This window comes from Lepus europaeus, chromosome 8 (assembly GCF_033115175.1).
Source record: "Lepus europaeus isolate LE1 chromosome 8, mLepTim1.pri, whole genome shotgun sequence".
NCBI lineage: Eukaryota > Metazoa > Chordata > Mammalia > Lagomorpha > Leporidae > Lepus > Lepus europaeus.
Window position 1 is genome coordinate 20,710,132 of NC_084834.1, and position 72,089 is coordinate 20,782,220.

Below are 72,089 nucleotides of genomic sequence, written 5' to 3' on the forward strand. Positions count from 1 at the left end.
AGAAAATAGACATGCTTACGACATAGAAGTTATTTGTTATCTGGGCCCTTCCACTTAGATGATATGTGACTTCACACAGGTTGCTAATCACTGCATTCTCATTAACAGCAAAATCAAGTACTTAAGATTGTCAAGAGGAATCAAAAACCATTACATGTGGAAAGTGTGTAGTTCAACGCTTGATTCCTAGTGAGCCCTCACTACTGCTGGTGACTACTCTTACTACTATTATTTTTAATATTTATTTATTTGAAAGGCAGAGCGACTGAGAGGCAGAGGTAGAGAGAGAGGTCTTCCAACTGCTGGTTCACTCCACAGATGGCTGCAACAGCTGGAACTGTGCCAATCTGAATCCAGGAGCCAGGAGCTTCTTCCAGGTCTCTCACCAGGGTGCAGGGGCCCAAGCCCTTGGGCCATCTTCCACTGCTTTCCCAGGCCACAACAAAGAACTGGATTTGAAGTAGAGCAGTGGGACTCAAACCGGTGTGATATGGGATGCCAACATTGCTGGTGGCAACTTTACCCACTAGGCCACAGCGCTAGCCCTTACTCTTACTACTCTTATTATCATCATTATTATCCCAGGCAGTTTAGGGGGAACTGAATTTTCAACGACATGCTTTTGGATGGCATGAGAACCACAAAGGGAGAGGTGTAAGAAGCATTTGAGGAAGCAGAATATAATTCAATTAGGTTGATGAATAAAAATATCCAAAGCAGAATAACAAAAGATGGAGAAGTTGGCTAAGTACTTTGCAAATGAAGGTAGGTCAACAGAAATTAATTTTATAGGTGTAGGTAATTGAGAGACCGTTAAAGGCTCTGATATAATTTTGGCCTGCATTATCAGACTAACCTGGTAGAAAAATGCATGTTGAATTTTAAAGAGGTAACTGGAGATAGATATTGTACCTAAATCCTTGGAATGGGTTTTGCTATTTTGCCATAAGTGTCTATCAGATTTCAATTTAAAAAAAAATATATATGTGATATGACATTCTTAACTATTGGTCTGACAAGGGCATAAAACAAAGTTGTACAAAGCCATATTTGCACCAACACTGATACACAGACATTTCTTTCAAGAATGTTATACTTCTATAGTTTTAATGATGGGTGGCTACTTTAGAATTTACTGTATATGGGTGAAATGGTCATTTTCCATTCAATTATTTTTCATGGACATTGTCTACATTCCCACTAGAGTCTTTTTGCTTTTTACTTGTTAAACTTTTTAAAACTTTTATTTAATAAATATAAATTTCCAAAGTACAACTTTTGGATTATAATGGCTTCCCCCCCCCATAACCTCCCTTCCACCAACAACCATCCCATCTCCCACCCCCTCTCCTATCCCATTCACATCAAGATTCATTTTCAATTATCTTTATATACAGAAGATCAATTTAGTATATACTAAGCAAAGATTTCAACAGTACGCACCCACATAGAAACACAAAGTATAAAGTACTGTTTGAGTTAATTCACATAGTACAACACATAGTACATAATTCACATAGTACAACACATTAAGGATAGAGACCCTACATGGGGAGTAAGTGCACAGTGACTCCTGTTGTTGATTTGATGAAACATTAAGCCTTTTTATTGTAATGTAATTTTAAAATTTGTTATCTCAAAAAAACAGAAAGGGAGAAGGACAAGTAGGTGGAGGAGAAGGAGAGGGAGGGAGGGAGAGAGGGAGGGATTATCATTATATCCTTAGAATTGTATCTACAAAGCACATCGAGTCTGTTAAAAAGTATCTAAAAAGTAAAATTAAATAAGTAAAAAAAGAAATTACAGTAACAGTGTGAGTTGAAGTTTTGAAAGAGTAAGCTTCAAATTAAGAATGTTGACACTGAAGTAAAGGATAATGTGTTTGGGACTTCTTTGGGTCAGAGTTAGTTTTGAGCTAAAGGCAAATGAAGGCAAATGTCAACTGTTTGTTACATTGGATGTCTATACAGGCTAGCCTGAGTTTATTTTATTACACAGGATGATGTATATTATTTAATCACAAAAGTATTTTTATGTTTGACAGATATATGAGTTGAGAAGAAATTCCTTTTCTGTCATGATATCCATATAATCTCCTGGTCTCTAAATCAAAGGGTTGTACTATGAAAGAATAGGATGATAAATTTACTTTTCTCTTCCTCCATTAATTATAAGAATTTAGTTACTAGTTCCTAATAAGTTCTTACTATTTCCTAATAGAGAAATCCCTAGTCATTTAGTGAAGAGGTACTGAAATCATGATGTAAAAATAACCATGTGGTCTTAGTCACTCTCACTGGGTGAGAAAAGAAAGCCAAACCCAAATAATCCCCAAACTAGTTTAATTCCCTCTGGTTATCCTCCCAAGCCTCCTTTCTGGATAATGTCTCTCTGTCAGGAACGGTAGCACAATGATCAATTGGCACGTTCATTATTTTCTAGCCACAGGAGAATATTTGCCATTCTCCAACTTTAGTGTTTAAATTAAATGTGTGTTCATCACGTTCAGCTGAAAACACTGTCGTTTTCCAGTTCAGATGCTGCTAATGTGATTAGAGTAGCCGTGGAGTAGAAACAGAATCCTAAACGTGACTGAGTCATTAAGTTTGGTTTTCTGGTGAGGAACAAGGGGGCTCCATGTGCTGGCACCACCCAGCTGTTTGAAGAATTTGCTTGATGAAAGCCAAAACCCAGGGAGAACAAGGGAAAACAGGTGGTATGTCGACAGCAGTGTGTCATTATGACATGTGCAGGTTGCTCTGTGGATCCAGGATCAGCCTCTTCAGAAGAGCCCCCGGTAGGATGCCAACTCTGCCGAAGCTCTAAGAGAGCTAAAAGAGAAAAAAGAACTCTAGAAAGGGAAAAGTGGAAGAGAAGGCAGATCAAAGTCTTCAAAAACTCCAGGAAGCATTTGAGTCTGTTTAAATATATGTATTTGACATATAGTAATACATAACATTTAATGCTCTGTGTTTCATTATGTTCATAATAGAAAAAAAGCAACAAACAAAAAACCCAAACCAACAAAACTCCTAAGAGAACTTTGAGATCTTCCATTGTCCTTTATTGCCATCCCATAGGAAACCAGTAGAGTGTGCTCCTAACTCAACATTCTGCTTCTGATGGCCCCCAACCAGTGGTGTGCTTATTAAAGGTAAACAGCAATAGCATACATATTCAGGGACAAAATGCCGGTTCTTCATGGCTCATTAAAATGCTATGTTAAGATGTACTTCACTTGCTTTGGTTTCTCTGTTGCAATGTGGATCAATCTCCTCAATTCATTTCTTTACCTCGCCAGGTGAGTAATCCCTCAGTCTGAGTTCTAATTACCCAAGCTCTCTATCTTGTCTCTTGTGTCTCTCTTTTGGACAGCACACATTCTTCAGTACTGGATGCAGGATGTAGGCATCTTTCTGTCTAACTTACACAGAATGAGGAGAAGCTAAACCCTGCTGCTCAATCATGTGTACAGTTGCATCCTTATGTACCCAAAGGAACAATTTAGAACTCATCCAGTAATCTATTTCACTCTTGAGAAGTAGAACTCACTTCTCTCTCTGTAGAGTAAAGCATGTTCACACACACAGTTTGACAAAATGGATTCAGGCTAGAACTAAGAGACACAAATTAAGTATAAATACCAAGAGTCTTCTCAAACTAAAAACAGACAGCGGAACACTGCATTGGCTTTTCCCTTTTGACTTTCTTTATAATATGTCAAAGCAGAGCATAGTCAGTGCCCTTCAATGGCTGTACACACAAGAAGTTGGCCAAAGGATGCTGACAGATGGATTGTAGGAGCTCATCTGCCTTAAAACAAACAAACAAACAAACAAACAAAAAAAACAAAACTGTTTGGTTAATGACTGTGTAGACTACTATTGTCTAATTGTACTTAACATGGCTAAAAATAAGTATTTCAAGGCATATCCAAATTTGGATTGATCAGTATTCTTTGAGGTGCTCCAAAAAAGTTTGTGGGAAATGGAATTAAAAGATGACTATATTTTGTTGAAAAATTTTTGAAATATATGCATAATTTATCCTTAATATGCATATCATGAATATTTTAAAGAACCCTTACATACATGGATTCAATTTTTTTGCACAAAAATAAATTTATCAATTGATTTTATTTTCCACAAACTTTATGAGGAATCTACTTATTTACCCATATTGCTATGTAAGATCAAATTAATTCTACATTTCAGATGGAATATGCCCAATTATCCTAAGGCATGATAATTGCTCTTCTATGTGAGGTATCATGTAGGGTATCGATTTGCTTTTTTAACAAAGTAAATCCAAAAGCACACAACATGGAGGTTATATCATGTATCAGATGCTATAATCCTAAGACCTTTATTTTAAAAATAATTTACTATAGAATGGAAAATGCAGTAGGGATATTATATGTTTATTCTTCCTTTTACCACCCATGGGCTGGGAGCAAGTGAGTGGTTCTAGCTAAGGGACTGTCTACAGAAATGACGTGTCAGTTCTGGGATGGGGCAGAACCCAGTGTGCCTCGGCTACATGTACCAGACTTTACTGAGTGAGAAATAGATCTTGTGTGTACTAAGTTTGAGATGTTGAATTTGGTGTGTAGCAATCATCAAGAATCCTGGCTACAATATGAAGCTACTTGTGTTTTTATAAATGAACAATATTTATTCTATTTTACATATTTATTTATGAATATATAATGCAGTTATAGAGTTCATTACTTACAAGCACAAGTGGATACAGGTGAAAAGTCTCTTCCATTACTAAACCCTGCCCACTCAATTCCCTTCGTTGGAGATAGCCAGTGTTAATAATTTTTCATAAACAAGACAACTTCAAAAAATTTATGAAAAAAGTAGAATTAAAAGATAAATTTATTTGGTGTGAAAAATTTGAAATTCACACAGTTTTTCATACTATGCATTTCCATAAACTTTTTCGAGATCCCCTTCATATATCCTGTTTACCTGCGGACATATCCATATGTTAGTTTTTGTGCAAAAGGAAGCATACTAGGCATTACTATTCATGTTATTTTTGATTTCTAGGATTTCTTCATGTATCAGGGGAATTTATCTATGATTTGTACTGCAAATGATTTTTCTCACTTTGTCCCTTATCTTTGAAAAATGCTTTTCTGATAAAAATACTCTTTAGTTTACCTGAATTTATGCATTGAACTTGGAAGGTCTTTTGGAGGTGATATTTTATCATATGATAATTCTGTGTTATAATCAACCTTCTAAAATCTCAGAAACTTAATGTAACAATTGATATACCTCCCTGGTCTGTGGTCATTTATCCAGTCTAGCTTCGGTGGGGTATTTCCTTTGATTTGAGTGAGCTCTTGTATAGGTCTACTGTAGACTAGCCGCCAACTAGGACAACAATGACATGTGCACAACTATCTCTCGTTGTTCAGCAGGCTCCCTGGGACATACACTGTGGTCATTGTCGGGAGCAAGAATGAGCACAAATCCAGCTGGACAAATGCTTTCTCAAGCCTCTGCTTGTGTCCCATGTTCCAAGGTTCCAGTGCTATCGCAAGCCACTGGCTGAGCCTAGGTTAACGCAGGCAGATGTAACGTTTCATGGTAAAGAGCACAGATATGGAAAGAGGTGAAGAACAGGGTTAGTTAATGAGGTCAATTAATTTCAAAGAGGAATAACAATGTTTTGCAGGGAGAGTTGCTAATTAATAGTTAATTAAGTTCAAGATGGACTAGGAGAGGGAATGGTGAGGAAAGAGAGACTCATGCACTTGGAGTAGAAGAAGTTTCCTTTTTTTTTCCTCTTTTGGGTGGGGAGGGAGCCTAGATGAGAAACAAACCTGGGAGTAAAGGGGAATGGAAACAATGAGCACTTTAATGGGGGCTTCTAAGGACTTTCTATTTGCAGTCACTATAATGTCATCCAAGAGGTCATAGAATGAAATTCCTCTTTAATCACTTTTGGCTCTTGAGCTTTGATTTGTTCGTGTCACAACCCCATGACTAAACCACATTGATCTCCTCTTGCTGAGTGCCTACTACAGATACTCAAGCATGCACGCCTGAGACACGGCCCCCGTTTGCTTTCTTAGCAGAGACCTCTGAGAAGTAGAATGCCTCCCTAAGTGTACTGCTCATTATGTTTTGTCTTCAAACACCAAACCCATCCCTGTACGATTTACTTTGGGATACTGGGGCTGGGATTCTGCAAGACCCAGTTTTTCTTGCCAGCAGACTCCCTGTTAGGTTCTACTGAAAGGGGGCGCTACGTGGAGATGGAGGAAGAAGAGACATAGTTCTTCCTGATGGCTGTTGTCATCAATGGGTCTGAATCTCAGCATTTGGCCTGAGGAATGGTGCCAGTTTGTAGTGTTGTCTATACTGGAAGATGACTGAAGTTATTCCTGCAGAGCTCTGGGTCCCAGCTCTCAAGAGTCTTGTTCCTTTGAGCTCCTAAGGTACTTGCACCAGCAGTAATCTTCTGTTTTAGGCTGGAATCAATATGTGACATGAAGCAATTTAATTAACCTCAAGGGGCTTCAATAAAAGAGGCTCTAAGATTGCTATCACTCCTAGACTTATTCCAATATTGTTTTTATTTTCTATAGAATGCATCACCCTTCACATACACAGCTTACTGAAAAGGGAAAGAATCTGAAATTCAATTTAATTTTTGTGGCATTTCTTCGGGTGTATATTCTTCTAGACAATTGATCTAATGAACTTCTTAGATTTATTAAACTATTAGGTTACTACTAAGAGGAGTTAGTTAATAGAAGGTTTACATAAAAGTAAGATGACTGATCAAAGTGAAACTGAAGCATTTGTTTGGAGTAAATAGAGCATACCTATGTTAAAGCATATTGAGAAATGGAAGGAAACACTTGTCAATAGAAGCACCAAACAATTCCTTAAAGCTGAAAACACCTACTTCCAAAAGTTCATGGAAAATGCAATTCAAAGATAAGAATATCTTGGTGCAAAAAATTCTTGAAATCTGTGCGCATGTTCTTCATAATGGACATTTTCCATGAACTTGTTGAAAACTCTTTGTAAGAGTTTTCTTTTTCTGATTCAAGAAGTTCCCAAGAGTTTAACTTTGTAAACTACTAGATTTAAATTTAACTAGTTAACTGTAATTTTTTCTATTAAATTGTCTTACTATTGTATAACTCCCTGAGAAAATGTACTTACAATTGTGGATATTTTCAGTATTGTAACTTGGTGGTATATGATTTTGATTACAGTGGCTGCTGCTGAATTTCTTATTTATGCTAAACCATGAATTGTTTCCCAGTGCTTCTTGGTAGTTCCTTTCCCTAGCAATTAACATAATTTCTGGTGAACAAAAGAACTTATGGAAATTGAATAAAAATGCACATGTGCTAGTTTTTCTAGAATGACATGAGGATGTGGAGGAAAAGGAATGTAACTTTGCCTGTCCGTGAACTTATTAATGATTCTGTGCATTTACGAGCCTGCAGACTTTAATAGCAGTCACATTTTATAAGCAGAATAGCATACTTTATATTGGCCATGCTATCATGCACCTCATGGCCTCCCCGATGAATTTTCATGAGATAGTTGCTATAGAGACTTCATTTAAATATCATGGACAGCAGTTTGCAAACCCTGGAAAATATTAGAAAAATATTAGTCATAACAATGGAATCATAATCTAAGGACAGTTTTAGGACTCGAACAACCCAGCTTATTATTAGCAGATTATTTTCTCCTTTGTATCATGAAATTAATATCTGAAAATATTGATATGCAAGAAAAGTTACGACTCTGGAATATTCTCTGGCTTAATAAGTATAGCAAGATCTGTGAAATGTATATGAAATGTCCCAAATGGAAATAATGGAGTCAAGTAGTTAAGAATTCGTGGCTGGTGCTGGCGAGGTGGTGCACTTGGTTAATCCTCCACCTGTGGTGCCAGCATCCCATATGGGTGCTGCGTTCTAGTCCCTGTTGCTCCTCTTCCAGTCCAGCTCTCTGCTGTGGCCCAGGAGTGCAGTGGAGGATGGCCCAAGTGCTTGGGCCCTGCACCCACATGGGAGACCAGGAGGAAGCACCTGGCTTCTGGCTTTGGATCGACACAGCGCACCGGCCATAGTGGCCATTTGGGGGGTGAACCAGCGGAAGGAAGCCATTTCTCTCTGTCTCTATCTCTTTCACTGTCTAACTCTGCCTGTCAAAATAAAAAAAAAAATAAAAAAAAAATAAAACAATTCGTGGCTGGTATTGTGATGTAGCAGGCTAAGTTGCCACCTGCAATGCCAGCATCTCATATGAGCACTGGTTTGAGTTCCAACCGCTCCACTTCCAATCCACTTCCCTGCTAAGGCACCCTGGGGAAAGCAGTGGAAGATAGCCCCTGCCACTGACTTGGGAGACTGAAATGCAGTTCTGGACTCCTGGATTTAGCCTAGCTCAGCTCTGGCTGTTGTGGACATTTGGGGAGTGAACCAGCAGTTGGAAGATCTCTCCCTCTTAATCTCTCTCTGTCTGTCTCTCTCTCCCTCTCTGTAATTCTAGTTTTCAAATAAATAAATAAATAAGTAAATAAATCTATCTTAAAAAATCTTAAAAAAACATTTTTGTCTTCTCTCTTTTTAATAATAAAGAAAAGATAAAAAAATTAAAAAAGAATCCTGTATGGTTTATACTCATTAACCTTAGGAATTAGAATAAAGAGGTCACAAAGCACTTACATTCAACAATCACAAAGTACCCTAAAACACTAATGAGTACATTGCAAACACTTTGTTTCCTTTTTTCCCAGGAAATCTACTGCTACTCCACACTTCCCCACCAGTTACCTAGTTTCCTTGCCTCAGTCTTGGGGTCACCTTTATTTCTGATTTTGCTACACCCATTACAGTTTGTTTTTTTTATAAACTAAACATATTTGATTATTTTTCTCCATCTTCCCATCTGTTAGCCCATATATAACTTCAGATTTATCTGATGCTTCCTTATAAGGAAATTCAATTATACATTTTAGGTAGGAATATCATAGATGAGATTCTGTGTTCATGCAACCATACTAGGTGATAGATGACTTGCTTGTCTTACTTGGCTAGTTACTGAAGATCTTAACTTTGATTGTTTGATTAAACTGATTTCTTCTAGGTTTCTCCTCTGTTTATTCTCAATCATAGTACATACCCCTATGAAAAGTCTTCAAAAGTTGATGGGAAAAGGGTACTATGAATAAACTGTGCATGCATTTTAAAATTTCAAGCATCAAAATAAACTTGGGTTTTAGTTTCATTTTTCGAGGGATGGGTGTTGTGGCAGAGTGGGTTAAACCACTGCTTGGGATGCACACATCCCAGATTGGAGTGTTTGTTTGAGTCCTGGCTACTCTATTCTTCCTATGCATCTTTCTGCGAGTGCACCTGGGAAGCAGAGGATTACGGCTCAAGTGCTTGGGACCCTGTCACCCATATGGGAGACCCGGCTTGAGTTCCTGGCTCCTAGCTTTAGCCTGATCTAGTCCTAGCTATTGCGAGGATTTTGGAAGTGTATCAGTGATGGAAAATCTCCCTGTCTTTCGTTCTCTGCTACTATGCCTTTCAAGTGAATAAGTATATACATCTTTTTAAAAAGTCAACTTTCCATGAACCTTTTGAAGACGCTTCAAATGTTGTGAGGAGATGTCTTGGGACTAAATATTCAGTTCCTTATTAAATTTCAACTTTTTAAAATCAACTATCAATGTTTATTGGCTAACTGAAGTATTACTATGATTATTGCTAACCCATGACTATCTAGGTTAATTTTTTCTATGTTTATTAGTTGTCATTCTACTATGAAAGATAGCTTTGCTGTCTCACCCACTTAAAGTGATTATTTAATTGATTGACCACTAAACTCTAGTCATAGGAATTCCTATTATTCAGTGTATTGCATTCTGTACTATCATTTATGTTGATATTGAAATGATATAAGTGGGGCTGGCACAGTGGTGTAGTGGGTAAGGCCGCCACCTACAGTGCTGACATTCCACATAGGAGCTGGTTCAAGTCCTGGCTGCTCCATTTCTGATCCAGCTCTCAGCAATGGCCTGGGAAAGCAGTAGAAGATGGCCCAAGTCCTTGGGTCCCTGCATCCACATGGAAGTCCTGGAAGAAGCTCCAGGCTCCTGGCTTCAGATTGGTGCAGCTTTGGCCATTGTGGCCATCTGGGGAGTGAACCAGTGAATGGCAGACCTCTCTCTCTCTCTCTGCCTCTGCCTCTGTGTAACTCTGCCTTTAAGATAAATAAATAAATCTTAAAAAAAAAAAAGAAATAACATGAGTATGTGGAAGAAAAAACAGACATTGTTTTTCTTTTGACAAATTGATAATATGAGTTGTGTATGCACTTGGAAATTTTGGACACATTTATTTTTTTCAATATTAATTAATTCAGTTTTGTTTGAAAGGTTGAGAGGCAGAGAAAGGGAGACAGACAGATAGAGAGACCTTTCATCAACTGATTCACTATCTAAAGGCTTGCAATAGCCAGAGCAGCACCAGGCTGAAATCAGAAACTAGTAATCCATCCTGATGTGGGTATCAGAAAACCAAGTACTTGAGGCATTATCTGCTGCTTTCAGTGTGTGCATTCGTAGGAAAGTAATATGGAAGTGGATCTGGGACCAGACCCCCAGGATTCAGATATGAGATGTCAGCAACCCAAGTGGCATCTTAATCATTGAGCCAAACTTCTGTCCCAATAGTAGACATATGTATAAACTAGATGATTGATACATTTATAAAAGTAGTTGGAAGATAAAGATTTTCACAAGGTGTTTAAAATGCATAAGGTTTTAATAGAAATTCTGGAACAGAAAATTCAAGTAACTGATGATAAGATTTCAAGGGAGGGAAAACTAATGAGCTGGAAGACATCTCAAAAGAAAATGCATAGACCAAAGGTCAAATAGACAGAAGGCCTATCCAGAAAATGGAAGAGAAATATTGCATATGGTGAAAAGGTTATGATGAGGGTATTTCAAAAAATTCACAGAAAAAAAATGGAATTGAAAGATAAGATTATTTTGTGTGAAAAATATTGAATTATGTGCATAGTTTTCTCACAATAAACATTTTCTGTGAACTTTTTGAAGACCTTTCATACATCTATTGGTTATAGCTGTAGCTCTATATGTAACTGGAATATGAGAAAGAAGAGAAAGAGATAAGAAATAGAAGTATCATTGAAAGAAAAACTGGCCAAGGAATTTTCAACTTTGAGAAGACATCAATTTAAAAGCACAGGACCCACTGCAAATCCTAAATAGACCAAGTACAAAATTGGGCCTAAGCCAATCAAATATGAGAAAATTAAAAGCAAATAGAACATTTTAAAAACACGCAGAGAACAAAAATACATCTTAACAGAGCAATAGTAACATTGGCATCTTACTTTTTTTTAAATCAAAATGATGAAGTCTAAAGGACACTCATATTTTGCTCATCTCTGCACTTTTTTACATGTCACTGTATTAGTCTTTTGGGAAAATTATAAAATCACTAGTCATTAAATTCTATGTGCAAAATTGGATTATGTCAGTAAATAATTAAAAACAAAGCTTAGTTTTAGTATTTAAGCCATCTAAATTCACTAGCTAACTTCAAGAAATGGGAAAAATCAGAGTTTATGAGGAGTCTGAGCAGAGTGTTGATATTCGATACTTAGTGTCGTAGGATGCTGTGAGTTGGAAAACATAAGCAGCTCCAATTAATGGATCCTGCACTGTGGAAATCGAATTATATTGGGCTTTTGGACAACTTCATCTGTGAATGTGAGAAGATACTCACAAGAAACATTATGGTTTTAGCCCATATAATTTCATGAGAATTTTTCTATGGGCTAGGGATTTGTGACAGAAATGCACAGTTGGCTCATTATTTGTGGAATTCTCTAATAAAATTCCCTGAGGAACATTCTTTAGGGGAATAGCTTGGGTTTGTTCCAGCTGATTTTGAAGGATGAGTAACAGCCTGTCTGTTTTCATGAGGCAAGGGAACAGAATACGTTCTTTCACTCCTGTTGCCTCTATCTGAATGATTTCAATCTCCGTACAATTAGGCACTTACCCATTCATGCATATCAATTTAACATTGACTGCTCTATGTGACCAGTTGCCTTTTGATAAAATTTCCAGCCACCCACCTGACTTTCCTAACAACCTCTAGTCTTTGAGAAGACCCATTCATAATGGCAGACTATAGAATACTTCTGCAGTGTGCATTTTCAGAAGGAAAAAGAATCTACCCATAAGCTCCAGAGTCACCATTTAACCATTGTTCTCTTTAGAGATTTGTGGAATTTGGATTAGGAAAACTTTTTTTCTGGAAACTTATTCTGATATATCTGACTTTATTCTCTATATGGAATGTTAGGGGAGCACGATTTGTAAATTGGTATTTGTAGGTCTCCAGAGAATTAGAGCAAATTCCAGAAGGATTGCACAGGCCAAGGCTAGCGACGCTTTTAAGAACTGTGTGATGGGAATCGCCTACCATAACATTTGCTGTTTGTTTCTCTGATTTACATGCGTACAACTATTTTTACTAGTAACTTTGGGGCTATGCAAAGGGAAAAAAATCCCTCTAATTAGTATTTCTGGATCAAAAACCACATTCAGAGGAAAGTATTTCTTATGGAAAATTCAGGGTGTGTTGGGATAGCCACATGTTTTTGTTCATTTTTGTGTAGGTCAGTAGGAAATAATGTCTATTTAAGTTGCAAATATAAAACAAATTATGAATCAGATATTGAAAAGAAAAACAAACAAAACATGAAGTAATTGCTACAGGTTGAATTTAAGGATATGCTTTCAAAACATTTGCTTAGATAAGAGAAGCTATGTTTTCCCAGCAGAAAGTTGTTCAAATTTTGTTCTCCAGAACCACCAGGGCTTTCTGAAGCAGGCATGAAGGGGGTAAGAGATGAAACAAAACGAGAAGAGAAATAAATTCAACTTTTTTATTATAATAAAAATAACTATGCAGTTTCTCAGGATTCCTTTAAGCACAGTTGAAATAGATAGCCATTTTCAAAGGAATATTCTTTTAGACCGTATTGTTGGATTCAAAAGCCAAAGGAGTAACTTGTATTACCTAAGGCATCCTATTTCCCTTAAAAATTGCTTCAAAAACTGTCTATAAGTGTTTGTCAAGTTTGTTATTTATTCTAGAACAAGGCTGTGAGCCAAGCAAAAGCTTTAGGAACTACTGAATCTGCAATATGCGAAATACTTCAGACGGAACCTGCCAAAAGTAATGTATAAAAGGTGAAGGAATTGAGAAAACATTCTATATACTACTGCATGGTTTTCATTGGTTTAGGATACAGATTTCCATAGACTTTTTGAAACACAGAATTTATATATATATATATATATATATATAAATATATTATATATATATATATATAAATTCATATATATAAATTTGAAATTTGAAAACAGGAGGGCTTGGTTTGCCAGGTGTGTAATTCTGGGTTCTCACTTATCTGACAGAAAACAGCTTTAGGTGTGGCTATGAACAGTAAGCATGAAAAAATGATGATGAAATCAAAGAGAGGCTTCCTGTGTCAGCGTTGATTTACTCATAATGTTAGCAGTGATTATACAATCTGTTGAAAACTATTGATTCTGCAATTGTGAACTCAGCAGATTTTAAGGGGGAGGGATAATTACATGTGGTGAGACTTATCATTTTTTAAAATGTTAATTAACGCTGTTTTAAAGCAAGTAATAACAGAGTTTTAACACTTAACTGTGGATTTCAACACACCAAATCTCAGGCTCACTCTAATACTCAACTTACAACTACAGCCAATCACACCATGACTTGCAAGCATTCTTACGTTGCACTAGTATTCTCTATTTCTGAGTGCTGTTCATCTTCAGATCTCTCCAAAGTATAGCTAATTGGTTTCATTCCTTGTTTGTAGTTTTCCCCGACTAGAAAACACAAGGGTGTTTGCTGTGTTCACTGAGATATCTCTTACTTGCAATGTTGTCCCCCATGCAGATGGTGCTCAGTATGAGAATGTTTCAAAAGGTAATTAGAAGATGCATTTGTTTTAATGCAAGACATTGGGGAATGCATACATACATGGGGCCTGAATAAGTTCATGGAAAAGGCATACCATGATTAAACCCTACATAGACTTCAGGGATCTTTTTTGCATCAAAATAAATTTATCTTTTAATTCCATGTTTCTTTGAATTTTTGAAGTATCTCCATATGTACTGAAATTAAAGCAATTTTCATATTTGTGTTGGGAGAGATAAAAATGATAACATTTATTGGGCTACTCTTATCAGCCAGGTGCCACGTACTTTAAGCATGCATATGTTAATTCCTCCCCTCAGTTTTGTTTCCTCATTTCACTGTCACAATGAGTGATGTATAACATTGACTTAGAGATGATGAGACTGAGGATCAGAGAGGTCAAATCAAAGTTACATGAGCAGGGGTGGCACAGTGGGTTACATAGCCACTTGGACAGTCATATCCCTTATTGGAGTGCCTGTAATTGAGTCCTGCATTTATTTCCAATCCAGCTTTCCATTAATGTGCCTGGAATGCAGCAGGTGATGGAACAAATACTTGAGTTCCTTTCACCATATAGGAGATCAGGATGGGGTTCCTGACTTCTGGCTCAGGCCTGCTTAGTCCTTGCTATTGCAAGCATCTGGGGAATGAACCAGTGGGTAGAAGAGAAGATTCTCTCTCTCTCTCTCTCTCTCTCTCTCTCTCTCTCTTCCTCTTGCTCTGCCTCTCAAATCAATAATTCTTTTTAAAAATAAGAATAAATGAACACATATTCAATGGTTGATGCTAAACAGAATTAGGAACAGAACTCAAATGTGTCCAGCTACAGAGTTTCTGCTTTCCACCATGAAAAATTCTTTTGTAGGTTATATTGCATTCTTCCCAGAATGTGCATTTAAACATGTACATGTCAATTCTGATTGGGCTTCAAGGCCTTGCAAATCATAAAGAAAAATTCTAGCAGCGATTGACAAATTTGTCACTGGAAACTGGATTCTGTGGTAATTGAATTATACCATTGGCTTTTGTTTGTTGCTCTTCAGAGGATGGAATTTTGGCAATCCTAGTAGGTGAGCACAGTCAGAGCCAGAATGTTGTCACCAACTGTTTTGGCTTGGCTAGGGCTAACTCATCCAAAGACAGAACTCCAGATAAATGCAGGCAGAATTGGTATTAGAGTCACAGTTCTTTTCCCAGGGCATGATAGAAGTCTGCTGGTGTGGATGATACTAAGCACTTCCACTAAGAGGCCAAGAATGTATTTCTTTTTCACTTGCACTGTTACGTTGACTGGTAGTTAAAAAGCCAAAAATTAGATTCAGATTTGCTTGGGATCTAAGGAAAGCTGTGAGGGCCAATATAGCTCACATTTTGTTTGATGGGAGTATAAATGTTAGGGCAAGCAAGTGAAGAAAGTAACTGCTAGTTTTAATTTGAATTCTTCCACCAAATATAGTTGATTCTGTATTTTGTTGATCTTTGCATTGAAAAGTGAGGGCCACATTTCTTAATTACATACTAATTTATTCAATGTTAAATCTTCAACCAAGTAATTGAGGCATCACAATTATTATAAATGAACAATTCTAGTAGGATTTTTAATTACCTAATTTTAGATTTTGATCTTGAGTAACTCAAAAGTATTTATTTCTATTTTTGATGTTCATTCAACTTTAAACAATCTGATTCATGTAATACATTTAGTGTGTCTGTTATACTGATATGTTTAAGAAGCTGGCTAACATATAATTATAAAACTACAAACATATGCATAATGTAGTCCATAGAGGATGTGTTCCAAGACCTCAAATGATGCCTGAAACCAGGGATAGTATGTTTTGTTTTTTTACTATACATGCCTACCTATGATAAAACTTAATTCATAAATTAGGCACAAGATATTAGCAACAATAACTAATAATAAAATAGAATTGCAACAGTGCCTTGTAATAGAAGTTGTGTGAATGTGCTTGTTCTCTCCCTCTATACATATAGCATTTTCCACTTAATATTTTTGAACCACAGTTAATTATAGACAAATGAAATGTCATAAAGGGAAATCACAAATTAGTGAAACTACTGTAAATACTAGTAACGCAGTATTTGGTAGCATAAACTGTATAAGGATATAGACGAGAATATTTAGGTCTTTGTGGAAGAAAAGACTCTTGTATTTATAGCAATAACAACATATTAAATTAAATTATTAGGACACATGGGTCGGCCAATCCCTATGTAACTGACTACAACCTAATATAGTATGTAAACAAACTGAGCCTGGCTTATGAGTTAGGTTTTGTGTGACAAATCTCCAGGTTTCGGCCAATCACAAACAGCTGAGTTTCTGCTAATCACAAGAAGTCAGTGTTCACATTATCCCTAAGAAAGGCAAATGCCTGCCTGTAGTCAATCAGATGATTTCAGAACTTTGTTTCTGTATTTGGGTTAGAAATCTCACTCTCATCCTGCTGGGTAGAGCGCCCTGAACCTCCTCTGGTTCTGAGTACTGCCTGATTCATAAGTCAAAATTCAATTCGTACAGAATTTTCTTATATTTGTTAAAATATAACAATCATTCTTCATAGGAGCATTTTAGAATAGAACCTGGTGTTATAATGGAGGACTAATAACTCATCAAATGAATAGATGTTAAAAAATATTTAATAACATGTCTAAAAATTAAGACAAAATTATCTCTTGCCTATGGAAAAGATGCCTACAATTATTTTAAAGAAAGGCAATAGTTGGCATTAGATTGTATCATGACTATGTCATTATATAATGTCTGAATACATTTTAATATTCATGGGAACTTTTCTTGATGTAGTCTCTTCTACCATAATAGAATACTATCATCTGCATCACTTGTACTTTTTCAGGGTTAATTTATTGGAAAGGCAGAGTTACAGAGAGAAAGGGAGAAATAGAGAAAGAGAGCTTCTGTCGGCTGATTTCCTCCCAACAACAACCTGTGCTGAACCAGGCTGACGCCATGAGCCAGAAATTCCATCCTGGTCTCTCACATGGTTTCACATACTCTCCAAGTATGTGGACCATCTTCTGCTTCTTTCCCAGCCACATTAGCAGGGAGCTGGTTTGGAAATGGAGCAGCCGTGACTTGAACTGGTGTTCATACAGAAGGCTGGCACTATAGGCAGTAGCTTAATTCAGTGCACCCCAATGCTCGCTCCCTGAATCATATTTTAAGTTTCACCTCTGGCTTTATTTCTCTGTATATCATAAGACATCAAAATATTGGTGGGCATGTGAAATTAAAAGATAAAAACAAAAATATAAACTTTATTTCCCATATCCATTGAAGGCAAGACATGCTTGTGAGTAATGAGCCAGCCATTTTGTGCATCCCTAAAGCACTGAAGGTTTGGTCCTCAGAGTTTAACTATATCATTGCAGGCTTTTTTACACGATTCACAGAAAAATAATGAATGCCTTCTAAAGATGTTTTTAAAATTAATAAATAAAAGAATTCAGAAAGAGCCAAACCAGGGCTGGGTTGGAGGTGTCTATGATTCCCCATCAAAACTCTCACAAAATTGCTCTTCTTTGATGAGAGGAATGTGCTGGAGCTTTGTTATGGCGAAGAGGGACTCTCTGATAGAGCTTTTCTGGGCGTCCTTCTACTAAGGTCTTGGCTAGCTTTCTCAAAACACTGCCTAATAAACAGATGTTATCTATTTGTAGCCCTCCAAAAAGTCAACCATCGAAATGCCTTGAGCATCCCCCCAAATGTTGCTATGACCTTGGCTCCTCACCAGTCTGCTTCTGCTTTGACTGGACTACTTCCACCTCTTGACAGCCATTGCTTTAATTGTGCTTTGTCTTCAGGATCACACTACAAAGGCATTGTTTCCTCTTTCATTATGATTATTCCAAGAAATACTTCAGGATCTTTCTCCATTTGTTTAAAATCTCCAGTGAAAACTCTGGTCTTATATAAAGTTGATCTAGGAGACACACTTTTGGCACCCATTAAGCAGAAATTTTGCTGCACTTTAATTTTTCAGCCAGAATTGTGCAAGCTGATACAGTTGAGATGTTTTCAGTATTGGCTACTGTTTATGCTCTTAACCATCAGCTCACTTCAATGTGGGCAGAGGCAAGGTCAATTTTTTCCTTGCAAAATGATGTGGGAGATCTGCTACTGCAGACTCCATCTTCAAATTCATCTTGAACGTTCTTAAAAGAAATTATCCCTTTGTAAGCCACCGATTTCTTTGGTGCATTGTCCAAGTTTTCATAAAGCATCAATAATTCCACCATTTTACTGCACAAGATTCATCATAAATTTGATACTTGCTCTTGCTAGAATTTTTGCAGAATTCATATTGCTCTGATAGAAGCCTTTGTTTTTTCAAATTAATGTCCATGCTTCTTACTGCCTCAAACCAGATCTTGGACAGAAATATTGCTACAAGTTAACATATGTTCATTTTGGTGCAGAACTGTCTTGAAATCCAAGGACAGCTTTTTTCATAACATGTATTTTGCATGAAGTTTTGAAATCCCCTTATATATCTGAGTGCTCTGAAACAAAAACAAATTTCTGGTTTATTTTCAAATGTTTAAAATATTTGTAAATGTGGTTGGATTTTTACTTATAGTTTAAATATGAAAATTGTTCAGTAACATCTATCGCATTTTTGTTTAGATTTGCTTTTGTTTGGGTGGGTCCTTGTGATGGATGTCGTGGTGAACTTGCTTTCATGGAAGTTCAAATTTAGTTTGTTAATGTACCTATTCGAGAAAACACTATCTTGTAGGTGCATATTCAATGTTGGACACAGTTAGCACATTATAAACTCAATGGAACAGTTTTACATACTTTTGAGTTCACAATGCTGCAATAAAATGCTTTTTTTTCCTATGAGTGCAAGCAGAAGTTGTAAAGAATACATATAGATATGAATATATATAAATTACATATTAATTAATTAATTGTAAGAAATTGGGAAAATAGAATAAAAAACATAAAACAGTTAGCTATAGACTTCTATGTTTAGATTAGCCCTTCTCTGCTCTATACTCAACCTGCTTGTCCCCTGAAGGCTTAATTAACAATTAATTCTATGGGGCCAGTGTTGTGGTGCAGTGGGTTAACGCCCTGGTCAGAAGCACCAGCATACCATATAGGTGCCGGTTCGAGGCCCGGCTTTCCACTTCCTGTCCAGCTCTCTGCTATGGCCTGGGAAAGCAGTAGAAGATGGCCCAACTGCTTGGGCCCTTGCACCCATGTGGAAGACCCGGAAGAATCTCCTGGCTCGAGGCTTCGGATCAGCGCAGCTCTGGCCATTGAAACCTCAAAAATCTGGCCAACTCCATACACTGACAGCAGAAATGAAATAAAATATATAAATATATATGAATTCTGGGGTCACAACAAGCGATATAGAATGCCACTCTAACAAAACAGAGATGCCAGGTGATATGAAACTCAAACAGAAATTTCAGAGTAAGGATGAGGTATGGAGGTTTTGGAGAAACCTTACAGAATATATGGTGATTTTCCACAAAACACACAAACAAAATTAGGAGCCACAAACCTATGTGTTAGAAATCATCTCCAGGAGTGTGAGAAGGAATGTTCATAGGTAATTTCTTGCTATTTAGAACAAGAAGCATACTACTAAGAAACAAGGAGAAAAAAAGCATTCCAGGATGTGTCAATGAATGCATGAAATATTGAACTATATATTTTGGCTTGAATTTGTTTCTTTAGCTATGATGGTTGAGCTAATAAGGAGTGACCCTAAGTGAGGCACAAATGAGGGAATAGATCAGAAAAACTGTTAGTCTTTGAGGTGTTGCTCACTGTTGCGTTTTACTGTCCTAAATACTTTGCACACATTAATGCCTGAATGCACGTAGGAGAATCATGGAATGTGGGTAGAATAGTCAGTTCAATGTTTTTACTATCTAATTATTACCACATATATGTGTGAGCACGTGTATTATCTAACCATGCACACATGCACACATGTGTCTTTGAGTATTTGATGTTGCATTGTAGTTACAAGGAAAAATGACTGATAATTAAGACCCATAAGTTCAACTAGATACACAACACCACCACCCTATAATGACATGGAAGAATACACAATATACTCTTTATTTAGTATGTTCTTCTATCATCTGAGAATATGCTTAATTTTGTTTTTAGGATTTTCAGACCAACTGAAATCTTTGCTCAGAAACGTTAACAAGTCCTTAAAGCGATGCGAAGATGCGTGGCAGTTGCTGCGGTTTCCAACCTCTCACTTTTACGTGATTGTTTGAAGCTGTGTCCCAGTGACTCTTCACAAGTTATATTCTGTCTCACTTCCACTTTCTTTGCAATAGCTGCCATCACATGTTGCTTTCATCTACACCACGCATGTGGTGAACTATTTTTATGGACAATCCAGGCTGCACACTGTCACAGCATTCTTTTACCTGGGCACTTTGACAACTATGGAGAGTGGAATTCCAAAGGGTAAGAGGACCTTGGGAAGCTTCCCACAGTGCTTTGAACGCATGGGATATCAAGTTCCAGGCCTAATTCATGGTCGTTAAAGGCATTGTGTCTGAAGTCCCATGTGGTCTGAAGAGATTTCCCACTAAATACAATAGATAACCATTATGGGGAAAATACATTATTGAGTTGGCGAGCATTAGTGTGTGTATGTGTTTGTGAGTGAGTTATTTAACTTCACATATATTAATCTATGTATAGGCTGTGCACATGTATAAATAAATATAGATATAGATGTAGGTATAGATAGAGGATTTGGGAGAGAGAAGGAAATGGAGACAGGGAGAGAGAAGCTGAGAGAAAGATACATTTCTGGGTAGATTGAGGATGCTTCTACACAACTGTCATATTCCAAAAGATTGCTTTTTGTAACAAAAAATGTACAATTTTGCAGTGAATAGTATCACAGAATATCAAGAAATTTTAGCATTCTATATTAATTTCAGTTACAAATATAATAATTAATGTGTTAAAATAGTTTTAGCTATCATCTTTTAGTGAACTCCTAACATTACATTCCAATACTATGTAATGGTAATACATCATTTCCAACATTCTACAGTGATCTTGCTCAGACTAATTAAGTTACCCATAACACCCTGTAATTTAAGATCAGCATATATGCTCAGTGCAAATTTATTGATGTGAGACTATTTACTTAAAAAATAAAGTCGAAGATTCCAAAAAATTCCATGCTAGATTTCATAGCCTCTTGGAAAAAAAGTTGGGCAAGATTTTATCTGATGCCAAATGTTTGAAAGCAATAATGCCTTGTCAGGAATTCATTATCTTTTGTAAAGAGGTAGATTTCCAAATAAATAAAAATAAACTATGTCAAACTCAAAGGGACCTTGTGGGTAGTTTTGTGTGAGGTAATTCCAAGATTCTGTCCAAGATTTAACAAAGTGAAGATAATCTTTCATCAGGGTGTGAGAATTGAAGCTCAAGGATTATATTTTGGGAAAAAAATGTGTAGCCTTTATATTTCTCTTCGTTTCTTCTAGACTTACTTCAATAATGAGATTCTACATTTTTCTGAGATTGAGTTTATTTATAGTGATGTTTCTGAAAAGAACTAGAGACCAAATGCTCAGTAAATTTGTTGGTATGGATTGAAATTGAGAACAGGGAGTATGTGTATATTTTGATATTTTGATTGTTGATTATTGTATTAATTGTCTTTTGGAAAGGGTTAAATGCACATATATATTTTAGACAACAGCAATCTTTGGGAATTAGATCATCTTGGAAATTTGTAAAGACAAAAGAGGATGAGCTATCAGGGGAGTTAGGACAGCTCCTTTGGTAAAATAGTTTTTTAGCATCTCAGTCATATTACCAACTACCCTACCATGAGAAAATAATTTTAATATAAAGCATTCTTAAGGAATGAAAACATTTCCAGTATGGTGAATATGTCATTGAATTCCCAGTAGGGCTTAGAATAATAGCCATTCTTTTTCTGCTGTGAACTTTCACTTAATCGGTTTTAGATTATCAATCACAACACCTACTTTACTGCCATAGATTCAGTCTCTTCTGACTGAATTCTGGACCCATCTCTCTTGACCTGATGACTATCCTGCTCAGGCATGTCATCCAAGCAAGACTTTTTTGGGGGAAATGTTATCTATAACCAAGAGGTAAAGGGTCTCTCTCCTTCTGAAATCATGGATGCTGAATATCATAGAAAACTACAGCTCTCTAGTTCCATTCTTACCCTTCATTGACAGAAACTTGAGAGAAATAAACGATGCAAAAAATAAATAAATAAAAACAAACACAAAAGAGTGAGAGACTCCTAATACCATCATTCAAAATTCTGGATCTAGTTATACAGAAGGACTTATAAGGACTTGAATTTACCAAGTAAGACATCCAATAAATCACCTTTTTGCTTAGACTAGTTGATCAGGGTATTTTCTATTAAGAAATGCTCACTAATACAGATATTTTGTCTTAAATAACTAACTAAACTCTTGCTTAGAATCAAAGAGTATGAATGACTACAAAGGTGGTAAGAGTCGGGGGGGGGCATTTTGGAGCATGAATTATTATCGGGGAGAACATTTTTGAGAGATCGCTGAATTGGGAATTTTGAAGAAATTAGGGTAGAATCTGGAGAAACACAGTAGACTTAGGGTGTGAGCAGTACACAAGAAGGGACGGGTGAAGGCCGGCGCAGCGGCTCAATAGGCTAATCCTCTGCCTTGCAGCACTGGCACACCGGGTTCTAGTCCCGGTCGGGGCACCAGATTCTGTCCCTGTTGCCCCTCTTCTAAGCCAGCTCTCTAATGTGGCCTGGGAGTGCAGTGGAGGATGGCCCAAGTCCTTGGGCCCTGCACCCCATGGGAGACCAGGAGAAGCACCTGGCTCCTGGCTTCAGATCAGCGAGGTGCACTGGCTGCAGTGTGCTGGCCGCGGCAGCCATTGGAGGGTGAACCAATGGCAAAGGAAGACCTTTCTCACTGTCCACTCTGCCTGTTAAAAAAAAAAAAAAAAGATGGGACGGGTGAAAATCAAACTATGTTATTATCAAAATTTTGCTAGAATGAGCCCCAGAGACATCTTTGTTTTGATCCTACTGCATTTTAGACTTATAAATTTGTAAATGAAGGCTCTCATAGTTTGTGCATTTAGATTTTATACTTTGAATTCTGACAATAAAATTTAAAACAAAACAAAACCAAATGTTACTTGAAATTAAAAATTAAACAGTCTTGGAACAGCTATTTGGCCTAGAGGATGAGAGTCCACTTAGGATCCCTGCTTCCCATACTGGAGCACCTAGGTTCATGTCCTGGCTCTGCTAATGGTTCAGGTTTCTGCTAATGTGCACCTGGAAAGCAGCAGGTGCCAGCTCAAGTTCTCAGGTCTCTGACACCCACATGGGAGATTCAGACTAAGTGTCTGGTTCTGGGCTCAGCCTGACTCAGCCCTGCATATTGTGAGAATCTGAGGAGTGAAACCAGTGGATAAGAGATCTCTGTCAAATAAATAAAGAGATAAAAATTTACATTTAAAAAAAGTAGTTGAGCTTGCTCTCTTACACTCTCTTACTCTCTCACCCTTTCCCCACAGCCTGACAATAATCCCTTCCTCTAATTCTGGTGTCTGGTGTGTTTTGTGGCGATGTTATATTGGTGCCATGACTTGGATCCAGGCTCACCCAGTGACCTTGCTCTCCCCTCGGGGATCCTTGAGCTGCTTTGGGGTCCTGGATTTCTGCCAGTCACAAAACATACCCTTGGACCTCCTTCCAGGCCACTGAACGTTCCATAATCTCCATCCACACCCCGGTCTCTCAAATTCCTGAGGTTTCTGATGATATAGCAATGGGTAATCAGTATTCATTATAGCCCATAAGGTAGATTTTACAATCTCTGGATTAATGTCGTTGATTTATAGCCAGAGTTTTGTAAAAGGAGTAGAATTCCATATGAATGCAATTTTGACCTTAATTCAGATAGAGGTACCAGCATCCTCAGGCATCCAGGTGTAATTGCTAAATGTAAATTGGGTAAAGCAAATGAGATAAATGTGTTTAAATGTAAACTTTGGTACTCTTAGCACCTTATATTCTATAGAAAAACTACTTGGGTTTGTTAACAATTATGTTTTCATAAACAGTCTATGAAAAATAGTTCAACACTGCTTAAAAGTAACTAAGGCTAAAATTTAATATGTTACCTTATTTAGAAAATGTTGTCTTAATTTGGAGATTTCTACCAGGTTACTTCAAAATGTAAATCAAGGAAGTCAGCATTTTGGAAAAGGTCACAAGTATAAAAATGTGTTCTTAGTAAGAAAGTTTAAGAAGGAAAGAATTTTTTTGAATAAAGAAAGGACATGGTTTGTAAGAATTACTTTATCTTGATGGTTAGTTTACTCTAGACTGGAATGAAAATGATAGGAAGCTTCAAGTAAGTTGAAGAAAGTGTGTGGAAGTCTCAGAAGGTTATGAAAGAGAAATTTTTGGATACAAAAGCTATTAATATATTTTTTTTGGCCGGCACCGTGGCTCACTAGGCTAATCCTCCGCCTTGTGGCGCCGGCACACCGGGTTCTAGTCCTGGTCGGGGCACCGGTTTCTGTCCCAGTTACCCCTCTTCTAGGCCAGCTCTCTGCTGTGGCCAGGGAGTGCAGTGGAGGATGGCCCAAGTGCTTGGGCCCTGCACCCCATGGGAGACCAGGAGAAGCACCTGGCTCCTGCCATCGGATCAGCGCGGTGCGCCGGCTGCAGCACGCCAGCCGCGGCGGCCATTGGAGGGTGAACCAATGGCAAAGGAAGACCTTTCTCTCTGTCTCTCTCTCTCTCACTGTCCCACTCTGCCTGTCAAAAATATATATTTTTTTTCTTTGACATAGAATCTGATCCTCTCTTAAAGCACTGAGTTAAAGTAGTCTATTACAGTATCTTAATGTCTCTGTTAGGTTCTAATTGTTTAAAAACAACTGAATTTTAAAGGAGTTATGGTTTTTTTGAATATATACTCATTCTAAAACATTTGGGCAATCACCTTGTAACAATGATCAAATCTGATCTATATTATGTCATGATGTGAATGGATCTTATTTCAACCAGATATTTTAAGCCTTCTTGGCATCCTTGATAGGTATTCAAAAAATCAGTTTCAAATTCTTTGGACTTTGATATTTCTAGTTGAGCCCCTGGATATATCAAAGGATATATGTCTGTCATCTTGTAAAGACACCAACTAATCAGGCTATTTGGATTATATTATAGGTACTGTCAAGATAATGATCTTTTGTTACCAGATATGTTGGTTACCTTAATGAGAATGGCCCAAGGCTTAAAAGGGTTAAATGTTTTATAAAATTCTACAGGTACTTTGGAAAACACTGTGTAGAGCAAGCAAGTACCTATTGTTGGTTAAGGAGTGTAATTGTAAGTAAGGCTATTTAAAGTCTTTTGTCATCCACAGTTTTGTAGAACAGATTTGCTGCTCATAGACTAAACATTGTTGGTTCTGTGTTTAACTGTGTCCTCCTATAGGTTCTAATGGACTTTTCCTAGTGACTTCTGCTGTACTCAGTACTTTGGGATGGCTCTGTAAGCAGATTAAGCCAATAATGCACTACAAGTTCCAACTGAGAGAAAGGATGGTTAATCGAGGTTACTAAGAGCAAAAGTAACTTGAATAAATTGGTTATTTAAAAAAAGTTAAAGATTTTTAAGAAGCTATTACTGAAACTACTTTATTCTATCTTTTTTTAAATTTTTTATTTATTTTTTATTTTTTTGACAGGCAGAGTGGATAGTGAGAGAGAGACAGAGAGAAAGGTCTTCCTTTTTGCCATTGGTTCACTCTCCAATGGCCGCTGCGGGACGGCTCATCTCACTGATCCGAAGCCAGGAGCCAGGTGCTTCTCCTGGTCTCCCATGCGGGTGCAGGGCCCAAGCACTTGGGCCATCCTCCACTGCCTTCCAGGGCCACAGCAGAGAGCTGGCCTGGAAGAGAGGCAACCGGGATAGAATCCGGCGCCCCAACCGGGACTAGAACCTGGTGTGCCGGCGCCACAAGGCGGAGGATTAGCCTGTTAAGCCATGGCGCTGGCCATATTGTTCTATCTTATATATTATGTAATACATGTATACATATTGTATGTCTACATGGGAAAATTTATTAAGAACTCAATTTTATTGGCTTATTGGTAAAAGATTGCTCATAAATTTAAACTGCTAAAGTGATTACAGAAACATTTTGATTTACGTGACCTGAATCTCTGTATCAGATGTTTTAAATTTGTTGGTATAAAGAAACTAAAAATGTTTTTACATGATTGTGCTTAAGTTTGCTGGTCAAACAAGCTACATCATGTTAGATATTTAAGAGATGTTTCCAAATACATGTAATCTTAAAATTTATAGAAGACATTGGACCTTCCAGTAAATGTTTTCATAAGTTGTTATTTAACGGTTGAAATTGCTTGCTAAGTTTCCATTTGATATTGTTATTGTCAGTAGTGATCTGGAAAACCTGACTTGTTCCCTCACTTCTCTTTTCTCTTCAAGATGGGAAACTGACTCTATACTGAAAGACTCTCCAGGATGTACAGTTTGATTTTTAGATCTTACAAAAGGGATGGCTAACATTTTTTTTTAAGATTTTATTTATTTATTTGAGAGGCAGAGTTACAGACAGTGAAAGAGACAGAGAGAAAGGTCTTCCCTCCGCTGGTTCACTCTCCAGATGGCTGCAAAGGCCAGAGCTGCACTGCTCTGAAGCCAAGAGCCAGGTGCTTCTTCCTGGTCTCCCATGGGGTGCAGCAGCCCAAGGACATGGGCCATCCTCCACTGACTACCCAGGCCATAGCAGAGAGCTGGATTGGAAGACGGGCTGCCGGGACTAGAACCGGTGCCCATATGGGATGCCGGTGGCACAGGTGGAGGATTAACCTACTGTGCCACGAGGCCGGCCCAGCTAACACCTTCTGTAATAATAGCATAACCAAAAGGAGAGCTTAGATTATGATTTCACAGCTAGATTTACTTGGGCACAAAACAGGCAAAACTTCCTTTTCAGACCAAAAAAGGTAGAGAAAGTTTTAAAGTGAGGACATAGCTTTCCTCATAAGCATTGTGTACCTCACAGAAAAACCACTATCAGAACATGCCTGTGACTACAGACTTGTAGTTTAGGCCACCAAAGATTAGAGATGGGACTTGAGCACCCCGTTGACTTGCATCCTCTGGTCTGCTTTAACAAAAACCAGGAGGAAAAGAAAGCTAGGCATCAGAAGCAATGTAAAGTTAGGTGGCAGACCAATTAATGGCTGCTTTGTGCAGTGTTCTGCCCTTAAGAAGACCCAACAGCCCAGTCCACTGCATTTGTTTATGTGGAAAGCCCAGGCTTCAGCAAAAGTCAGCTTATGAAAAGCCCTGGCAGCTCTGCCAGGGTCACTGGAAATAAAATTGCCCTGGAGTCGAAGGATGCCCAGGTCAGAGCCACAGATCTTGTTGGCTCTAAGCTGAAAAGCCCTTCACTCGGCCCAGCTTCCAAAGCAACCACTGTTGCTGAGGGCACGGTTAAGTAGGGTCAGCAACATTGCAGGAAGAACTGTAAATTTCCTATTAGAGATACCACCTGCCTTTACCTGGCTTGCTCTCCTCCCAGGCCAGTTAGGTAATAGAAGTCAACAGGTGCCTTCCCCAAGGAGGTTCATACCTCCCTTAGGATGTAACCCATGTGAAGAGATAGATAAGTCTGGGCCTCATAACTTACAAGGCCTTAAAGCCCACCAGATTATTATCATGACCTTCCGTCAGTTTCTATTTGCCTCTCAATTGGAAAACTTTGCAGCTCTGTTAGGTCCTCTAATAATGACTCTGTCCTTTCTTCTAGACCCTGTCTAGCCCACTTAGGACCTCATTCCTTTGTAATCATAGCCTCTACCCTAACATCAATGACTCTACTCCCAACCCGTGTGTATTGATGGTCCTCTACCCCACTTAATCTTGTATGATTGTTCAGAATTTTCTCTACAGACAAACCCCTCTACCCACAAGAGCTGAGTGGCCTTTCTCCAAGTCTTGGTTGGAATCAGCTTAGCAGCCTTTTCTCTCTTCAGTAGTGATTTCAGGAACAGCTTTGGGCCACAATGTTATCTAGACCAACCTACGACAAAACAACTCCAAATTACAAAAGGAGGTCACTAGGTCCATTGAGCCCTCAGTTGATGCCATCTGAGGTCTCCAAAGCCATATCATCTCACTAACAGGCATGGTACATGGGACAGAGAGGCCTTAACTGTGTTGTTATTATGTTAACCAATCAGGTCAGGCAAAAACCACATCCATCCAAGTCTTCACGAGAGTCCAGAGACCCTGCCCCCCCCCCCCATTTCCTCTCATTACTTGGTTAATGCCACTTTTAGGATCATTGACTGCTATTCTCACCCTTTTATACTAGTGTCTGTTCAAGAGTTTGCAGGAGGTGATAATAGACCAAACCAAAGCCTTCACCAACCAGGCAGTCAACCAAATGCTGCTATAGGGATACAATTGGCCCCCCACCCAGGAGACAGCAGCTTGAGACTCGTACCATGTCCACAGGAAGTAGAGCTAAAGACAGATCATCATCCCTCCACCCCTCCTGGACTTTTGGAGTGGATGTAATCCTTCTATAACACTTGCTATATAAAAAAAAAGCGGGGGTGGGGTGGGGTGGGAATGTTAGTAAAATGGCTCAGTCTTATCTCTACCCTGGACACCATCATGAGCTCTAGACCTCCCCTCATACCCCCATCGCCATTGCTGGAAGCCAGGTGACCACATGGCCCAACCACAGGTGTAAGTTCCACGTGAGCCTAATGGGATTCAATGTTCCTACTTCCCTGCCTGCCCCACAACAATGAGCTTCCCCCACCCAACAATAAACCTTTCCTCTAAAAAAAAGTAGTTGAGTAAGTTGTATTGGTTTTGCTATTTAATAAAGTAGAAAATTTAGCAATGTAATCAAACCTTTCTAATAATATTCTTACATTGGAAGACACGTTTAAATGATAAATGTCCTTAAACAGAAGGTATTATGCATATTTTGTCTAGTTCAGATACAGCCCAATTTCAGCAATGAAAGGATTTAATGTTATGGCCATATAAATTGTCACCATTACCATAAAGTATTCTGAAGCCAATTTTAAATCAGTTGCGGCTGCTAAGGAAAAAAAAAAAAGCTACCTCTTCATTTCTTTTCTCCAAATTACTTAGTGAAAATCATAAGGTTTATTGTTTTCCTGTAATTATAATAAATTCCAATGAAATGTTTTTAGCTGTGCGAAATCTACCATTTTTATTGTGTTCTATGTCTGGGGCTTCCAATTGGCTAAAATTGAGGAGAGCATATTATATCTTAAAGTGCTGATAAATAGTCAGACCAAAGTGAGGGCTGCAACTTCATGGGGAGAAAACTAACCATTGGTGGGATAACTAACCATGAGGGAGTACAAGATAATTAAACCAGAGTTAAGAGCAGCAGAGTTGAACTTCAGAGGGTCACCATGGGTATCTTGTTCTTAGCCACTTTCTCTCATTTTCCTCATTTGAACAGGTCAACAGTCATTAAAGCTTTTCACAATACTTGAGACAAATCATTGCATTCACTTGTTGGTAAGGTTTAAATGTAATCCACATATTTTAGTTTTAGTATTGAAAACATTCAGCTTCCATTATCTTTTTTTTAATTTTTTTTAAAGTTGAAATAGTCTGGGAATCATTAAGTGCCAAATGCTTTCATCAGGCCCATAGACAAATGGACAACTCCACGGTAAATGCAGTTACTAATCAGAAAGTTTCAACAAAAACACATTTTCACTCATTTAAAGCTAAAGGGAATAAATCTAGAGGTCTTTTAAGAAAGGCACACTTTAGACCCTAGGAAGCTGACACAGTGCTGGATTTCACAGAGAAAGATCACAAAAGCTATCCTGCAGGCTCAGTAAATTCTGAAGGTTCATGGAAGATTTGACATGTATCTCAGTACTGGAGCAATTTCTCTTTGTCTCACCATTTATCTCTTAACCTAGCAACCTGGATGAAATATGAGGACAGAGAATAAGCTTTGAAGAATCAACCCAATTTTAATCAAAGTGAACAACATTGAGGTCAGGTTATTATCTAAGGGAAAAGCCAAACTGTTACATCATAGTTTCTCAATGTCTTAAGACTTTGGAATTATTTTTCTTTCTGGTAAATATAGTTCCACTGTGTATTTATGCCTGTGGTCTATTATATATTTTGATAATTCCTGGGCATTTAATAGACAAACTAGTGTACTTAAAACACACACACACACTCACACCCCTAAACCTTACCTAATGATTGCTGAGACCTCATCTAGCTTGTGAGCACAGCGCCTCTCCCTAACTGATCCTTATCATCCACACCTTCTGTGCCCCTCTTTGACAACGGCTCTGGCATATGCAAGGTGGGCATGCAGACAAGGGTGCCCCAAAGCCGTCTTAGCCTCCATCATGGGGGCGCCCGTGGTACCAGGATGTGATGGTGGACATGAGTCAGAAGGACTCCTACGTGGGCCACAAAGAGGCACCCTGACCCTGAGGTCCCCCATGGAGCATGGCATCCTCAACAACAGTGATGCCATGGAGACCATCTGGTACCACACCCTGTACAAGCTTTGCATTGCCCCCAAGGAAGACCACGTGCTGCTGATGGAGAACCCCCCCAAAGCCCAAAGTCAACCATGAAAGGATGACCCAGACCTTCAACATCACGGTCATATGCACGTGGCCTTCCAGGCTGTGCTGTCCCTGTACACCTCTATATGCCACTGGCATCGTGATGGACTCCAGCAATGTGGTCCCCCACACTATGCCCATCTACCAGGGGTACACCCTCCACCATGCCATCTTGTTTCTCTTGGACCTAGCTGGTCATGACCTTCCCTCATGGATTGCCTCACCCAGGATGGCTACAGCTTCATCACCATGGTTGAGAGGGAGGTCGTGCCTGACATCAAGGAGAAGCTGTGCTATGGGACCCTGGACGTCAAGCAGGAGCTGGCCACTGCCTGGAGAAGATCTATGGCTTCCCAGCAGCCAGGTGCTAGTCACTGGCCCTGAGAGGTTCTGCAGCTCGGCAGCTCCACCCTGGCCTCGCTGTCCACTTTCCAGTAGATGTGGGTCAGCAAGCAGGACTAAGAGGAGTCTGGCCCCTCTCCATTGTCTGCCGCAAATGCTTCTAGGTTGACCGTCCACTTAGTGGTGTGACACTCTTTCTCGATAAACCCTAACTTGGGCAGAAAACGAGATGGGATTGTCATGGAAAGCTGAGGGTGACAGCAGTTGGTGGGAGCGAGTATCCTTAAAGTTCTACAGTGTGATGGAGGACTTTTTACATTGTTTAAAATAGTCATTCCAAATATCATGAGGTGCCATATGACTGGGAGCCCCTTGCCTGCCAAAGGCCGCCCCACTTCTACAGAAGGAGAATGGCATAGTCCTCTCTCTGGTCCACCCCAGAGAGGTGACAACATCGGTTTTGTGTAAATAATGAAAACTTTTAAAGTGTTTGCCTTAATACTCTTCAAAATTTTCTTTTATTTTGATTGTGGTCCAGGCTCCCTTTTTGGTCTCCCAAATTAAGACGTTTGAGGGCCTTTGGTCTCCCTGGGAGTGGGGTGAGGTGTGGACACAGCCAGGGCTTACTTGTTTACAGACTTGACAATGGTACAATAAAACTGCCCACATTAAAAACAAAAAGTTTACCTAGCAGGTATGTCTTAATCACTGGCATGATTAGGTAATAACTGTATAATTAGGAAGAAAATACTGTTAAACAACTTGTTACCAGTATAGATGCTGATAGAACTGATAGCAGAGAAAGAGACCCTGTCAGTGGAGTTCCTCAGCATTCCATTCTATCTACTTGAAAAAGAAAGCACTGTTGAGTCTCTCCTAATGTGTCTCCATTGATTTCCACTGACTCACAGGAATACTAATGCGAAACTAATAGAAATGTGGTGGCATGCAGCAGGTATGTAAGGCCAGCAGTCTCAAAATAATTTGGGGGATCTATTTAAGATTTTTATTTCTTGTCATCATTTCAAAATACTTTATTTGGTATCTTTGGCAGTGTTTGCCAGGCTTCTGTGTTTGGTGGATTTCCCTGTGTCATTTTGATTGCCCTTAAGGTTTAAAACATACAAGTATGCTTTGAGATGGAGTTATCATGTTTTGTTAGAACTAGCCATGTCTTGGAACTGCGGAAGGAGTGGATCAGGGAGCAGCTGGTCTCACAGAGCTAAAGAAATCTCCAGACTTGTCCTGTGCTGGTCTGTATTTGCTCTGTGCTAACAAGGGGATCCCCTGAGGTCCTATCTTAGAGAAGAACACTAGTGACTGTGCCCTTCCTCTCTATTCAGAAGTGCCCTTGAACACATTCCCCAGCCTCAGGAATAAGTTGGCAGGATTATAGCACAGACTGTCCAGGTAATCAGCAAACCAAGACTATAGAAAACTGAGTCTAGGAGAAGATATGTTCAGGATTCTTCTTTAAATAGTTCTACCAGAAGGCACCAACAAGATGCAACTGACTGAGGAATATGTGATTCAGGTGCATGTTCCTGCCTTGCTACCAAACATCTCAGTGCTTAGTTGAAGATACAGAGAAATTTATCACTGTATCAATGTATCATTATCAGGCCAGACACTTAAATTTAGAGGTGACAACACATTGAACAAAGGCTCAAATTTAATTCATCCTGTAACTGTTTGTAGAAAATACACAACTTGTTTCAAGAAAATCATTGATGCTAAGGCCAATACAATTGAAACTGTTTAACTAGAAAATACTGGTGGGAGCCAATATCTTGCTTAGCAGTTAGGGACTTGTTACGACACCTGAATCCCACCTTGCTCCGACTCCAGATTCCAGCTTCCTGCTAATTTAGATATTGTGAGACAGTATTGACAGCTCAGGAAATTTGGTTCCTGCCACCCATTTTGGATAGCAACATTGTATTTCTGTTCCCTAGCTTTGCCACACTTAGATGCAGTGGGAATTAATGCAGTGAACCAGTGGATGGGAACTCTCACTTTCTTTCTATCTGAAATAAATAAATAAATATGAAAGAAAAAACACAAGTGAAAGAATTTCACCAAATACGTGTAGGAATGTGTATGAGGTGGACTTGGGTTGAGGACATGGAGTTGTGGGGAGGTCAGGGGTATCAGGGTAATTTGGGCTTGTGGGAGGATTAGAATTTTCTATAAAAGAGTCCCTTAACTTGTAAGATATGTTCCTTCTATGAATTTTCCAGAACTTGAAACTCTGTGTTGGAAAAACCATCACTCTTGAGAATTCATTGCAGTTTAACTGGTCATTGTTGACTTTGTTATAATACTTCTATCATATGTATCTACTTTACTGGTTGATGATTCCATTTTTGGCTCTAAAGGATTTTTTGAAATTTTGATTAAGGAATACACTTCATGAATTTAATACATGCAGATTCTCTCCTCCACCTCCCTCCCATCCACACTCCCACCTTTCTTCCCCCTTCATCTTCCTTTCCCATTCTTTTTTTTTGCAGAGATCATTTTCATTTAATTTTTATACTCATAAGATTAACCCTACACAAAGTAGAGAGTTCACTGATTAGTATGATAAAAAAAGAAGAAGAAAAGAACAAAACCATCCAAACTTTGATTCTGCTTTTAACGTGTCAACTGCAGGCAGGGTGCGTGGTGAATTTTAATAATGGGCTATAGAATCATTTCTGTTAAAGATTAATACTAACAAAACCTAGGAAGTACAAATAAAATGGAATGCAAGTGACTGTATTGTTCCGATGTAATGCCAAACTTGACTGAGATAATTTACGGACAAGAAAAGGACTATGGTATAAAAGAGTTCTGTAAGACTGAGATAATGTCCACCCAGCAGTAGACACATACTTTCCAGTGCCAACAAGGAGTTTCGCTAATAAATTGGATAGGTTACAGAAACTGCCACTCAATTATTTTACATTTAGAAAAGAAAACATTTCCTTCTTTCCTGTCTTCCTTCCTCCCTCCATCCCTTATTCCTTTCATTGCCTCCCTCCCTCCTTTCTTTTCTTCCTTTCCTTCTTTCCTTCCCACATCTGAATTATCTTACACATCACTATCTTATGTAATTTTAAATGTAGAATGGACATAGCAAACATTGTATTAGGAATTGGTGGACTTGCATTTGCCCTGCTAACAATTACCTGTATTATTGTGGTCTAGTAATCTAATCCCATCTATAGTGAGTTAATTTACCCATTGAAGGAGGAAGATTTAAGTCATTCTGTTCTGTAGAATTAAACAAAGATTTGTTGAATAGCATTGTGAAAAACTAAAGAGACAGAGCTTCGTTCAAGGTAGCTGAAGCTGGTTAGGGGAGGATGAGAGTGTCCCCAGTGGCAGCTTCATCTGCTGTGCTACTTACTGCCTCTCTTCTTTTCCTAGAATGTGAACCCCATGAGCTCAATGTTGTAACATTTGTGTCAAGAAAAGCATTGGGGACTTAGGAGGTTCTTCCTAAGTTGTTGGTGAGTCAATGGATGAGTCCATAGGATGTGCTTGATAAAAAGGCCATGGCCAAGTGAATGGAGGGTTGGCTGGGGGGGCTTCCAGGAAGAAGAGGGGCAGAAAACTCATTGGCTCAGAGCTGGAAAAAGCACACTGAGTTGGAAGAAATAGAGAACATGAATATGAATGGAGAACAGAATTCAGACGAAACAGGAACTGGAGGATTTGTTTTTTTTTTTTTCTTTTTGTCTTCTATAGTTTTGCTGTGATTATTAAAAATTAGATTCATTTACCATGTTTTAGATTTTGTGATGGGAAATTGAGACTGTCTCAGGAGTATAAATTGACTAGCATATAGCTATATGGTAGAATGTTCTGCCTGGAAAGAATTTCTGGCTTATTGTGCTGAATTTGTAGATTTGATAAGCTTTCCAGGAGCAATTTGATGTTCTTATTTGATGGAGAAAGCTCTTAACGAGGACAAATCTTTTAGGTGGCTAAAATGGAAAATGTGGTTTTCTTAATCTGCCTTTTCCTTCTGTCCAATAAAAGAAACTGTTCTTTCATTTTGTATTAAATGTTGGCAAGATGTATTTGAATGCTTTAAATTACTGCATTCTCTTTCTTTGGCTGTGAGGTGCCTCCTTGGCTGTTTCTAGGAAGCAACCTGAGCAGTTCCCTTCTGGCTGGCTGCCCCTGTGCTGGGTGATGAGTATGTATCATCTGCTTTGGGGATGACAAGGCAAACCTGGCCTGCAAGTGCTGGCCACTGTCATCCACAATATGAAATGGAAAGTTCCTTTTTGGAAAAAAAATGTGGTGAGAGAAAATACTCTTTTGTTTCAACATGGGAATAAAGGATGAAAGCAAAATATATTCTCACATATGATAATTCTATTGAAATCACTGAATTAGGGGAAAAATAAACAGATTTCTTTATACAGCTATAGAGTGTTGCTAGAAGAAAGTTTGCTGGAAACTTTTGAATTCCTTTATATTATTATTTTGAAAAATGCTCATTGGCAATTCTACTTAAAGTTAGTTCATTTTTACCTGAAGCAAACAATTCCCCAGTTTAGCCAATTGGAGTTGAAAGAGATGTGGGCACTGAATATTAAGGTTCAGTTTGGGAGCATTTGTCCCAGAGGTTTGCTGGCACCTTTCTAGTGTGGCCACTTCTACTGATGCTAGTAGAAAGGTATCAGTGGAAGACAACATGGTTGGACGGAAGGCTAGGGTACAGTGACCTGTTACCTGGCTTTTGGGAAGGAGTTGAAAATTGTTCAGTGTGCCTTAAATCTAGGATGTAGTAAACTTGATCTTCTTTCTGATTTATTTGCCTTGATAAGAGATCAAGAATTGCACATGGAACACAATATCAGAATATGGCAGATAACTCATCTGTGGACTGCGAGATAGAGTTTCAGCTGTGAGATTCATAAATTTGGTGAGGAAAGCTTGTCCACAGTGTTGAGGGCATAGTTTTCGATAAGTCAGCCAAGGTGTGGGATGATCACTAAAACTGGCAAGGGTTGACATTTTAAAGCAGGAAAACCAATTAGGTGTTGGCTGGGCTGAGGGTGGAGGGGGAAACTTCTATGAAACATAACACAGTGGAAATGCAGAGACACTAATCTTTTGGACAAAAAGAGCAGTCAGTGAATGTTAGTGTCATGATCGAATCTTTGTTTTCTTTTATCAGCAATTCAAGTACAAGTACTCAGAGCATAGGGGTATAAAATGAAAAACAATGGCTCATAATTTTATTCTATTCCTTATAAGCAATAATTTTATATTCCTCCTTTTTGTGTAACAGGAATTTAAACATACTCCACATGACAGTGCAATATATGAAGAATTAAGTGTTACATATAAAGTTAAAAATAAGTGGGAAAGTATAAAAATAATGATATTAGTAACAAAGAAGTAGCCTGGGGGAAAAATTATCTGACTTGCCTTCCCTAGCAAGAAGTCTTTAGATCCAATGTGGATTTCAGACTAAGGTTTAGAGGTGAAATCTTATTATATGGCTGGATGAAAGTTGAGACCTGAAACAGTGTAGTAAAATTGCTTGCAGATAGTCAAAGTTGTGTTTAGAAATCAGAATGGAGAATGGATCAAGGAAAGGAGGTGGAAATGTGAATCAGGGTAGTGGTTTGGAGGCAATAGCCATGCAACAAATGTAAAATGAAGAAATCCTGCTCTACAGCAGGAAACATGGATCCAAACATGGAAGCACAGATGTAAGTGCCACATACTCTCATTCATATGTGGTGTCTGATAAAGTTGATCTCATGGAAGTTGAGAGAAGGTTGGAGAGAGTGGAGGGAAGGGAGAAGGGGGAAAACTTATTTAATGGGTACTAAATTATAGTTAGATAAGGATAAGAGGTTTTAGTGTTCTATTGCCTAGTAGGGGACCCATAGATAACAATGTGCTATATATTTTTCTTAAAGAAAACTAGAAGAAAGGATATAGCATGTTTTCACTAGAAAGAAATGACAAATGTCTGAGGAAATACATCTGTGTACAAGTATTAACTACTATACAATGCATACTTGTACTGAAATCTGACATGCTACTGCATAAATATGTACAATTTTTGTAGGTCAGTAAAAATAAAGAAATTATTTTTAAAACAAGTTGGGAATGAGAAATGGTGAAATCCTAGAAGTGAAGTCCTGGAAGGTATTGCCACTGGAAGACCTCAGCAGTGAGGCGCCTTTCATGAAGATGATGGTATACCTCAAGATGTTAAGGAAATATGAAATGAGAAAAAGAAAAATGGAATTTGAGCTTCATTCCACATATGCTAAGGAATATAAAGAAATAGCCAATGGTGAACAGTTTTCAAAAGGATGAAGGAGAGTGATGCAGAGTTCAAAGCTCAGAGCTGAGTACTCGCCACAGTCACTGGGGACTTCAGACCATGCTCACGATTTGCTTTGCACCTCAGCTACAAGACAATTTTATAGACAGTGATGCTACCATTTAAAAACTATAGGAAAATTGGTATCTCTTGGGTCATCTAGAATAATGAAATAAAAGGTGCTTATCAATTGTGATACAAAGACCACAGTTAGGGACTGGAAGGATGAACTGGTGGGCTGTTTAGAAGTGGCACTCAGAGTGCAGAGAGGCTGATGAATACAGAGTGAGAGGAGAACACTGGGTGACATGGGACATGCATCAGGTGAGCAGTCAAAAACTTAACCTCTCACTCAAATGCAATCCCTGGTTTTTCCTTTTATAAAAAGATTTCACACACATACCAGGTATTTCAAAAAGTTAAGGGAAAATGTTATTAAAAGATAAACTTATTTTGGTGCAAAATATTTTGGCTTTATTTTTATTAATACAAAGAGAACAGATTTTATGTATATCATGGGTACAATTCTAAGAAGATAACTGTAGTTTCCTTCTCCCTCCTTCTCTTCCAAGCCCCCTCGTTCCCTTCCTTCTTTTATTGTCATTGATTTTTGAAAAGATTTAATCTTAACCCACTTGGTAATCAAAGGCTTAATTCATCACTAACAATAATATTCAGCAAATATAATGTAAGAAAACCTACAGAAGCATAAATGAAGACTGCAAATGATAATCATATCACAAGATGTCCATCAGTTGATTCAAAGCTTCTTGAAGGGGTGTCTGTTCTACTTCTTCCTGCTTGGCTAAGGAACTTGCAAGAGGCTTCTCAGGAGGGAGGTCTAATCTCACAGGGGTGTGGCACTGGAGGTCTTTTTCTGCCTCATTCTCCACACGGTCTCGATCTCGCTTCTTTTTATCTTCCTTGACCCGCCTGCGTTTGCTGCCCCTCTCCTCCCCGGGACCCTGCTTCTCCCCCTTCTTCCTCTTCTTCCGCTTCCTGTCCTTGTGCTTGTCGTGGTCATTCTTGTCTTCGAAGAGGCTGGAGTCGTGGCCCGAGCTGCCCGTGGAGAGCTCGGTGACTTCGTTCCCTCCCACTTTGAGGACCAGCTTCAAGGGCTTCTCGACATACTCCTCGTAGAGGTGTTTGTCCGACTTGTGTTTCTTGTGCTTCTTGCCCATGTCCGACCGGGCCCCGGTGCCCGCCCCCCGCGCCAGGCCCAGGCCGGGCGGCGCCGCTTCCGGTCCGCATCCATGAGTTCTTGGCCACATGCCAAGATTTATCCATACGTGATGGCAGATAGTTTACTGGATGTTTTAACAAAAGGAGGGCACTCCAGGACCTTGCAGGAGTTGGAGACGTCATCACCTGAAGATGAAAGCCAGCCTAGGACCCTTGACACAGCGAAAGAAATGGAGATTACAGAGATAGAACCAGCAGGGCGTTTGGACCCCAGCTCTCAGGACAGGCTCACAGCACTGAAAGCAGTCACGAGCTTTGGCGCTCCAGTTGAAGTCTTTGACTCGGAAGAAGCTGAAGTGTTCCAGAGGAAACTTGATGAGACCACCAAATTGCTCAGGGAGCTGCAGGAAGCCCAGAACGAGCGCCTCAGCACCAGACCCCCTCCCAACATGATCTGTCTTCTGGGTCCCTCGTATAGAGAAATGCATCTCGCTGAACAGGTGACCAATAATCTTAAAGAACTTGCACAACAGGTAACTCCAGGCGATATTGTAAGCACATACGGAGTTCGAAAAGCAATGGGGATTTCCATTCCTGCCCCCGTCGTCGAGGACGGCCTTGTGGATTTAACAGAAGATTTGGAAGAACCTCCAAGGACTGATGTTGCCGAGTGTGGGCCTGATGGGATTGGAAGCTAACTGGTATTTGATTATATATTATGTACATATTTTTTTCATTCTGAACTTGGAAATGCTTTTCAGAAGATATTAAATATTTGTAAATTGTGTTTTTAATTAAACTTTGGAACAGTTAACTTTAGTGTTCCAGAGGTTGGACTTCTGTTAGGTAATAAAGTCAAACCTGGGACTCGGAAAAAAAAAAAAATAAATAAAGAATAAACTTATGCATTTTTGTACTTTATTTATTTATTTACTTATTTGACAGATAGAGTTAGAGAGTGAGAGAGAGAGAGAGACAGAGAGAAAGGTCTTCCTTTCATTGGTTCACCCCCCCAAATAGCCGCTATGGCCAGAGCTACGCCGATCCGAAGCCAGGAGCCAGGTGCTTCCTCCTGGTCTCCCATGTGGGTGCAGGGACCCAAGTACTTGGGTCATCCTCCACTGCACTCCCGGGCCACAGCAGAATGCTGGACTGGAAGAGGAGCAGCCAGGACTAGGATCTGGCATGCATATGGGATGCTGGCACTGCAGACGGAGGATTAGCCAAGTGAGCCATGGTGCCGCCCCTTTTTGTACTCTATATTAACTGTCACATATAAGAAAAAACACATTTGTCTTTTTGAGACTGGCTTAATTCACTAAGCAGAATAGTTTCCAGTTGCATCCATTTTCTTGCAAAAGACAGGATTTCATTCTTTCTCTTGGCTAAGTAGTATTCCATGGTATCTATGTATGTATATGCGGAAAATCCCTGGATTTTCATTAAGTGAATCTCAATTACAAATGTATATATATATATATATATATATATACACACACACATATATATACAGACATATATATATATATATATATATATATATATATATATATTCCAGTCATTATTTGATGGACATTTGGATTGATTCCATATTTGAAATTCAGGCATACTAGGGGACTTCAATAATTTATGGAAATATGGATTACAAATAAACAATACAGGGTTTAAAAATACTTTGCACCAAAATAGACTTATAATTTAATTTCATATTTTCAAGAACCTTTTGAAATACCCTCATAATATATCCCATGTTAATATTTAATATTATTTGTGGTATAGTCATTTAACCATTTCTTGAATTTTAAGTTCTAGATGTTGCATTTAATATCAAAAAAGAAGAAGGAAGTGAGGGAGGGAGAGAGAGAGGGAAAGGAAGAGGGGAAGGAGGAGGAAGAGTGGGAGAAGGAGGGGAGAAAGAGAGAGAGAGGGAGAGAGAAAGCATGCAGGCATGCACTTTAGCTACATTAAGACATGAATCCCGTGATATTTTGGACATGCAGACATGTAGTCCTACATATGCTTAAATAATTTTTGTTTAAATTATATAAATTAAGTAATAAGAATCACTTAAAAGATTTTCATGAATTTGGCTACATTTTCTTTTCTTAATGGTACTCTAATCTTTCCAAGTCTGAAGTTTATAACTTTGGCCTTATTTGATTTATATGTGCAAAAAAAAAAAACCTTAACAGTTTTTTATAACTAGAGAAACATATTTCTTCTATTTTCACATAACTCACAAATAGTTAGACAGATTTTGCTTAAGCCTTCAAAAGAAATTCCATTTTAGACTAGACACTAATGTGGAAAACTTGAGGCCAAATGATTTGACTTTTTAGACTTATATCTAGGGAGAGAGAGAAAGAGAAACAGAGAGACAGTGGCAGAGAAGGTGAAGGAAGGAGGAAGAGAGAAGAGGCAGAAGATGGGCAAGAGGCAGATAGAGAAAGAGAGGTAACATTGCTTATGAGTTCATGGGGATATTCTGAATCATTCCTCTCTGTATACATATGTTTTAAAATGAACTTTTAATATTATGTATTCATTATAATTAATTTTACCTAAATAACTATTTTTGTTTCTGGAAAGCATGGAGGTTAACATTATTTCATGATCATACCACTTAAATGCACCATTTTATGATATCATGAAGGAAAGCAGACATTACAGCATGACTGTATGTGAGTGCTATACTAAACATTTGCAAAATGTGTGGGGGAAACCACAAAGCAAAGACCTGTTTCACCAGACGCAATTTCTTCTGTGTGGAGAACTCCCGTGGACTTCAAAGGCTTTACTACACAAACACCCGGCACACAAATGGGGGAGGGAAGGGAAACTGCCAGTTATGGAGTCTCAGCCAATTTTCCTAAACTTGGAACTTGTCCTTTGTGATTTTTATCTGTGAAAAATGTTTGGAATGACTGGAGCCACTTCTAAAGGTTTTCATCTCTTTATATGTGTACAGAGTAAAGTAAGTTGGAAAATCCTTGGATTTTCATTAAGTGAATCTAAATTACAATGTACAACATTATATATATAATATATATATATAATCCCTTTAGTATATATCTATCTATCCACTTTTATGCATGCTTTGCTAATATTTATTTATTGACAGAAAGCGGTAATATATGTATTTGCCTCAGGAACACCCAAACATTGCTTAATTTCTCCATATTTAATGTTATAGGCTTGGAAAGACTTTGGCAATTCTAGTGCAGCTAGCTTCTTTTAGAAGAAAACATGTTTTGAGATGCGTTTTCACTTGGACTTTCACACACTGTGACTTCCTCTGCTTGGAATGATGCATGCCTGACTCTGGTCTGCTTTTCAGTGGGTGAACTCAGAAAGCCTTGAAAAATGCTTACCAATTGCTCTTTGATGGTTAATCCAGTTATTTGATCATATGAGGAAGTGATAAATGAAGCTGGGTATCAGGTCTTGAAAAACAGTTTTAGTCTTGGTGCAAATGACCACCAAAGAAGTATTGCTTAGTTTAGCATGTATACTATATTTTTATTAGCATATGCACCTAAAAAGGTATCAAAAGAAATGCAAATGATAAGGTAAAGCAATCCTGAATAGACACAAATACTATACAGCATTGCCAAATGTTTGTCTTATCACTTGCTATCAAATGTACTGTCAAAACTTGCTTGAGAGAATTTTTAATTTGCAGAGTAATTTATCAACAGCACAGTTAAATGTAAACCTATATATTACCTTCCATTGTACAGTGTTGTTTGTGTGTTTGCAGATAGTGTGTGTGTGTGGCCTGGAATAACCTGAAGAAGGGTTCATGATGATGGCTTCTTTTTTTTTTTTTTTCTTGACAGGTAGAGTGGACAGTGAGAGAGAGAGACAGAGAGAAAGGTCTTCCTTGGCCGTTGGTTCACCCTCCAATGGCCACCACGGCCAGCGTGCTATGGCCGGTGCACCGCGCTGATCCCAAGGCAGGAGCCAGGTGCTTCTCCTGGTCTCCCATGGGGTGCAGGGCCCAAGCACTTGGGCCATCCTCCACTGCACTCCTGGGCCACAGCAGAGAGCTGGCCTGGAAGAGGGGCAACCAGGACAGAATCCGGTGCCCCGACCGGGACTAGAACCTGGTGTGCCGGCGCCGCAAGGCGGAGGATTAGCCTGTTGAGCCATGGCCCCGGCCAGATGATGGCTTTTACAGAGCTATTGGTCTTTTCTCCCTGGGAACACAGAACCCAGCATCACATAAAGCCAGTGAACAGATAAGGGAAGAAGATATGAGTGCTTATTTCTTATAGGGAAACAACTCTTTGGACCTAAAGAGATATTATTAGTTTAGGCTACACATTGCAAAACTTCACTTTTATCCCTTGAATTTAGGATTTCTTTTTCTAACCTGTGTACAATGCAAAATATTTTTGTTCTTATAGACACGACTTTGGCAGGATTTTGTTTCCCCTTCTCTTACAACCTAACAGCTGCGATGAGCACATACATCTGCCATATTGATCAAGTGGTCCACACTCATCTATTGTAACAGCTGTTGTTGGAGTATCACTCCAAGAATCCAGTGGATGATGGAGTGATCATTGCATAAAATATATGAGGCTGGGGTGCCGGCGCCGCGGCTCACTAGGCTAATCCTCCACCTTGCGGCGCCGGCACACCGGGTTCTAGTCCCGGTCGGGGCACCGATCCTGTCCCGGTTGCCCCTCTTCCAGGCCAGCTCTCTGCTGTGGACAGGGAGTGCAGTGGAGGATGGCCCAAGTGCTTGGGCCCTGCACCCCATGGGAGACCAGGATAAGCACCTGGCTCCTGCCATCGGAACAGCGCGGTGCGCCGGCCGCAGCGCGCCTACCGTGGCGGCCGTTGGAGGGTGAACCAACGGCAAAAGGAAGACCTTTCTCTCTGTCTCTCTCTCACTGTCCACTCTGCCTGTCAAAAATTAAAAAAAAAAAAAAATATATATATATATATATGAGGCTGGGGTTATCAGTTTTGACACTGATTTCTTATCATTATACTCTGGGTTTTTTTTCCTAGTACTCTGTGCATCTCAACCTTTTGTTACAGAATGAAAAAAATATTTCTGATCTGATTATCCAAATATTCAATAAAATTGATTGAAATTTTGCTGGTGTGACAAATCAGTGCCAGAAAAAAAAAAGATTTTTTATAGGAAGAGTTCCTACTTGAAACCTATCACAATTCATACTGAAAATACATGTCACTACAGGCTAAGAAGAATCTTCAAGGAAAAAAATGCATTAACAAAAAATGTGTGCATGGATTTCAAATGCTTTTGCACTAAAATAAACTTAACTTTAGATTCCATTTTCCACAGCTTTTGAATATTCTTTGGCATAAAATGTTATATATGTAATTTACCACATGAAATGTGTAATTTAAGTTGTCCTCATTGGTTAAATGCTAATAGTAACTAAGAGGCTTAACACTGATGTAATTTTAAAGTCTGTCTCTGAGTGTATCTATGAATATCACTTTCATTCTCTTTGCCCTCCCTCCCTCTGACTCTCCTTCTAACTTCAGCATCTCTATCTATATCTCAACATCTATCTCTTCTTTACGTTAATCTTTCTCCTTTATCTCTATCTCTATCTATCTCTATATCTCTAATCCATTTCCATCTGATTTTTATCTCTATCTCTGCCTCTAACTAACTCTGTCTCCATCTCTGTCTCTGGTTCCACTTCCATCACTACCTCCACTTCCACTTCCGTCTCCACCTGTCTGTACCCCTACCTCTATTTCTATTAGATCAGGTGCCACTTCCCCTAAAATATTTCCTGGAATATTAGGTCTCTTATGTTTTAACATAAGAGATGTTGTGTTAAAACATAAGAGATCATAGTTTTGTTTTGGTCATAGTTTTGTTTCTATAAAAATATTTTTAAATAAAGTAAAAAGCTTGTGGACTTCACATTAAAACGGAAATGTACAAACATGCACAAACACACATATATCTTGTAGGACTTCTAGGTAGGTTGCTTAATCTGATTAATAATAAATAAGGAATCTTGGAAGGAGGGAATTATTGGATGCATTGAAGAATACAAATAAAAGACACATATTTGGGGGTATTTATCAGTAATGGAAGGATCATTTGGAAGGAATTGGAGTTTAGATCCATGCATTTCTTCTGTGATTTAACACTATATCTGTCATCGTCACAATCAAACATTAATTTATAAAAATAGCTCCTGAGATTATACATCCCCAACACTTGGAATTTTTTTTTTTTGAAACTGCATCTTAGTCATATGTAAAAAGGAGAGAATCTTTAGGATAGGATAATACCAGTTTTGATTTATTTTGTATATTTTAGGAAGGATAGAGCATTTAATTCCTTATGAAGTTCATATTTGTGAAGATCCCGCTTGGGAATACACGTAGTAATAAATAAAGGCCACATTGCTCAAAGTTTCCTTTTGTTTTCTCTGTCTACCCTCACTCCTGTTAGTTGTATTTCTCAATTCCATGGCCTAAAATGCTGTCTATATACTGACGACTCAAACTATGAGAAATTTCTCTTGCCTGTGTAAATGTAGATACTCAAACTTGACTTCTTCACTATTCCCACAGTCTTTCCTATTTCAAAAAAATAAAATAAAATACAGGGAGTGACCACTTGGTTTGATCAAGGACTCACTTGGGATGCCAGCATCCCACACCAGAGTGCTTGGGTTTGAGGCTTGGCTATACTCCAAATTCCACCTTCCTGCTAATTCAGACCCATGAAGGCAGCCATGATGATTCAAGTACTTGGGTCCCTTCCACCCATGTGGGCGACCCAACTGAGTTCCCAGCTCCTAGTGTTCATCAGGCTCAACTCTGGCTGTTACAGGCATTCTCTTATCTCTGTCACTGTCTCCACCTTTCAAATTAATGACAAATAAAAATAAAAATAAAGGCCATCACTGTGCCTTAGCAGGTTAAGTAGCCTTCTGCAGTGCCAGCAAACCATATGGGCACCGGTTCAATTCCTAGCTGCTCCCCTCCCAATCCAACTTGCTGCTAATGCACCTGGGAAAGCAGTGGTAAATGGCCCAAGTGCTTGGGCCCCTCCTCCCATGTAGGAGACCTGGCAGAAACTCCTGGCTCCTGGCTTTGGATCAGCACAGTTCAGACCATTGTGCCATTTGGGGAGTGAAACAGTGGATGGAAGAACTCTCTCTCTTTCTCTTTCTCTTTCTCTTTCTCTTTCTCTTTCTCTTTCTCTTTCTCTCTCTCTCTCTCTCTCTCTCTCTCTCTCTCTTTCTCTCCTTTTCTCTCCCCCTCTCTCTCTGCATCCCTGCCTTTCAAATAAAAAATAAATAAATCTTAAAAACAAAGAAAATATAAAAGTAACTCTATCCTATTCATTGCTTAAACAAAACTGAGTTATTCTTTGTTCCTCTTTTCATTTGTTGTCTTCTGTTCAAATGCCAGTAAGAGTTTTTGATCTCACCATCACAATTCACGTCTCAGTTCTTGCATCCCTATCATCTGATCTACATCACCCTACGTCACCCTGATCTACACTAGTAACAGGCTTCCTGCATTCATTCTGCTATAGCAGAGTCTTGGCACAAATGAAAGAGGTTTTTTTTTAAACTTTGACTTTTAAAACACAAGTGAGATCATATAATTCTGCTTCTTAAATCCCTATAACATCCTATTTCATCCTGAGTAAAAACTTGAGGCCTTAGCAGACTACAAAGTTCTACATGATCTCATTTCCATTCCTATCAAACCTCTTCTAAGACTTCTCTAGCCACACTGGTTTCTTGGTTGTTGTCCCTCAAAACTGCTGAGTCATTTCCGCCTCATGAATGTTTCATTTATCCTCCTTCTGCCTACTCTCCTGCCTGGAATGCTCTTCCCCCAGATGCACCTGTGTCTAGGTCTCCTCGTGCTGAGCCCATTTTCCCACTGTCACATTCCCACCTGAATTTTCAGACAACATTTATTACTGTAATAAAAGTTTCATGAGAGTCTGCATTTGTTTTGTTCTCTACTGCAACTCAAGTCTAGAAGTGTGTGGCATAAAGTAAATGTCCAATAGATTCTTTTTGACTTGAATACACTGATCCACATAATGGCTTCACATGCTAGGTTTCATATTACTTTAATGTTATTTGAAAAGTAGCAATGAGGACTGAATTTATTCAGGGGTTAATATTTGAACAAGAAGAAGTAAATAGCTTTTCTATCTTCTCTTTCATGGTAGAACAGATAGGGCCTTTTCTTTTAATTTTTACAGATTGTTTATTTATTTGAGAGATAGAATTACGGACAGTAAGAGGAAGAGAGAGAGAGAAAGGTCTTCCTTCCGTTGGTTCACTCCCCAAATGGCCACAACGGCAGGAGCTGTGCCTATCTGAAGCCAGGAGCCGGGTGCTTCTTCCGGGTCTCCCATGTGGCTGCAGGGGCCCAGGGACTTGGGCCATCTTCTACTGCTTTCCCAGGCCATAGCAGAGAGCTGGATTGGAAGAGGAGGAGCCGGTATTAGAACCATTGCCCGTATGGGATGCCAGCACTGCAGGTGGAGGATTAACCTACTGAGCCACAATCCCAGCCCTGTGGCCTTTTCTTTTGATGACAAGCTTAATGTAATCATTGCTGCTAGTGTTGACAAAGAAATTCTCACTGTGAAGAAGGAATAGGTTACATACCTCTAAGGAAATTTTATCTTACCCCTTGAAGAAAAAAAGAAAGTATATTAACATTTTAAAAATTCGAATTTTGGATATGCACAATTGCATGGAAATCTCCAGCTATTGAGACAAAGTGTTCTAAGGTATTGAGAAGAGTCAATGTATTTCTACAATAGGGTAGGCTAGTTTCTCATGAATATAAAATGACTTATGATTATTATATTAAATAAATCATTTTAATTTTGGGCTTTGTAGCAATGCCTTTATATAAGGAATGTGAAAATAGGTATAAACATGTCAGAATATTGTAAGGATTAACATAGTAGTATGTTTTATATTTTATAGTCAAAACTTTATTGATTTCTTTTTTTGTTTCTCTGGCAGGGACAATTTCTGAGGAAAAAAATCCAATCTGAAAGAACTCTGAGGTGTGAGGTCACAATGCCCCGATTTATGCGAAATGTGGACAGGTCCACAGAGGCGCTTTTGTGGAGATCCAAACTCAGAATGGATACTTTGCAGATGCCTTCAAGTGCATGCTGTGGAGTGTTTTTGGATTTCATTACAGACTCGAAGTAACCATTGCTGGGCAAGTTACCCATGACTTCATCCAGAGCACAAATGATCTGGGGGATATCTAGTATGCACAGGTAAGTGATTTGCCACATATGCATAGAATTAGATGCCCTGATCTTCTCTAATGTTCCATGTGGAATCTGTTGTTTTGCTTGGTATCTGGTTGTAAAGTGGGGTTAAGACATTTTCAAACAGCCTTAACAACTTTCAGTATGTGAACACATAGGCTGAAGCAGTGATTGACAAACATGTGAGTGAGCACTCATCCAGGAATCAGGAGGCCTAACTGCTGGGCTCTGCTGCCAAATGAGAAGCCTGGGAGACCACTCTGAGCTTAGGCCACCTCATTTTCAAACGGAGGAGAATGATTGAAAAATATTAAAATGGGAGGTGATATGCTAAGGAGAGTTTAAACATTTTCAGAAGGCTAAGTGAGTGCACACCCCTGACAAGATTTTTAAGATTTTATTTTTATTTATTTATTTGAGAGGTAGAGTTAGAAACAGTGAGAGAGAGAGACAGAGAAAGGTCTTTCTTCCGTTGGTTCACTCCCCAAATGGCCGCAAGGCTGGAGCTGCGTGGATCAGAAGCCCGGAGCCAGGTGCTTCCGCCTGGTCTCCCATGTGGGTGCAGGGGCCCAAGCACTTGGGCCATCTTCTACTACTTTCCCAGGCCACAGCAGAGCAGCCGGGACTATAAGCGGCACCCATATGGGATGGCAGCACCGTAGGTGGAGGATTAATCTACTGTACCACGGCGCCTGCATTTATTTGAAAAACATAGAGCAACAAAATACAGGGGAGAGAAAGAGAGAGAGGGAGAGAGAGAGAGAGAGAGAGAGAGAGAGAGAGAGAGAGAGAGAGAGAATATCTCCTATCCTCTGGTTCATTCCCCAGAAGACCGCAATGGCAGGTGCTGGACAGGCCAAAACTGGGAGCCAGAATTTCCATCCAGGTGTCCCACATGGGTAGCAAGGGCCCAACTGCACAGTCTTCTGCTGTGTTCCCAGGCACATCAGCAGGAGCTGAATCAGAAGAGCAGCAGCCAGAACTCGGATACGGAATGCGACTGTGGCAGGTGGTGGCCTCATCTGCTCTGCACCACAATACTGATTTGTCTTTCTCTTTCTTGAGGTGGTAGAAAAAGGCAATGGATAGCTGGAAGTAAGAGAGAGAAGGACTCTAATCTGCAATCAGAATCCTTGAGGCACGCCAGCTTACAGGCTGGTAGTCCCATCACCTTCTGCCTACACGACTGTCCTCGTGTTAGAGTTATAGCAAGCCAGGAACAGCTGACACCGGACAGATGAGATCAAGAGCAATTTATTAGTCACGCATGAGCATGAAGGGATCACAAAAAATTTTGACACTTGGTTAATCCTCCGCCTGCTGCGCCAGCATCCCATATGGGTGCCGGGTTCTAGTCCCGGTTGCTCCTCTTCCATCCAGTTCTTTTCTGTGGCCAGGGAAGGCAGTGGAAGATGGCCCAAGTGCTTGGGCCATGCACCGCCTGGGAGACCATGAGGAAGCACCTGGCTCCTGGCTTCGGATGGGTGCAGCACGCTGGCTGTAGTGGCCATTTGGGGGGTGAACCAACAGAAGGAAGACCTTTCTCTCTGTTTCTCACTGTCTAATTCTACCTGTCAAAAAAATAAACTTACTTTTAAAAATGTATTTTATTGGGGCCGACACTGTGGCGCAGTGGGTTAATCCTCTGCCTGCAATGCCGGCACCCCATATAGGCGCCGGTTCTAGTCCTAGCTGCTCCTCTTCCAATCCAGCTCTCTGCTGTGGCCTGGGGAAGCAGTAGAAGATGCCCACATGCTTGGGCCCCTGCACCTGGGGAGACACAGAGGAAGCTGCTGGCTCCTGGCTTTGGATCGGTGCAGTTCTGGCCATTAGTGCCATTTGGGGAGTGAAGATCTTTCTCTTTGTCTCTCCCCCTCACTCTCTCTAACTCTACTTCTCAAATAAATAAATAAACATTTTAAAATGCATTTAATTTATTTATTTACTTATTTGAAAAGGGGCAGAGGGAGACAGGAGAGATGCAACAGCCAGGTCTGGGACAGTCTGAAACCAAGAGCCTAGAATGCAATCAGGGTTTCCCACATGAGTGGCAGGGATCTAAGTACTTGAACCACGATTTGCTGCCTCCAGATGTGCTCTTAAGTAGGAAGCTGGAGCAGAAGCAGAGGTAGGACTCAACCCCATGCATTCTCACAGGGGATGTGGGCACTGCATCCAGTGGTTTATGTCAGTACAACAGATGCCCACCCTTATATTTATCTTTTAATTCTACTTTCTATGAACCTTTTGAAGTAGGCTTGTTTACTCACAATGCAGGAAAGAGTACAGTACAGTATGTGGACCACATGGGAGCTGCACTCAGGAACAAAAGGAGCCACCAGCAGTTGCCTGAAGCTTTTAGGAGACGGGAATGCCCTCAGTTTCCATGGTGGATGTGATTAGCCTGCTTGAGCAATTCCCTGGCAGGTAACTGAAACCTGCCACGCAGGGATAAGCAGAAGCTGTGTTGGTTGTTGGCCAGAGGACCTTATCTGAAGAATTAAAGTTATGCTATTCGAAACTTTGTGGGTTTCCATGGATGTCATGGAAGCACACGATTTAGCTTTACTTTTAGATCTTACCACACAGAAGGGCAGAGAGAAGAAATCAGAGACAAACAGGAAGCTCTAGGGACCGTAATAAGCAGAAAATTTTTGTAGAAACTGCATTTTTAAAAAATGTTCTGCATAAATGATTGTAGGTATGCCAGGTAAAGCCTCCTGCTCTACTTCTTTAGAATATCCAATACTTCAGTAGTGCACGGTTTGGTGTAAGTGGATCTTTAAGGTGAAAGCAAAGAAGTACTCAGTCTAGCTTTGAATTTGGCATGGGGTAGGAACAGAGAGTGCCTGTGGGGACAGCAGTCATGAATCAGATCAATCAGTACTTTATGAACTTGGCTTTCTGAGTGCATTATCTTCTTTCCAAGTTTGTCAGCACCCTGAAGCTCAGATCGTGGCATGCAGTCATTTATGAAAGCAAATGCCAGCCAGAGGGCCTTCTCAGCCGCACTCCTCTACGGGGCTGGGCGGTGACTGCGTCTGATGTGTGATCACTCCAAGTTAGCTCCTAGGACTGAAGTGTATGTGCTGCCTTTCTTCCATGGTGCCTCTCTCTGATTCAAGTTTTCTTTTCTTTCCTTTATTTGTGACTTCTTTGGAAATCACACAGCAGGCAGCAAATCTTTCAGAGAATGAATTACTTTAATTTTTCCATTGGATATTTTCACAGATTTATTTTGAACAAAAGTTTATCCTTGAACAGATTTTTATGTTTCAAATACTTATCTTTAACCTTATGTCACAAAATTCACTGAAGAGGACTTGGCTAATATTTTCAAGGAATGCATCTGTGCTTGTATTGGAGTAAATAAACAAAAAGAACAGAATATGGCTTTTACTCTTTTTCTCTTTGAAAATATTCAGAGATGGGTGAGTGTGTAGATATGTCAGATGAATGATTTAATCCATGTTCATATGATTATTTTAAAAGTCTACATATGTTTCTAGACTCTTTTCACAACCTATAGAATAGTACAGATGGGAAAAGGAAGTAGAAGTAGACATTTTAAAGTGCAGGTATTTAAGCAAATTCTGGGCAAAGTCTTAGGAAAAGCTGGGCTTCCTGATTGTCTTTTTATTTCCTGTACTTGTTAAGCCCAATTGTCACAGAGCATATTCCAAGGTAATTTTATTCAACAACTTTTTTTAACTTCTCACAGGTTTAATAACTAGTGAATTCTGTGGTATGGAGCAAACCAATTGTCTAATTCAAAAACTTGTTAGCCTTACTCTTGATCTCCTTTGACCTTCCCTCAAGTTCTGGTCTGAAAATGTGGTGGACTGTCATTTGTTCTGACATCCCAGTTTCACTTACATCTTTCATGGCAAAAATCTGTCACTCTGCTGTCAATGAATGAGATATCCCTCAACACTCATCCAAGAGGCTGCACACTTGCTAAGCTCCAGGAATGGAATGTGAAACCTAGGAATAGTCAGGATATGGCCACAGTCCCTGGTTCCAGGATGAGCTCATGTCCCATATGATAACTTCCTAGCCATTTAGAACCAGCTCTGAGCCTTTGAATAAGCTCATTGGGTAGTACACCCATATTATTGCAAAATTGAGTTTCTCAGTTGGGCTATGAAGTTGCAGCTTCTGGGATCTACCACATGGACCTTATTAATGGAGCTAATTCAGAGAGAACAGAGCAGAAAAATGGACCTTAGGATATTGCCTGAGACTTTTAAGTTATATGAGCTAATACGTAACTCTTTTTAAAAATTAATTTTAATTTTTAAGTGGGGGTTTCTAATCATGCCATGAATCATTTACATATGTGTCATCCCCATAAATCTGTATTTTGGTTGTTACACTAGTTTATAAATTAAACTGACTCTTTTTACATTTGTCTTTTATCACAACTATACTACAAAAAATTGAAGAAAGGGAACTATAACATGTCTATGTTGATTGGTGACATTAAGAAAAAAATAACATTAAAGTCATCAGAAAATGGGAGGCATTGGGCCTAGTAGCTAAGATGCTGCTTGGGAGGCTTCCATCCCATATCCAAATGCTTGGATTTGAGTCCTAGCTTCACTTCAGATTGCAGCTTCCTGCTAATGCTGACCCTGGGAGGCAGCAGGAGTGGTTCAAGTAGTTGAGTCTGCCATGCTTGTGGGAGACCCAGACTGAGTTCCTGGCTCATAGCTGCACTGCGGCCCCGTTCCAACTTTTGAAGCATTTGAGAAATCAATCAGAGAATGTGATATCTCCCCTAATCTGCCTCTCTCTCTCTTTCTCTTTCTCTGTGTCTCTTTCTGTATCTAAATTTTTTTTAAAAAAAATTAAATTTATAATAAAGATAAAATCAGAAAACTAACTTATTCTAACTTGTCTCTTCTCTCCTCCTCCTGGAACCACTCATTCAATCTATTCTAAGCAGCGGCTCTTCCTTCATCTCAGGACAAAAACCTAGGGAACTTGTGTAACTCTCCACTGCCCCTCATACGATGAAAATTCCCTTGGCAGATGACCTGCAAGTCGTTAACAAGCCTTTGGGATGCCCGCATCACATATTAGAGTGCTTGGGTTCAACTCCCAACGCTGCTCTGCATTCTGATTTCCCGTAATGCGCATCTTGGGAGGCAGCAACTAATGGCTCAGGTGGTTGAGTCCCAGACACCCACTCGGGATTCCTGAATTGAGTTCTAGGTACTAGGCTTTGCCTGATCCAACCCCAGCTGTTTTGGGTATTTGGGAATGAAACAACAGATGGAATATCCCTCTCTCTCTTTCTATCTCTCTTTCCTTTTCAAATAACGTTAAAAGAACTAATAAGTATATTTTAAAAAATATCCTTGTCACTTCTAGTTACTTGTAAACAGATCCATTTCCTACCGTGAATAAATATGTCAAGATTTATATACATTTTTTTAAACCAAGAATTTAGGATTGAAACCCTTCCCCTCCCAGCACTTTGTCCGGTACAGATTAGCTGTGTGCAGCTATTCCAACCAGGCTTCTGGAGCAGGGGAGATTTAGCCTTTCTGGGGGAAATTCATAGCACCCCAAAGATTCATGTCCTCCAATGAAGACTGAATTTCCAGCATCCTTGGTCCTTGCAGCTCGAGCAGTGGTACTCTAAAAGTTAGTAACGAGTCAGAGGTTCCAAATTAGGTTTCTTCATTTCTCAGTGTCACACCCAGCATGTAGCACACCACTTGGGGATGCGATAATTTCTGCCATATGGTTTTGTTGGGTTAATTAGATCTCACCCAACAATCAGGCCACAGAAAGTCCCATTGCAGTGAACTTCTCTGTAGTATTACATATTCAAAAAGTAGCTAGAGAAGCCACACTGTAATATAAATATTAATATTAATCAGTCAAGCTATTCTCTAGAAGAGACCCTCAGTGAACTCCCGTGTATGCCTTGTGAGGCTGGTATCCTTAGTGACACCGTATAAACCTCTCCTCATCCACTCAGGTCTCCCAGCTAATTGATAAGGCCTCGTTGTTGAATTAGACTCACAGAAATCAGAGACTTTGCCTGATAGCAAGCTTGACTAAGTGATTTCAAGGATGTAGTCAAGGAAACGCTCAGCCAAGGCAAAGCACTAGCTGCAGCATCCACAGCAGCTCTCCAGATTCTGGCTTAGAACAATACATTCTCTATGTGATGCTCATGGAGCTGCTCCTACAGCTGGAACATTCACAGTTCCAGGGAGTCTCAGAGCTTGCATGGTCTTACCCAGGAAGCCATGCCTCACAGACTTCTGAGTTCTAGTTTTTACGCAATCCTTAGCTAAGGGCATCATCCTAAAGGCAGTCAAGACTGAAAGCATTTCTTCTCAGCAAATAACATTAGCTCATTACCAAGAGGGCAGTTGATAATGAGATTTAAAGAGGTCGTCTACCTTATATTCTCTCCCTCAGGCGAGTTCCCACCATCTATTAAAGAGAAGGAGAAAATCTCAGGTCATCCACCTTAACTCTTGACTCCCACTCAATATTGGAATGTAAGTTAACGTAGGTGTATTTGAATAACGTTTTCTATTTGACAGGCACAATATCATGGCCCTTCCCCAGGGATACCAGTGTTCAGTGAATGATGGATATGGCTATGTTGCCCTTGGCTTTGTTGCCCCAAGTGGAAGAACTTGAAGGTCATCTCAACCTCAGGACTCTACCTGAGCTGATGCCCTTGATGAGTGGACACCGTAACCTCCTCTCTCTCTCCCTCTGCCCGCTCCTCCTGCTTCTAGTTCCTTCACTTCCACAGGTGTTCATGTTGAGGGATTTCTCTTATAAATCTCCTTCATATGAAGCTGACCTCAGAGCTGGCCTCCCAGGGAACCCAACGTGTGTTCTGTGCCCTAATTTAAGGGGTTCACAAAGAAACAATGAGGCAAGCCCTAACTATTCAACTTTTAGGTGTGTTGGATCACAATTTGGGATCACTACCATTTAGTAATTATATTGATTTTCTTAAATGTATTCAAAGACAATTCTTTCTAGCTCATGGAGGAAGTACATTTTATTATTTTGGCATAAACTATTTTATGTGGAAATTTTCAGGGTGAGTTTAATCCTATATCATGTGAAATAAAATCATTTTCAACTCCATTGACTTCAAAGAGACATAATAAAATATAAATATAATTTAAAGTTTTAATAATTTATATTTTGCTAGTTCCCCATCTATCATTTTATGATAATTTAAATTTTTAAAATACAGATCTTCATTATTGAGGAAATATTTACTTGTGATAAAAATACTTAAATATCTTTTGAGAAAGACATAAATGTTATATATAGACTATTGCTTTCGAGATAAAATAAAACGATTCCTCTTTATGTCCATTGGATTTGTTTACTTCTTAGTTAAATGTATTCATGTTCACATAAATCATTTAAGTTTTCATGAAGATGAAAGAAAATTTCTAACTGATGACATTTTAAGTAAATTGTTCACATTGCCTACATATTTTCTAAGGGTTAGAAGTAAAAATCATTATAATTTTTTACTGTATATTCCAGACTTGTGGCTAAGACTTGAGCGGATTGTGGAAAAAAATGAGGAAAGTAAATCACTGAATAAGTCCTTAAGAATAAAGACAACTTATAATTTCCATTTTTGCATCTATAACTCACAATAAGGAAAGAATAAAGCTTTAAAGACTAAGTTTGATGTTTATGAAAAGTAATATTTTATTTTCAAATGAATTACATTAATACATGATTACCTGACAGCAAGTGTGAACCACAGAAATAATAGAATAAAACATAAGTTCATTAAGTTAACACACACACACACACACAGAGAATAGGAATTCTCCTAAAAAGACAGAAAAATATTTTTCACATTGACTTTTATTGATGTCTGCAACAGTAGCTCCCCCTGCATACAGAACCATAACAGAATTAAGGAAAGATATTTCCAACTCAGAGACCAGACATTTGGAGGCCAGCCATTCGAGTATCAAGAGTGAACCTGGCCAAATACTTGATTTCTTATTGGATTCTTGACTATTCTGACTTTTATCACTGAGTGAGTCATGACTGACAGGGCATGGGCCCATCTGTAGTAACTGACTGAGGGAAATTTCCCGAGGGATCCCTACAGTTTTCTTTTGAACGCATCCAGGGGGAGCGTTCTTTCAGCCCAAGAAGCTTCCCAAGAAGGGATGGAGACCCCAGACCGTAGGACTCTGATTTCATTATTCACATCTAAGGGCACAAATTAATTCCAGGTCAGGATCATATGATGTCGGAGTTGGGTCTCTCTCTCCAATCATTCCAGAATTGCACTGGAATGCACATTTGTATTCCTGGATGCTTCCTGAGAAGGAGAATGGAATTATGCAAAAGATCCAGGATTTGAACAGAGCAGCTGTGGGTTTCAGTCTTTGCCTTGCTTGGATATTGAACAAGTCACTTGAATTATCCAACCACAGTTTCTCTTTTGGCGAATGAGAGATAGAACATAAATCTGCATTGCCAGCTCCATGGACACTTCAAGGACAGCTGGACTTTTATGTGAAATCATCCAATTTAAAATGCTCTATTAAATTTTATTTTTTTAATTATATAGGCTTCATAAAAGGTATTGGATGAGAATTCTTTAGGAGAGGCCAAGCACTATTTCATTTTTTTTTCCTTCTCTGACCTTCCCTGCTTAAATTCTCAAAAAAAAAAAAGTTGTTAGCTTTCAATCCCTCTTTCTATTTTTTTTAACAATACACACTCAAATCTGGCTTCTTCTCCATCATCCCATGAGAAGACTATCTACAAACTCCCCAAGGACTCCATGTCATTAAACACAATGGACATATTTCTGTCTCTTTTACTCAACCTCTGAATAGCATTTGCAAATCTCAAGTAACCCCTTCTTCGTGAAATGTTCTTTCCTTGGCTTCATTAACCTCTAATTCTGCTTTTCTCTGATCTCTCTGGATGCAATTTTTTTTTTGTATCCTTTCAAAAGGCTTTCTTCCTCTCCCAATGCCATTTATTTGCTTTTCCTATCTGTTCTTTTTTATGCTATATTTTTCTCTCTATATAGGTGAAACTTATTTACTCTATGTCTCCAAGCACCTTCAAACTACAGATGACTCCTGAATGTGTACCGTAAGCCCAGATCACCCTGTAGACTTTGAGAGTCAACTGCCTTGTGAAACTCATTTTTAGCCAGTTCAAACTTAACAGGCTTAAAATTCAACTGTCTTTTTCTTAAACTTGTCCTCCTCCAGCATTTCATGCCTCAGTGTTTGTTATTAACCTCTATTCAGTTGTGCAAGTTGTAAATCCAAGACTAAGTTACTGGGTTATGCCTCTCTTCTTATCTGGATTTTCTAATCCATATGCCTATATGTATCTCCTGTCTTCTATTTGTCCCCGTCTCCACTGCTATCCCCTTGATCCAAGCAGCACCTGCACACTCTTCCAGCATTCATGTATTCAGCAGAAGAACTGATTTGTTCACTAAAACTGATCATGTCCCTTAACCTCCTCAAAAACCTTTAATAATTTCTAAATTTTTTGGAGAGAGGAATTTTTTTTTCCAGTTTCATGTTTACATAACCTGTTGACTTGTATGACCTGCCTCCCTTCCTTCCACTGGCTGGACTATGAATTTTTTTTTTTTTTTTGCATGCTATTCAGTAGCTCTCTTTCAGTTCCTAGAATTCACTAGGGTACTTTTTGCTCCAGATCAACCAAGATTATGCATTTCCTTGGATCACACACTTTCTTCCTTGGACCTGGATGGATGGAATACACATTCTTTTCCTGAAGCTCTGCCAAATCTTTACTCCTTTGTACTTACACTAAGATATCAGGTCAAACATTGCATCCATTAAAACGACGTCACAGACCCTGAACTCATGGGTAGAATTTTTTTTTATGGCATTCTTGGAGCATTCTATATTTCTCTCTCATGACACTTAGGACATTGCATAAACACATGTGTATTACAATTTGTTTGTCATGGTCTCCTGAGTAGCCTGCAAGCTCTAAAAGGAAAGGTGTTAACGGTTTCCTGTTATTGTATTCCAAATGCCTAGCATCGTTTCCAGAATTCAGAAAAAGTACAATATATATAATTGAGTAAATGAATGAATGAATAAAAGATTTTAATGTTTGACCTAAATGTTTTAAACTTATTCGAAAACTGTAGAAGTAAAAACTGGTAAGAATAGTAACCTGTTTAATCTCCCAATCAGGTCTTGTAATGTGACATATTATATGTACTCTGCAGGCTACAGGAAACACAATGCCTGGATAAATGGTTAAATAAAGAGTTAGGAAAATGTTTCTTTCTTGTTTTTTTTTTTTAAGATCTAATTTATTTATTTGAAAGGCACAATGACAGACAGACAGGGAGGAAAAGAAATATTCCATTTGCTGGGTTACTGCCCAAATGGCTGCAATGGACATGGCTGACCAGGCCGAAGCCAGGAGCCAGGAAACTCATCCTGGTCTCCCACATTGGTGGCTGTTGCATACTGGCAAGCAGTGGTGGAAATGTGGCTGTTTCAAGGGGAGTAGTGAATATGGGGCTGGTGGGCCTTGGAGTTTGCTGTGTAGAGTCCAACACTTCCTGGAGCAGTGCTGAGCTCATTGCTCACAAATAGATTCTTGTCTGCTAAAATAACTAAAGTGGTTTTGCCGCATAAACTGTCCTTCTGCCCCTGTCTAATGTGACTGCTTCCATCTTACTTGAGGAATCCTGAAACCTGTCCTAGAGCAATTACCTTGAAAGAGTGAAGATGATTTTCCTGATGATGCAAACCCTGTTGTCTACATGCCTGTCACTAGAATCAGTGCCCAGGGGTGTGTGTGTAAAGATGTTTGCAAAATAAAACCTAGAAAGATGGGGTTTACATACCATGGCTTTGCTCATTTGTATGCACAAGAACCCAGAGCTGTTGTGTGGGAATAGATTCTGTGTGTATTCATGTTAGAATAGATTGAATTGATGCATACAAGGACAAAAAGCAAGAGCTAGAAGTGATTCTAATTGTAGCATTGTTCACTGGCTCAAAGTTTGAATTAGTGGTGAACAACATTAAAAATTTGTCATGCTCAAAATACCTAGTATAGTCTAGATGAGGATTCAACAAGTTATGCACCCAGTTAGTGCATCTAGTTAGTGACTTACTTTTTTTAAAACTTTTATGGCTCATGAGCTGAGTTTAGCAAACAGTATCAGATTAAATGGTTATAGGAAGTACTCACACATCTTTGATTTTTGTCTCTGCACTTAAAATATTTGTGATTTTACTCTTACAGAAAAGGCTTGCTAATTCTTAATGTAGGCTCTGAAGGAGGAATCCTAAATTCATAGAAGTAGAAATGATAGATTGGCTATGTCCTTAATACCTAATAACTTCCTGCTAAATAGGTGTGCTGAATGGGCTTTGTGCCACCTGCTATTGGCATGCTCGTTATTCATTGACGGTAGGAAGATCTACCTCTTGAACAAAGGTACCATGAGATCGCCATGTCCTCTGATAAAAGGTAATAAAATATTATAAGGCAGATATTCAAAAGAGTTGTAAAAAATATTTAAAAAGATTATAGCTTAAAGGTAGAGTCTCTGAACTCGGATCTCTGAGAATAAGTGAGTTACCTCAGAGGGTAAAGAACCATCACCAACTGAACAGCTGGATTCCAGAAAAGGGGATAAGGCTTAGATGGCGATGAGCACCATGAATTCCAGATGTCCCCGTGTGATTCTTTGCAGTATCCACAAATGTTTTCTCCATTCATGTGTGTATCTGAGTATTCTAATAAATCTCACGCCTGCTGTTTGTTTCTTTTATACAGAGCATTTAAGAATGGGGAACATTATATTCCTGTCCTATAGTTTACAGAGCATTCAGCTACAGGAGAAGCTCTTGGTGGAAGTAGAAGAGTAGCGATGCCATTCGGAGACCTTGGCCTTGCAGGATTTGCTGTACCAGTGGAAGTTTACAACGTCTCCCTCTGAGGAGAGCAGATGGAACTTCTGACTTGTGGACTGACGGCTGAAATAAATCAGGGGGGATGTATTTGTTCTTTTAATGTATGCTTAAGTACAGAAGGTGTAAGTGTGAAGGAGTAGACTTTAACAAGTTATCTTTTGTTGCCAGACACCTTTGAACACTCCACTTTTAGACCACTTCTTACTTTATAGGCTATGTTTTTCATAAGATTAAAGCTACAAATTCACTCCCCACCCTCTTGCTCCATTCCTAGATGGCAGACCACTTCTGCCTCTGACTACTACCTGACTGCAAGTCATGCAGACCTGCTGGAGTTTTTAATTTGCAACCAAATGCTTCAGTCACAGGGTGACATAGGAAACTTATCCTAATGGTGGGGCCTGTGTTTACCCCGCGTCTTCAAAAGTTTCAGGGACTCTAGCAAGAGTCACAGTGCTCAGTGTCCAAGGTGACAAACACAGTTTATGAGGCTGGAACCTGTCGTGGAGGCAGTAATATCCACAGGGAAAGGTCTCTGCACAGTGATTTGTGCTTTGTTTCTGGCTATGTGCCCTCTGTGTGTAATCATCTGGCCCTCCTGGAGAATCTATGAAGTGTGTTGTATCAGTTCATTGAATTGGATCTCTCTTTGTTACATTAGCTACAGTCATTCATGACATTTTTTGCATTCAAGAACCTTGAAAAAAAGAACCTTTTAAATTTATTTTGGTTTTTGAGATAACACTTTGTGATTTACATTATAGTCAGAGGTTTAATGCTCTAATAGAGGTCAGCAAATAATCTTACATAATATCACAATAAACAGTTAGCGTTTGCCCTGCAACCATTCAGACCCACAACGGTTCATCTTTAGAGAACAATAATTTCTCAGCTCACTATTCTGTGAGTTAGCAATTTTTTTCCCAGTTTCATATGGCTTCGTTTATGTGTCTGGGAGCTGGGATCTTGTTGGTTTCTGATGGTGTCTCTTTCATTGCGGGTGGTTGTACTGGTTGTTAGCAAGTGTGAAGGGATTGACTTAGGCAGGTAGCTGGAGCGGCCTCTCAGAGTTTTTCCCTGTGTGGGAAGTGCAAGCACTTTAGAAACTTCTGCTGGTGTCCCGTTTAATGCTTCATTGAACAAAGTCAGTCACATGGCTGAGACCAGGTTTAATGAGTAAAGAAATAGAGTCTGTCTATCTGAACATTTGCAGGGAAGAAAGAATTTGAAGCTTGCTTTTCAATAGCATTGATGCCAGAAGGTTTTGCTTGTATGTTCCATCTGACTCAGACTTTTGTGTCTAGTCTCTGAATCTTCTACATCTTTTGACATGTATCTTAAAGTTCTAGGTTACCACTCCTTTTTATTCTTCCTAAGTAAATTCCAATAGATTTAAGTTTGCAGAGTTTGAGACTCCATTTCTTGGCAAAATTTTGAGCTGTATATTGTATTTTACTTCAGTTTCAGCAAAATATTATGGATCTATCATTCATGGTACATTGCACTTCACCAATAAATGTCCATTTGACAACCATTGTCTAGAGGATGGAGATTTCTCATGGCCCACAAAGTTCAGCAAATAATAATTGCTTCATAGACTGCTACTGAGAAAGGTCGCTAGCCATGTCCTGGCTCTACCATATCCTCTGGGGCTCATCAGCCATGTCCATGTCCTGGCAGCATATCTCTTCCAGGCTGAGGGATTGTCAGGCGTCTGGGACGTTGTTGTATGTAGAAGCTATTACAGCTGTGTTACCTCTAGGTCTTTGTTGTGTTACTCTCAGTGTTAACCCAGATTCTGGGTGGCAGCCAAACCCAAGAGCTAGAGATTGTGCCTCTGGAATATTTCGGTTTCATGTTCTGACTACCATACTCCTTTGCCTCTCCTTGGTTTTAATAAACCAAGAGACTACAAAAGGCCATCTTTTGGGCACACACTGGACTGGGTTATTAGGGTAGTTGTGGCTTTGAATGGAATCTGCTTCTTCCCCCAGATGGAGTCCATGTTTTGTACTTCCTTTTTCCCCTTAGAAAAGTGGGAAATAAATCATCCATTTCATCCAATTTATTTCTTCAAATAAGCATGACAGCATGCTAATCAGCCATAGACTGATTCTTTGACCTTTCAATGAACTTGTTGAAGTTAGTGAAATAGAATTCTTTCCAAGGAGCTAGACTAAAAATAAGATCATATATAATCTGGCATCTCTTATACCCCAAACAAAGATGGGAAATCTTTTAGAATTCAGAAGGCTATTTAGGGACTTTCCCATTCTCCTAGAGTCGCCAAAATATTTGGTTCTTTTCCCTTTCCCCTCCCCCTCAACTTTCCTCCAGGTCTGAGCCAAATCAGTCATGGAGAGGGGAGATCTCTCCTCACTCCCTTTGTGGTAGGAAAATGGAAAATGGTCTGTTGGTCAGATCTGAGCTCCTGGCAGCTGCTGTGTTGGCAACAATTCGGGGAGATTTTGAACTAAACGTCTGGCTGCTGCAAGTTTTTGGATTTGGGGTTTGATGTTATCGAAAAAAATCATCTGGTCAGATGCAGAAACATATTGTTTAATCTAGCAGGAATGCAAGCAGGTTGTCCTTCACAGCGCATTTCAGAGTGTTCCGTCTCCTTCTGTGGTGAGGTCCACAGCAGTTGCTCTGTGTAACTGGAGACGGGTATGTCTGGGGACGGAGCACTGCACCACATTTCAGTGTAGCCTCTCTCAAACCTTGGGCTGATTCTGAACAGATTTCCCAAATGAGTGAAACAGTGGTTAAATTTCCTGGTTTCTTCTGCAAGGTTGAAATTGTTATATCAATTTAAACTAATTCTCTCTCTTAATAAGATTTCAAATATTTGGTTCAAGCACACACACACAGAATGACCTTAATATGACGATCTATTTATTTTACTCAAGTGATGTACTTTTATTGCTTGACAAAATATTATTTCTAATAATAAACTCTTTTTGACCCAAATTGGCCAATTTCTTTTTGTCTGTTTTGTTATTTAACTGTGTCAGTTTAATCATGGATATGTATATAACAGAGGTTATGAATTCAATATATAATCATTGTTATTTTTAATATAAAGATTATAATGAATGAGTTGGACAATTATTTCTTCAGAAAAACAAAAATAGCTTTAGAATTGTAGAATCTGTGTTAAGGAGAGAACTATTTGCAACCTTGCCTTCAGGAAAAATATCTTTCCTAGATTAAGATGCTGTCTACAGGGGCCAGCATTGTGGCATAGTAGGTTAAGCCTCCACCTGTGATGCTGGCAATATCATATGGGTTCTGGTTCAAGACCTGGCTGCTCCGCTCCCTGCCAATGCTTCTGGGAAAGCAACAGAAGATGGCCCAAGTTCTTAGGTCCCTATACAATGTGGGAGACCCTGAAGAAGCTCCTGGCTACTGACTTCATCCAGGCCCAGCACCGGCTATTGCCACCATTTGGGTAGTGAACGAGCAGGTGCAAGATCTCTCTCTCTCTCTCTCTGTAATTCTGCCTTTCAAATAAATGTAAAAAAATCAATTTTTTTTGTATTTTTAAAAATCTTATTTAAGTTATACAAGTTTCATGTTTTTTATATTTACAGATTTAGGAACATAGTGATACTTCCCACCTTACCCTCCCTCCCACTCATGCCCTAATCCTATTCCTCCTCCCTTTCTCGTTCCCACTCTTAATTTTTATAAAAAATCTACTTTCAGTTTACTTAATAATTGTAACATTAACCCTATACTAAGTAATAGAGTTCAACAAATAGTATGAAGAAAAAAACAATGTTCCTCAACAGAAGAGACAATGCTATAAATAATCATCGAATCTCAAAATGCCCATTTCACTCCAATACATTACATTTTAGGTACTCTATTGGTTACCTTGGATCAGGGAAAATATATGCTAACTGTCTTTTTGGGACTGGCTTATTTCACTAAATAGAATGGTTTCCACTTGCATCCATTTTGTTGCAAAAGATGGAATTTCATTTTTTTTTTTTACAGCTGAGTAGTATGCCATAGTGTATAAATACCATAATTTCTTTATCCTGTCAACAGCTGATGGACATCTCGGTTGATTCTATGTCTTAGCTATTGTGAATTGTGCTGCAATGAACATGAGGGTACAGATAACTCATATGCTGATATCTTCTGGCTTGGGTAAATTCCCAGGAGTGGGTTTGGGTCATATGGTAGGTTTATATTCAGATTTCTGAGGTATCTCCATACTAGCTTCCACAGTGGCTATTTCAGTTTACATTAAAAAAAAAAGATGCTGTCCATATTGTTTTGTTGTTCACCACTCTGATGAAATACCTGAGGCTGAGGCAGGCTTACTTTATAAAGAAAAGGATTTCTTTAGCTCCCAGCCTTCGATTTCAAGGACATCAGCTTAGCTCTGGTCGGGCCCTAATGGCAGATGGCACAAGTGCATGTGATAGGGAGAGATCCCATCATCAAACATTGAGCCAGAGAGGAGACCAGAGGCCAGGGTAACTCCTTTATAAAAATGCTCTCTAGGAGAACTAACCAAGGGACACATTACTGAAGGCAGTGGCCCCAATGACTTAAAAAAGCTTCTCATTAGGAACTCCCTCATGAAGTTTCCACCAGCACCCACATCACCTCAATGGCGATCAAGCCTTTGATACGTGAACCTTTGGGGTGCACACTTAAGCCATAAAAATATCATAGTGCTGTCTTAGTCCATGTAGGCTGGTGCAGCAGAATATACCATAGACTTTGTGGCTTAATCAGCAAACATTTACAGCCCAATGTTCTGGAAGTTGAGAAGTCCAAGATCTAAGCATAAGCTGATCTTGTGTCTGGTGAAGATCTAGTTTCTGCTTCACAGGCAGCCGTCTTCTTGCATGGAAAAAGCAAGAGAGCTCCCTGGCTCTCTTTATTAAGGACTCTGCTCTCATGATCTAGCACCTCATAAAGGTTCTATAGCTTAGTACCATGACATTTGGGGTTAGGATTTCAACTAATGAAATTTAGGAGGATTAACATTCAGGTCAAAGAGATGATTTGTGCATAAGTTGTGATTAGTATGGCGATAACCTGAAAGAATGTCTACATTAAATGAATATATTTCTTGATTTTTCTGGACACAGACTACAAATATACGTACTTGGTTATCTATTTTAACTTTACATTCCATTAATATAATGTCACTGAGATAACTGGTACTTTATATCTGCTATGAGTAAGTTGCTGTGTCGGGCAGCACCAGTCTGCTTGAGCTTTGTAATGATTTATTCTGTAGTTTATCACCTAGACTAGATATTGTCTTGAAACTTTGTGAAGCCATTTAATCACTGCTGTACAATTATGTTAAACTAATTTTTAAAATTTCTGCAGACAAAATCTACTCTACTTGTCTTAACTTTATATTGTTTCTTCTGTTTATTTTTTGGAATCTGGAATTTGGTAATTTTACTTAGCTTATTCAGTAAAAAATCTTGAATCTGTCTGTCCTTTATTTGTCTGTCTCTGTGTGCTCATGTTACTCAGTAGGAACTGACGATCTTTCCTACAATCAGTTAGAACCTTACAAATAACAGGCACTTTAAAATTTATTCTTGCTAGGCATTCATATCAATATCCAATGGGATATGGGAATTAGACAAGGACCCATCTCAACCGTAGTTAGTATTTCTGGTTCTTATATGACAAAACAATGAAAAACTGGATCAATGCTATCTTTTAGTCTATTCCATGATGCTACAGTAGTAGGCAACAAGACTAAATATAAAAGTCAGTGTTTGTTCAAAATATTTAGAAATATCAAATGCCCAGAAGGATTCCAGAAGTGGCAAATCTGGACTCCATGCAACTTCTCATGGACATAGGCTCTTCAGTTTACAAGGGGATGAGATCTTGCTGGCCAATCATAAATGGAAAATACTGTAATTCAAAAATGCACAAAAATATACCTAACCCACTGAACATTGTATTTTAGCAACACAGTATAGTGTAGAGTTTGGGTTGTTACTCACCTTTTTTTTTTTTTTCCTAATTTTGTGGATTCTTTTATTCATCAAACTTCCAAATCATTTATTTCTTATTTTATTTCTTTAAAAGTTTTATTTCTTTATTGTAGTGTGTTTTCTAGTGTTTATTTATTTATTTGAGTTACACAGAGAGAGAAGGAGAGGCAGAGAGAGGGAGAGAGAAAGAGGTCTTCCATCCACTGATTCACTCCCCAGATGGCCGCAATGGCCAGAGCTGTGCTGATCCAAAGCCAGGAGCCTGGAGATTTTTCCAGGTCTCTCATGTGGGTGCAGGGGCCCAAGGACTTGGGCCATCTTCCACTGCTTTCCCAGGCCATAGCAGAGAGCTGGATCGGAAGTGGAGCCGCCCGGACTCAAACTGGCACCCATATGGGATGCCAGCACTGTAGGCGGCGGCTTTACCAGCTACACCACAGCGCCAGCCCTCCCCAAATCATTTATTAAAAACAAAACCAAAACCAAAAACGACTACTCAAGATCTTGGTGGCGTGCATGCTTGGAAGCTGTGCTATCTACTGCCACTGTGCATTGCAGGCCTGGATTGGACTGCATATCACTAGCTTGGGAGAAGGTCAACACTTAACGTTCAAAATACGGCATCTACCAATTACCTATCACTTTTGTAAGATCATCCAGTTGAGAAATCATAAGTTCAAAACAAACTGTGGTTGATTAGGGAAAATCTATAGTACAATCTTGAAAAAGGAAGCTTGTGACCAGAAAAGTACCTTTAGGAATGCTCAATTGAGGTTATTTGCTTATTGTCATTTTATTTATTGTCATTTTATTTATTTTTTTTTAAGGGAAAGGGTTTATTGGAGGGAAGGGGCAAAGAAGGAAAAGGAGAGTAGGAGAGAAAGAGGAGAGAGGAGAGGAGAGAGGGGAGTGAGAGAGAAGAGGAGGCTAGAGAGGGAAGAGAGAAGCCGAGAGAGACACATGTTCAGGAACAGTCCTTTTAAAACTTTGCCCGAGGGCAGGCAGGGAAGCAGGACTAAGGAATCCCATTAGGATGGGGGTGGAGCTTGACCACAGCAGTTGGGTCATGTGGCTACCTGGCTTTCAGCAATAGCGGTGGGGGCTAGGGCCTAGGATGTAAATCAGGGTGTAGATCGTGCCATAGATAAAACTGCGCCATTTTCCCAACATTCCCCTCTTTTGTTTTTTATAAAGCAGGAGTTGTATGGAGCCAGGGCCATGGCTCACTTGGTTAATCCTCCACCTGTGGCACCAGCATCCCATATGCGCACCAGGTTCTAGTCCCAGTTGCTCCTCTTCCAATCCAGCTCTCTGTTGTGGCCCAGGAAGGCAGTGGAGGATGGCCCAAGTGCTTGGGCCCTGTACCCGCATGGGACACCAGGAGGAAGCACCAGGCATCTGGCTTTGGATCAGAGTAGCAGTCATTTGGGGGTGAACCAATGGAAGAAAGACCTTTCTCTCTTACTGTCTAACTTTATCTGTCAAGTAATTTTTTTAAAAAATGTTACTCTTAGAGGAGCTAAGAAAGATGCTGTCTAAGCTACAATTAAGTTTTCTGATTGGGAGGCAAATAGAACCTGATAGAAGGGGCTTGATAATAATCTGGTGGGCTTTAGGCCTTGTAAGTTAAGAGGCCCAGACCTATCTATCTCTTCACATGGGGTACATCCTAAGAGAGGTGTGAACCTCCTAGTGCAAGGCACTCTGTTGACTTTCATTACTTGGCTGGCCTGGGAGGAGAGCTGGCCAGGTAAAGGCAGGGGGCATCTCTAACAAGAAATTTACAGTTCTGCCTGCAATGTTGCTGACCCTGCTTGGCCGTCCCCTCAGCTGCAGTGGTCACTTTGGAAGTTGGGCTGAGTGAAGGGCTTTTCAGCTTAGAGCCAATAAGATCTGTGGCTCTGACCTGGGCATCCTTCGACTCCAGGGCAGGTCCATTTCCAGTGATCCAACTCTTGGCAGAGCTGCCAGGGCTCTTCACAAGCTGACTTCTGCTGAAGCCCAGGCTTACCACATTGAAAGCCACTGCAGTGGACTGGCCTGTTGGGTCTCCTTGAGGGCAGATCACTGTACAGATCAGCCATTAACAGGCCTGCCACCCATTGCTTCTGATGCCGAGCTTTCTTTTCCTCCTGGTTTGTGTTAAAGCAGATCACAGGATGCAAGTCAAGGGAGTGCCCAAGTCCCATCTCTAATCTTCGGTGGCCTGCACTACAAGTCTATAGTCACAGGCATGTTCTGTAGTAGTTTTTCTAAGGTAGACAATGCCCATGAGGAAAATTATATTCTCACTTTAAAACTTTCTTTCCCTTTGGTCTGAAAGGGAGGTTTTTTCTACTTACTGTATACTTCGCTGATGGCGAAGTAAATCTAGCTATGAGATTATTATTTAAGCTCTTATTTTGGCTATGCTATTACAGAAAAAATGTTAGCCATCTCTTTTATAAGGTCTAAAGATTAAATTGTGCGTCCTACAGATTCCTTCACAATAGAATTAGTTTCCTTCCTTGAGGAATATAGAGAAATGAAAGAACAAGTTGGGCTTAGAATAGAGAAATGAAGGAGCAAGTCCTAGATCGCTTGCTGACAATAGCAATATCACATGAATACTTAGCAAACAGTTTCAACCATTAGATAACAACTTAAGAAAACATTTACCAGAAGGTCCAATCAATCAAAGATACATTTTAATTTGTGTGACCTGAATCTGTTTATCCTATGTTTTACACTTGTTGGTAGAAAGAAACTAAAAACATTTTATATGGTTGTGCTTAAGTTTACTGGTTAAACAAACTACACCATGTTAGATATTTAAAAGGTGTTTTCAAATACATGATTCTTATTTTTTTTTTTTAATTTTTGACAGGCAGAGTGGATAGTGAGAGAGAGACAGAGAGAAAGGTCTTCCTTTGCCGTTGGTTCACCCTCCAAAGGCCGCCGCGGCCGGCGCACTGCGGCAGGCGCACAGTGCTGATCCGAAGCTAGGAGCCAGGTACTTATCCTGGTCTCCCATGTTGTGCAGGGCCCAAGCACTTGGGCCATCCTCCACTGCACTTCCGGGCCACAGCAGAGAGCTGGCCTGGAAGAGGGGCAACCAGAACAGAAATCGGCGCCCCGACAGGGACTAGAACCCAGTGTGCCGGCGCCGCTAGGTGGAGGATTAGCCTGTTGAGCCATGGCGCCAACCCTGTATCTACCCTCTTTAAGATCATTCTGGCTTTTGGGGCCAGCACTGTGGCGTAGCAGGTAAAGCCATCACCTGCAGTGCTGGTGTCCTTTATGGGTGCCCGTTTGAGTCCTGGTTGCTCCACTTCCCATCCAGCTGTCTGCAGTAGCCTGGAAAAGCAGAAGACGATGGCCCAAGTTCTTGGGTCCCTGCACCTGGAAGACACTCCTGGCTCTTGGCTTCAGGTCAGCATAGCCATTGCAGACATTTGGGAAGTGAACCAGCAGATGGAAGACCTCTCCCACTCTCTTTCTGCCTTTGCCTCTCTGTAACTCTGCCTTCCAAATAAATAAATAATATTTTTAAAGATCATTCTGTTTGCACGCTTCCTCCAGCTTAGTCTTCCTAAGATCTTTCATTAGGGCCCACTGCATGCAAAATCAGTTTCCCATATGAATGCTCATTTCTGGTCCCGCTTCTCCACTTCCAATTCAGCTACCTGCTCATGGGCCTGGGAAAGCATCTGAATATGACCCAAATGCTTGGGCTCCTGACACAAATATAGGAATTCCAGGTGAACTTCAGGCTTCTACCTTCATCCTGACTCAGATTCAGCTGTTGTGGACATTTGGAGAGAGAGCTATCAAATGAAAGAACTCTCTCTTTATCTTGTTTTCTCTCCCTGCCTCTCATGTTACCTTTCAACTAATAAATCAATCTTTAAAAAATAAAGTGTACCCTCTTATTAGACTCTTTTGCTGCAAAGTTAGAATAACTTTTGACTCTCTTTTCCTTTACTTTGAGAAATCCAAATTGTAGCTGAGGTCCATCAGTTGTGCTTTATTTGTGAACACTTCAAGTCACGAGGTTTCTCTTTCATAACACATCATAACATCATATTGCTATGTTAGCATCTTCAACCATAATTAAGATGATGTGAATTTCCAGTTGACAAATATCTAGTGCATTACGTTCATGAATGCGTAAAGGGATTATGTAAAGGAGATGGAGGGCTAAGCTTACCTCTCTGGGTATCTCTTCCCTGCTGCCCCTCAAAGACAGGATTTTCAGTCAAAGAAGATGTATTTTTTTTTTTTTTTGACAGGCAGGGTGGACAGTGAGAGAGAGACAGAGAGAAAGGTCTTCCTTTTGCCGTTGGTTCACCCTCCAGTGGTCGCCGCGGTAGGCGTGCTGCGGCCGGCGCACCGCGCTGATCCGATGGCAGGAGCCAGGTGTTTATCCTGGTCTCCCATGGGGTGCAGGGCCCAAGCACTTGGGTCATCCTCCACTGCACTCCCTGGCCACAGCAGAGAGCTGGCCTGGAAGAGGGGCAACCGGGACAGGATTGGTGCCCTGACCGGGACTAGAGGAGGATTAGCCTAGTGAGCCGCGGCGCCGGCAAAGGAGATGTATTTTTCTGTGCTGTTCACCTCAGCACCATTTCAGGGCCATTTCTTTCATCTAGATTAAAATGAGCTTGTTCTAATTCCACATCTACTTTTAAAAGTGTATAAAACAAAATGTCTCCCTATGATCTTTAAAATTCTTTTTAAGAAGTCACAAAAATTTTAGTTTTGTAATAGTCTCCTTCCCTCTTCTACTGTAAAACTGTAATTAAGGTTTATTATCCCTATGAGAGCCTGATTCTTAATATTTCTTACTATTTTAACTTGCTGTTTTTCCATAATACTTATCAGACTACCTAAAATATTATGAATATGAAAGTATTTGAGTTTTTAAGTTAATATTTCAGTTAATCTCACTGCCAGAAAAGTTATTTCATTATTTGTATTCATATCTCAAGTCACATCTGCAGCTTTACTCTTTATTCTTCTTCAAGAGAAATGCTTTGCTATAGCATTACAAATCTAGCAGTTTTTCTCCGTGTTCCCCAGTCGTACCTGTGCTAGAAGCTTTACATACAGCTTATGTATGAGGGCACTTCCAAAAGTCTATGGAGAAAATGGCATTAAAAGAGAAGTTTCAAATTTTGAAATGCATGCTAGTTGTTTTCATAATTCACACTTTTCGTGATCATTTTGAATAACCTCTCACAGAGAGCTAGTTAATCGTATCTGTTATAATGGACAGTGATTTAGCAAGTGAAAGTTAATTATCCTACTGGTCCCTTTTCTTCTTTATCTCCTTCTCTAAAACAGGACTTCAGACAAATTTGATGAGTTCTATGTCCCTAGAACTATTTGTTTCTGAAGATTCTTCATTTATTTGAAAGGCAGAGTTACACACAGAGAGAAGGAGAGACACAGAGAAAGAGAGAGGTCTTCCTTCTGCTTGTTCACTCCCAGATGGCATTAAGGACCAGGGCTGGGCCAGGCTGAAGCAAGGAGCTGGGGGCTTCTTTAGGTCTCCTTAAGGAGCTGGATTGGGAGTGGAGCTTCTGGGTCTAGAACTTGTACCCTTATGAGATGTATGAGATGTTGGCACTGAAGGCCACAGCTTTAACCCATTGTACCACAGTGCTACTCTCCCTGCCCCCAGTACTATTTTATCACTGGATTACAAAAGTAATTGACTCATGGCTACTGTCTCCATTACCAACCTCCATTTTTTTAAGAACTTATGGCCTTGGTGAAAGACAAGCTCTAAAACTATTTGTAGAGGATGGAGTTGATCATGATGTTTCTAGGTGGGGATGTGTATGTGAAATATAAGAAATTAATAGAGTTTCTATTTCCTTTGTGCTGTTGCCTGAAAAATCATGTGTATGTGTTGGAAGTAATAGAGCTCGCTTTAGACAAGCACTCAGAGAAACTGAAGTGGATTGGGATAGTCTATTGCAAAGAGGAACGCACTGTGACTAGTAACACAGAAAAGTATCAAAGATCAATGCCAATGACATGGAGGGTCTGGAGGCTATGAAAACAACCTAAGTAAGAACTGTTGAAGGGAATAGAAAAGGAGGGGTGAGACATCTTGAAATATGAGAGATACATAAGGGAAGAATATCAGGGGTTCCGTACGTGATGAAAGGTTCTAGA

The 72,089-nt window shown here is 39.5% G+C and overlaps 1 pseudogene; it reads left to right on the top strand.

Moving 5' to 3' along the window:
* Positions 1-20,533: 20,533 nt before the first annotated feature.
* LOC133765232 (uncharacterized) lies at positions 20,534-31,196 on the top strand (annotated as a pseudogene).
* The last annotated feature ends 40,893 nt before the right edge of the window (positions 31,197-72,089 follow it).